General features: G+C 35.0%; 1 pseudogene across 1 annotated transcript; it reads right to left on the reverse strand.

The window, feature by feature from the left end:
- Positions 1-11211: 11211 nt before the first annotated feature.
- On the reverse strand, positions 11212-22024 carry LOC105542413 (annotated as a pseudogene). Its single transcript, XR_001006467.1, has 3 exons — positions 21948-22024; positions 15944-15946; positions 11212-11747 (listed from the first exon to the last, which is right to left on the reverse strand). The product of XR_001006467.1 is annotated as a 60S ribosomal protein L24-like (transcript).
- Positions 22025-72089: the final 50065 nt, after the last annotated feature.

Genomic DNA, 72089 nt, shown 5'->3' on the forward strand with positions numbered 1-72089 from the left:
GAGACCTCATCCAGGTTTTCTATTTTTTTCAGAGACCTGCAGCAAAGTTTGTAACTGACCAGCTTGCTGGGCCATCTTGAATTGTGAGCTTATGGGGTCCCAAGCCCATGTTCTATACTAATGTACCCCTATTCATGACAGAATGACACAGAAAGACAAATTCGTAGCACAGAATACACCAGATTCACCACAGTTTAAGACTAGCCTCAGAATCCTCTTTCATATTAATCAAAATTTTACAGAGGAGATAAACAGTGATTTTTATCATTCATTCAACTGGTTTGCACAGAGAAAGAAAGACCAGAAGCCTGACTGGAAGGAAATTCTTACCCTTTTGCCAACATGTCAGGTTTCTAGGTTCCTCTTCCATGAGGAGCCCTACCTAGCAATGCTGTTTGCCACACCATACCTCTGGGGGCCAAGCTGCATCACAATGGAAAATCATGGAACCACAGGCAAAATCCTCATCATTTTGTAAGATGTTGACCAAGGGGCTTTATGTGGTAAACAAATTAACATTTTCCATTCTGGCCAGAGCAAAATATGTGTGACAAAACACAGACAGCAGCCACTCTGCTTAGCACCTAATATTGAACTGGCAAAGGTCAAATTTGCCCCTGGTTGGGCCCTGCCACCTTTAATCCATTTTAACCAAGAGGGAGGGGAGGGCTTCTAACCCAATCACATCCTTTACTCAGGTAAAATGTACACCATTACTTATCCAAAGTCAGCCAATTGGTGTTGCAGTCTATTTCTTTTGGATCAGAATAGCAACTAAGCTACAAGGTCAGTAGATTTAATTTTGGGGAGCCCTCGTTTTTAAATTAACTTCAGTGCATTGTTGTTCATTCAGAATGTTCCACTGTAAGTTATCTTTAGTAAGATTTCATCATTTCTGTAAGACTTTAATGCTTCCTGGGCCTAATGTTTAAGTTGAAAGGAAATCAGTTTTTTAGAAATTAAGGATCCCATTTTTAGCTAAAATACCAGCTTTACTCTCAGGTTCCCTTGATTAACTTAGCCAGTGATTTTTCTACCTAAGAATGTAAGACAAATGAAACAAAGGGGTAGAATACAAAAATCACTGCAAATTTTCCAAAGCCAAACTTTAAAACCCTGACAATATTATTATTTACTACCAGTTTCTTTCTGACCCAGTCAGATGTAAGGGGCCTCTAACTAGATCCAAGCCAGTTAACTACCAGATCAAATCTGATCCTGGACTCAGTCTAGTTACTTCCAAACCCAGTTTAGAACAGAAATTTGCTCAAAGAAACTTGGAAAGCTTGAAACACGAATCCATGGAGCTCCAAAATCCAAAAGAGAACTTACCCACTGCTCTGAGAGATCAAAGGAAACAAGTGGGTCCTTGCAGGTACCTTGCTTGTTCACTCAGCAATTCTGGGGTTCATTAAAGCTCTCTACTTTGAACGACGCTTCTGACACCATCTGTTAAAATAAAAACTTCAGTCAAATTAAATTTAAAGGAGTTTAATCGAACAATGAACAATTCACGAATTGGGCAGTCCCCAGAATCACAACAGATTCAGAGAGACTCCCTGCCCTGCATTTTTCTGTATCTTACTTTTAGATCTATTTTGTACTAAATAGGTTATAAAGCAGTTTAATTTTGTAAACATACAAAAAATTTACAAGGATCTTTGATATTAAAAAATCACACATGTAGAATTTTATTTTAGTTTCTTCAAAACACTCAGTAATATAATTAGCTGGAAGCACACAATAAAATTTATTCTGTACTTTTAGCTTCCAAATTATTATATAACCATAATGGCATTCCATTTATCTCAACTTAATATTACTTTTATCAGTATTACTCTCAAAATACTGATAATATTTTATTAAATATTTTTAGACATAAATGTCACACATACTTGATAAAGCACTCAGCTCTTCCTAGTGGATAAGCTTTAGCTAATGGTATCAATATTTTCACATTTTAATAATGTTATTGTTAGTTTTAAGTATGTGCTTAAAATTCATAAAGCATAAAGCAAATGGTGTCTATGAAGTTGAAACCAAATTATGAAAAATATAAAAAATTGCTTTTTAAATAAAATCAGTTGACATTAAGTGGCACTTAATTATCCCCATGTTATTAAATATATTAAAAAGCCATAATGGATATTTTAACCAATGAGGTATTCATTGATTTTCCACTCATTCTGCTACACTTTACAATTCCTTATCAATGAAAATAAAAAGAAGTAACTGAGAGAAAAAAGGAAGTAAATAATACTGAAACCTAGATTTTTTATAGGTAGGGTATGGAACATAAGATTTTTAACTATCATATTAATGAGCAAAAATAAAATACAAAGTATGATTTGAAAGAAATATACAGAATCAATGGTAGTATTCAGCTCTTTCCGGTGGGTGGGTGACATGCTTGTGAAGGAAAAATGCATTGCCTAAAAACCATACCCATGTGTGATGGAGTGTGCATCTGTTCAATACAGGCCAAGCCAAAATCTGCAGGTGTCAAAATGCCAGTAGTACACACAAAATGATGGAAATGAAGACAAATTATCTTTTGAAAAGTACCAATGTTCATAAATTTTTTCTTAATTCTGCATGCATGACGATATCATTGGCTTTCTTCCCCTTTATCATGTTGTCTGTGTTGATAAAAGTCAAAAAATGAAGAAGAAAAAAATGCCCTCTCTGCAATCAACAACGCAAGCAAATGACTAGCCTGACATTTCATCAGTTCTTCTAGGAAATCCCTGGATAACAGCACCACTGTCTCCATTTTTGCTAAAAAGCGGATTAGAAAGATGAGGCCCAGTTGTTGGCATAAAACTTTTGAGAAATATTTCTGTGAAGTGTGAAAAAAGACTTGTAGGTTTTGTGAATTATTGGTCCTGTGTTTGTGCACTGAAAAGTCAAAGTTACAAATTGCAGATGCCACTCATCCACTTGTTCTCAGGTCTGCAAAATGGCTCTAGATGACCGTCCGAAAATGACAACCTGAATTATGAAAATAATTTTATCTCTGATAAGTTTCTCTCTAAGCCATTAAGATAAGCAGATTGACTAAACAGAGATTTGCCATCATACCGGAACATATGGTTTGCAAATGTGAGTTATATGTATTTTATTCAAGTACCTTCTTAATTGTCTAATATAATAAACTTCATATTACTATACACTTTAATAAAGTAGTTCAAGTATATTCATTTCTCAAATAATCCTGTGAAATGGGAAGTCCGATATTTTTATTTTCTGATTACAGATGTGGAAAAATATAATGGCTTGCATAGAGTCATGCACATATAAATTGTAGCAGCAACACTGGAACTCAAGTGTTTTGATTTTTATCCTTACACCACTTCTGTTATGCCATCCTGCTTTTATTGTTAAGAATTTAAATCTTAATTTCTGTAATCCTCATTTGTACCATTCATGGATTGTTCCCTAGGAATACATAAAGCCACTTATTAGATGTACTATGCAAATTTATACCTTGTTTTTCACACATGCACAGGCAATACAAATATACTGTAGTAGTCCATTTACTATATCAGTAAGTCAAGAAGTGGATCTAATTAGCATTAGAACTTAAAAGTTAAGATAATCAAATAGATTATTATAAAATAGAATTCACCAAGGATTTGCACACACCATATAACTAGAAAATACTTACTTGTATCAGTTTCCTAGGACTGCTATAACAAGGTACCATTAAACCAGGTAACCTAAAATGTAGAAATTTAATTTCTCAGAGTGGTAGAGGCCAGAAGTCCAAAATCAAGGTGTTAGCAGAGCCATGCTCCATCTGAATGGTCTAGAAAAAAATCCTCCCTGCCTCTTCCTAGCTTCACCAGGTGACTTCAGGCTTGTGGCAACATTACTCCAATCCTTTCCTCTCTTGTCATGTAAGATTCTTCCCTGTGTGTCTCTGCATATTTGGAGCTTCTCTTTGTATAAAAACACCAATCATACTGGATTTAAGGCACATTCTAATCTCTTATGACTTAATTCTAGCTAATTACATCTGCAAAGACTTTATTTCCAAATAAGATCACATTCTGAAGTTCCAGGTGGACCTGAAATTTGAGAGGACACCCTCACCAGCTACCTATAAAAATCCCTACTTCCTTCCACAATACTATAAAGGAAGACTTCCTTTTTTCCTTTATTTCAGAAGCCATTGGAACTCTCACACATTACAGAGTTTTTTTTTAAATCTTACTTGATCTAAGGTGTTATGTGGCTGTACTAAGCATCATACATAAAGGACAAGAGAGAAGGAAGAGGAGAAACTGGTTTTAGTAGCACAACTTAATTGTTAGCTCATCACAGTCCATTTTAAATCTTTACTGTAATAGTCTGTTTTCTGGCTGCTGATAAAGACATACCCAAAACTTGGTAATTTACAAAAGAAAGAGGTTTAATGGACTTACAAATCCACACAGCTGGAGAAGGCTAGGAGAAGCAAGTCATATCTTACATGAATGGCAGCAGGTGAAGAGAGAGCTGGTACAGAAAAAGCTTCCTTTTTATACTTCATTTTTTTAAAAATTTTACTTCAGGTTCTGGGATACATGTGCTGAATGTGCAGGTTTGTTACATAGGTATACATATGTCATGGTGGTTTGCTGCACCCATCAACCAGTCATCTAGGTGTGTGTGTGTGCAGTTGCAAGGTGTAATAGAGTGAAGACAGAGTTCCCATACAAAGGGAGGGGACCCAAAGAGGGTAGCCATTGCTGGCTCGAATGCCTGGGTTTATATCCCGATCATTGTCCCTCCCACTGTGTTCTCAGACGATAGATGATTGGCTATTTCTTTACCTCCTGTTTGTGCCTAATTAACATTTTAGTGAGTTCTCTGATTGGTCAGGTGTGAGCTAAGTTGCAAGCCCCGTGTTTAAAGGTGGACACAGTCACCTTCCCAGCTAGGCTTAGGAATTCTTAGTCAGCCTAGGAAATCCAGCTAGTCCTGTCTCTCAGTACCCCCTCTCAACAGGAAAACCCAAGTGCTATTGGGGAGGTTGGCTGATGACTGCTCTAACTGCTTCCAGCTGAATTGGGGCATAGTAGGGGTTGTGCAGTTGAAATTTCCTCGGCAGGGGTGCCTTCGATGTCATTAACATTGGAGCATGGGCTAGCAGGCCGGTCCAGGGGTCCATGGTAGATCTTAATAATGGGGTTCCATTTAAAGAACCATTTGTAGTTTCACAGCTTTGATTCTGGAAGAGACAAACTTAACAAGGAGGTTAAAGATACACGGATTGAAATGCTTGGCCTGAAGTGCAGGGGATTATTTCTTTGGCACACTTCACAGACCCTGACTATCTGCTTGATAGTTTTGAAAAGGCTGGTCCAGTAAATAATAATGTGGGCATTTGATGGGTGCTATCAATGCCTAAGTGAAAAGTTTAGTGAAGGGTTTTAAGTAATTTCCATTGGTTAGCTGCAGGCAAAAGTATTTTTCCTTCTTCAGTGGCTAGCCATCCTGAGGGGAGGAAACTATGTCCTCTTGAGGTTCCCCATTCTATTTCTTTTTCTGAGTACTGGGGCTTGGTTTCCCAGAGGGGATTACCCCATACCAGAGGTCCTTCTGTAAGCATTTCTAATGGAGGGTCCTGCCTTGCAGCTCTTTTGGCTTCAATATCCTCTTGGTGGTTCCCTTCTATTTCCCTTTCCTTTCCTTTCTGATGACCCCTATCAACACTGCTGTTGATAGGATGTAATGGCTTCCTGATGTTTGATAGGTGTTCCCTCAGAATTCCTTTCTCTCCATATTGCCGCGAGGGCATGGAAGACTAGGTAAGCATACTTAGAGTCTGTATATATATTTACCCTCTTTTCTTCTCCTAATTTTAGTGCCTGAGTGAGGGCTATTAGTTCTGCCAGCTGAGTGCTAGTTCCTGGAATGAGGGGATTACTTTCAGGAATTCCATTATCACTGACTACTGCATACCCTGCTTTTCGAAGTCCTTTTTCTACAAAGGAACTTCCATCAGTATACATGTTGAGGCCAGGATCAGTCAAGCAAACCTCTAGAAGGTCCCCTTGAGTGGCGCAGGTTTGAGCAATTACTTGTTGACAGTTATGTTCTATTTTTTTCTTCGTTGTCTGGAAGAAATGTGACTGGCTTATGAGTTGCACAAGTGCACAGTCCCAGCACTGGTCCTTCAAGTAATAGAGCCTGATATTTGAGGAAACGGTTGTCTGACAGCCACAAGTCTCCTTTAGCAGTGAGTATGCCGGTCACATCATTAGATGTCCACACAGTAGGATCTCTTCCCTGTATCATTTTACCTGCTTCAGATACTAAGGCTGCTACTGCTGCCCCTACCAGTAAACAATGAGGCCAACCCTTTGCCATTACATCAATTTCCTTACTCAGGTATGCCACGGGTTACAAGCTGGTCCCTTGGACCTGTGTAAGGACTCCTAGAGCTATTCCTGGTTTTTCTGTGACATATAAAGAAAAGTCTTGCCCTGTTGGCAAGTTTAACACTGGGGCTTGGGTTAGGGCCTTCTTTAGGGTCTGGAAAGCTGCTTCTGCTTCAGGTGTCCATCTTACTAAATGGGTATTGGCTTTCTGAGCTTTCTTAATTAGTGTACATAATGACCTGGCTATTTTGCCATACCTGGGAATCTGCATTTGGCAGAAGTCTGTTATGCCAAGGAATCCTTTTAGTTGCTTTAGTGTTTTGGGATAAGGATAAGCCAGTACAGGCTGGATACATTTCTCACTGAGGGCCCTGGTGCCTCTGAATAATTTTAGCCCTAAGTATTTAACCTGCCGTGAGCAGACCTGAGGCTTTGGTTTGGAAACCTTGTAGCCACAGGTGGTGAGGAAATTTAAGAGCATTTGGGAGGCTTGATGGCACAAGGCTTCTGAACAGGTGGCTAAAATTAAATCATCCATGTACCAAAGGACAAGAGTGTCCAGGTATGAGAACTGGCTCAAGACTTGGGCTAAAAGCAAAAAGGTAGCTTATTAACTCAAAAATCTTAAAGTATGGGGCTATTCTGTTAGAAAAAGGTAATTTAACACCAACTACTGATAATTCCCTGAACCCAACAGATTTCCTAACAGGGGATTTAAATCTTAATTACCATACAAAGGTCTGACCAGACCTAGGAGGAACTCCCTTCAGGACAGGATAGATGGTTCCTCCCAGGTGATTGAGGAAGAAACCACAACGGGCATTCTGTAATTGACAGGGAGACTCTTGTGGAAGCAGAGTTAGAAAAATTGCCTAATAATTGGTCTCCTCAAACATGTGAGCTGTTTGCACTCAGCCAAGCCTTAAAGTACTTACAGAATCAAAAAAGACTACCTCAGTCCTGATTCAAAAGGTTTCTACACACTCTCTGAAATGAATTTGCATAAGAACTGTTGTTTATGGGAATGCATCTTGATGGGGCAGCTGGATTGTTATGAAATACTCAGGAACCCAGCCCAGCTCTAGGACTCACCCCTGAGCACAAAGGCAATGTTGGGCATTCTGGTAAAGGACCACTAAAATCCAGCCGCCCGAACCCCTTTCTTTGTGGTCAAGAAAGTCAGGAAAAGGTGCAGGACTGCTACATCAGTGAACGTAAATAATTCTATAAGCAGAGGTCCATGGGTGGTTACGCACCCTGGAAAGGAACAAGCATTAGGACCATAGAGGACACTGTAGGACTAACGCTCATTGGAAAATGACTAGGGGTGCTGGCATCCCTATGTTCTTTTTTCACATGGGAAACATTCCCCCCAAGGTAAAAATGCCCCTAAGATGTATTCTGGAGAATTGGGATCAATTTGACCCTCAAATGCTAAGAAAGGACTTGTGTTCTTCTGCAGTTCCACCTGGCCACGATATCCTCTTCAAGGGGGAGAAACCTGGCCTCCTGAGGGAAGTATAAATTATAACACCATCTTACAGCTAGACCTCTTTTGTAGAAAAGAAGGCAAATAGAGTGAAGTGCCATATGTACAAACTTCCTTTTCATTAAGAGACAACTCGCGATTATGTAAAAAGTGTAATTTATGCCCTACAAGAAGTCCTCAGAGCCTACCTCCCTACCCTAGTGTCCCCCTGACTCCTTCCCCAACTAATAAGGACCGCCCTTCAACTCAAACGGTCCAAAAGGAGAGAGACAAAGGGGTAAACAATGAACCAAAGAGTGCCAGTATTCCCCGATTATGCCCCCTCCAAGCAGTGGGAGGAAGAGAATTTGGCCCAGTAAGAGTGCATGTATCTTTTTCTCTCTCAGACTTAAAGCAAATTAAAATAGACCTAGGTAAATTCTCAGATAACCCTGATGGCTATATTGATGTTTTACAAGGGTTAGGATCCTTTGATCTGACATGGGGAGGTATAATGTTACTGCTAAATCAGACACTAACACCAAATGAGAGAAGTGCTGCCATAACTGCAGCCCGAGAGTTTGGCGGTCTCTGGTATCTCAGTCAGGTCAATGATAGGATGACCACAGAGGAAAGAGAACAATTCCCCACAGGCCAGCAGGCAGTTCCCAGTGTAGACCTTCACTGGGACACAGAATCAGAACATGGAGATTGGTGCCGCAGACATTTGCTAACTTGCATGCTAGAAGGACTAAGGAAAACCAGGAAGCAGCCTATGAATTATTCAATGATGTCCACTATAACACAGGGAAGGGAAGAAAATCCTACTGCTTTTCTGGTGAGACTAAGGGAGGCGTTGAGGAAGCATACCTCCCTGTCACCTGACTCTATTGACAGCCAACTAATCTTAAAGGATAAGTTTATCACTCAGTCAGCTGCAGACATTAGAAAAAAACTTCAAAAGTCCACCTTAGGCCCGGAGCAAAACTTAGAAACCCTGTTGAACTTGGCAACCTCAGTTTTTTATAATAGAGATCAGGAGGAGCAGGTGGAACAGGATGAACGGGATAAAAAAAGGCCACTGCTTTAGTCATGTCCCTCAGCAAGCGGACTTTGGAGGCTCTGGAAAAGGGAAAAGCTGGACAAATCAAATGCCTAACAGGGCTTGCTTCCAGTGCAGTCTACAAGGACACTTTAAAAAAGATTATCCAAATAGAAATAAGCTGCCCCCTCGTCCATGCTCCTTATGTCAAGGGAATCACTGGAAGGTCCACTGCCCCAGGGGATGAAGTTCCTCTGAGTCAGAAGCCACTAACCAGATGATCCAGCAGCAAGACTGAGGGTGCCTGGGGCAAGAGCCAGTCCTTGCCATCACCCTCATAGAGCCCCAGGTATGCTTGACCATTAACGGCCAGGAGGTTAATTGTCTCCTGGACACTGACACGGCTTTCTCAGTCTTACCCTCCTGTCCCGGACGACTGTCCTCCAGATCTGTCACTATCCGAGGGGTCCTAGGACAGCCAGTCACTAGATACTTCTCCCAGCCACTAAGTTGTGACTGGGGAGCTTTACTCTTTTCACATGCTTTTCTAATTATGCCTGAAAGCCCCACTCCCTTGTTAGGGAGAGACATTCTAGCAAAAGCAGGGGGCATTATACACCTGAACATAGGACAAGGAACATCCATTTGTTGTCCCCTGCTTAAGGAAGGAATTAATCCTGAAGTCTGGGCAACAGATGGACAATATGGACGAGCAAAGAATACCTACCCATCCTGTTCACGTTAAACTAAAGAATTCCGCCTCCTTTCCCTACCAAAAGCAGTACCCCCTTAGACCTGAGGCCCAACAAGGACTCCAAAAGATTGTTAAGGACCTAAAAGCCCAAGACCTAGTAAAACCATGCAATAGCCCCTGCAATACTCCAATTTTAGGAATACAGAAACCCAACGGACAGTGGAGGTTAGTGCAAGATCTCAGGATTATCAATGAGGCCATTGTCCCTCTATACCCAACTGCACCTAACCCTTACACTCTGCTTTCCCAAATATCAGAGGAAGCAGAGTGGTTTACAGTTCTGGACCTTAAGGATGCCTTTTTCTGCATCTCTGTACATCCCAACTCTCAATTCTTGTTTACCTTTGAAGATCCTTCGAACCCAATGTCTCAACTCACCTGGACTGTTTCACTCCAAGGGTTCAGGGATAGCCCCCATCTATTTGATCACCTAGGTTTTAAGACTTATGTGCATTAGGTATTTGTTCTAATGCTCTCCCTCCCCCTTCCCCTATCCCCTAACTGGACCCAGTGTATGGTGTTCCCCTCCCTGTGTCCATGTGTTCTCATTGTTCTCACTCATAAGCTCCCATCTATGAGCGAGAACATGTGGTGTTTGGTTTTTTGTTCCTGCGCTAGTTTGCTGAGCATGATGGTTTCCAGCTTCATCCATGTACCTGCAAAGGACATTAACTCATTGCTTTTTATGGCTGCATATTATTCCATAGTGTATATGTGCCACATTTTCTTTATCCAATCCATCATTTGTGGGCATTTGGCTTGGTTCCAAGTCTTTGCTATTGTAAATAGTGCTGCAATAAACATACAGGTGCGTGTGTGTGTGTGTGTGTGTGTGTGTTTTGTTTGTTTTTTGTTTTTTTGAGACAGAGTCTCACTCTGTTGCCCAGGCTGGAGCGCAGTGGTGTGATCTCGGCTCACTGCAAACTGTGCCTCCCGGGTTCATACTGTTCTCCTGCAGCAGCCTTCCAAGTAGCTGGGACTACAGGTGCCCGCCACCATGCCCAGCTAATTTTTTTTGTATTTTCAGTAGGGACGGGGTTTCACCATGTTAGCCAGGATGGTCTCGATTTCCTGACCTCGTGACCTGCCCGCCTCAGCCTCCCAAAGTGCTGGGATTACAGGCATGAGCCACCGCGCCTGGCCCATGTATCTTTATAGTAGAATGATTTATAATCCTTTAGGTATATACCCAGTAATGGGATTGCTGAGTCAAATGGTATTTCAGGTTCTAGATCCTCGAGGAATTGTCACACTATCTTCCATAATGGTTGAATTAATTTACACTCCCACTAACAGTGTAAAAGCATTTCTATTTCTCCACATCCTCTCCAGCATCTGCTGTTTCCAGACTTTTTAATGACTGCCATTCTAACTAGTGTGAGATGGTATCTCATTGTGGTTTTGATTTGCATTTCTCTAATGACCAAATTATAAACTTTTTTTCATATGTTTGTTGGCACATAAATGTCTTCTTTTGAGAACTATCTGTTCATATCCTTTGCCCACTTTCTGAACTAGAAAAAACTACTTTAAATTTCTTTTTTCTTTCTTTTTATTTTATTTTTTTAAGAGTTATAATCCAATCTGTATTTAAAAATCGAATCTGCCAGTTTAGCGTTTTCCACCAACTCCGCGAGCTGAAACTTTCACAGGCTTCACAATCTTTTGCTTAGGTGCTGCCTTTGTAGGTGCCTTAGCAGCAGCCATTGCAGTCTTTTTAGATGCTTGCTTAGCCTTTTGTGCTTCCTTAGCAGCCCTGATAGCTTGTTCTCATTGAGCCTTTCTAACTTCAGGTTTCTGATTCCTCTTGGCCATTATATCAGCAAGAGATGCACCAGTAATGGCCCTCTGGAATTTGACTGCTCGGCGGGTTCTTTTCTTTTGAATTTCTTCCGACTGACCCTTTTTGTGCTTCCTTCTGTAGAGAACAGTCCAGTTTATCTGCCGAGGATTCCTCTTGGAAAGGAACGCCGACTCGCATTTTGCATTAAGAAACTGGAAAACCTTCCCGTCCGTCCTGGCGTAGCGCCTCCCGTGTCCAGGGTAGATCTTGTACCCGCTAAAACTGCACAGCTCCACCTTCATGGCGACGGATTCAAGAGAAAAGAAGAGATGGTGAAGAGAAAGAGAGAATCATGACTACTTTAAATTTCATATGTAACCCAAAAAGAACCCGTATAGCCAAGACAATCTAAGCAAAAAGGACAAAGCTGGAGGTATCATGCTACCTGACTTCAATCTGTACTGCAATGCTATAGTAACCAAAACAGCATGGTACTGGTACCAAAACAGAAATATAGACCAATGGAACAGAGGCCTCAGAAATAATGCTACACATCTACAACCATCTGATCTTCAACAATCCTGACAAAAATAAGCAACGGGGAAAGGATTCCCTGTTTAATAAATGGTGCTGGGAAAACTGGCTAGCCATATGCAGAAAACACAAACTGGACTCCTTCTTTACACCTTATACAAAAATTAACTCAAGATGGATTAAAGACTTAAACAGAAAACCTAAAACTATAAAAATCCTAGAAGAAAACCTGGGCAATACCATTCAGGACACAGGTATGGGCAAAGACTTCATGACCAAAATACCAAAAGCAATTACAATAAAAGACAAAATTGACAAATGGGATCTAATTAAACTAAAGAGCTTCAGCTCATCCAATTAAACTATCATCAGAGTCAACAGGCAACCTACAGAATGGGAGAAAATTTTTGCAATCTATCCATCTGACAAAGATCTAATATTCAGAATCTACAAGGAACTTAAACAAATTTACAAGAAAAAAAAAATCCAAACTTCTGTTTTTAAAACCATCAGATCTCATGAGACTCACTATCACAAGAACAACGCAAGAAAGACCTGCCCCCATAATTCAATCATCTCCCACCAGGTTTCTCCCATGACATGTGGGAATTGTGGAAGTTACAATTCAAGATGAGCTTTGAGTGGGGACACAGTCAAACCATATAATTTACTTCTTTACTTGCCACAAATTCATCTTTTTTCATGTCTCAACAACTCTGGAGACCTTATCCTACTCCTCAACATGAGCTAATTTGAAAAACTGCTCAAAGATCCATAAATCTTCTGTATTGATCACAGAGAGAGAGGAACACTGATTGCAATACCAGATAGCGGTAGTTGAAAGAAAAGGAATTGTGCCCGAGGATGAAAAATAGCATTTATTTATTTAAAAGCAATCAAACAAATACACAAACACATATACCAGTACATCTGAGTGACTACTATGTGTCAAGCAATTGTAATAGTGCATAATGTATTCTCAAGCTGATCACTAAAAATCACCAACTGAGTTTTCACCAGTTAGAGTTCTATGACAGATGTTACTTTTCAATGTAATGCTAGAAAGATTTTAAAAATTAACTCTCCTCTAGAACCTGCATTTTTAAATTTTTATCCCTCTCATATTCATCACATCCATGATAGAAGCCTCTTATGATAGACTCGAACTGTGTAAAACTCCTGTGTGCTTCTTCCCAAATCTAGTGCAAGGGGAGATATGTTATTAGCAGCACAGACTAGAATAGTGAATGGCATTGCCCATGAAAGCATCACTATGGTTTTATAATTCAAGATCATTTTACTTTCAATACTTGTGAGCTAGTCTAGGAATGAATAGTACAATATACTGTGGTGTTTAAGTTTCCATAATGTAAGTGACACATTGTTTTGCAATTGCCAGATAGATAGAAAAATAGATATATCTTCTTCTTTCTATTCAACTTAGATGCAAATCAGTTTGTTGAAAAGTAACTAGAGATTTTAATGTTTCTATTATGTCTTTTCCCAAATAGCAGTTAATGTGCCTCATTCAATTTAATTCTTAGGTACTGTGGTGGTCATTAGGGTTCTTTGATAACTATTAATTGTTCTCCCAACTTCTGGCACATAGAAGGACTGAAATTACTGGCCCTTTATGGGTAGGGCCATTTCAATGAGTTGTGAGTAGAAGAGACATGTGTCACTTCTGGACTGGAATATTTAATTGTCCATATAATACTTTCTAGAGCTCCTTTTTATCTGAATAGAACTTCTTGCCAGCATGCATTAAAGGTGTAGCGTAGGTGAGCAATAAACCTTTGTTGTTTAATAGAACAGAGATTCAGGTGGTATTTGTTACCATAAACTTTTCTGACAAACACAAATGCTATTTTGAAGTACTACTTGATAGTATCTAATGTCATATAAGGCATACTAGATTATATACTCATGAGAGTCAATGACAACATTTATCACTTTGTTTTTATTCTTCCAATTGTGACATGTCTACATTGACCCTATTTTGAGAACATTAGTCAAAAGCACAAATGAAATGAAAATATTTTCATAACTTTTCACTTGATCCTGGTAAGCATGGCTCTCTTTGCACTCTTTTCTAGGTGTTTTCTTAAAATTTTGATTTTTAAATCAGCAAATTTAATCTGCCCACCCTTTCAGTTTGCCTAAACCTTACATAGTAATGTGGTACATAAAATATACAGTTCTACTCTGTAATTTTGAGAGAGTCAAAGGGACCTAACTTGTACTTTGTTTCAACTTTTATACCACTCAATCATAATTAATTTTGATGATTTTTGGCTAAATGAGAAGCAATGGGTAGCTCTGCAGGAAAGGAAAAGGATAAGGGCATCTAACAAAGTTCCCTGTAGGTAATCCCAACCTAATTTAAAGCACACTTGATATGTAGCAATAGACCCTGGTAAAATGGCAGGTGATTCTCCAAACAGAATAAAAGTAGCAGTTGTATCCCTGCCCAGACTCAGTAAATTTGTATGAACATGGTGCTTTTCATTAGGCAATCAATAATATATTTTATTGGTTCCAGAACACTGCACAAAACCCACTAGAAGTCATCTCACTCCACTGTTTTGAGTGTGAACACTACAATTAAGCAAAGAAAAAAATAAATTAGTTTTTCTGAAATCTGGAGGTTTTCTAGTTGTAAAAACCCAATTACAAATTAGCAAGCTGTGAACAATCAGATTAAAAAATAATCAGGGACAAAGCAGCAAGTGTTTCACTTATAAAAATCTGCAAAGACTCACAAAGTTAGTTATATGGTAATTGATGGAAAATGGGAATATCAATGATATTACATGGAATCATAATTTTTTAGCCTCAAATATCAATAGTTTTACTGTATATATATGTATCTTTGAAATTTCTTATTTTCTGTTAAGGAAGTGTAGAGATTTAGTAGTGATGCATATGCCAAATTAAAATAGTTTTTATATGTTTGAAATTCAGATTATTTGCTAACAAAAGATGATTATGAAGTATTTGAGTATATATAAATACAACATGAAATAATATTACAAAACTAAGACTAAATATATTGGTAATATTAGCAAATATCAGAAAACCTAATAAAAACACAGCTTTTCAGATTGGCTAAAAAATCAAATTTTAACATTATACATGAAACACCATAATACAAAGAGATTCAGCACCATTATACTTAAAAAGTAAACCAAAAACAAACACACACATACACACAAATAGAAAGAAAGCCAGAATTTTGATGCTGATATCTGATGAGGTAAAATACTGTTATGAAAGCATAAAAGAAACAAAAATCACATCTCATGATGCTAAAAGTTACAGATTATAATGATGACAGTTATTGACATTTGTACAGCAACAAGTCTTAGGAGGCCAACACTATACTTACAAAAAGAAATATGCAGAAATATGTTAATAACAGTAGAATTTAACTCAACTCTCATAATACAAGACTGATTAAGTGGATGAAGCGAAAGTATGTAAAAGGACTAACAATTAATATTACAGGCATGAGCCACTGTGCCTGGCCAAAATAACTTTTAAAAAACCCTTCCTGCAAAAAATACATTAGACTTAAAGATTTTACAGAGTAATTCTACCCAATCATTAAGACAAGATCATTCTAATGTTAAACTGTTCCTAATAATAGAAAAAGAAAGGCATTTCTCAAATTATTTTATGATAAAAATATTTATCTAAAATATTGAAATAAATATAACAAAATAATATTTACAGGGCCGGGCATGGTGGCTTATGCCTGTAATCCCAGCACTTTGGGAGGCCAAGGTGGGCGAATCATGAGGTCAGGAGATCGAGACCATCCTAGTAGCTAGTGAAACCCCGTCACTACTAAACACAGTGAAACCCTGTCACTACTAAAAATGCAAAAATATTAGCTGGGCGTGGTGCTGGGTGCCTATAGTCCCAGCTATTCAGGGAGGCTGAGGCAAGAGAACGGCATGAACCTGGGAGGCAGAACTTGGAGAGAGCAGAGGCGGTACCACTGCACTCCAGCCTGGGTTACAGAGCAAGGCTCTGTCTCAATTAAAAAAAAAAAAAAAAAATTACAGCCCAATCCCACTTATGAATATTTATGCCAATATTAAAAAAAAAGAATCAAGAGTACATTAATAGAATTAATCCCCTATTAGAAAGTATTTTAATAAAATCTTTCACATTAATAGAACAAAGAAGAAAAACCATCTGATAATTTTTACAGCAGCAGACCTTTCGCTTGACAAAATCCAACATCCACTTGTGTCAAAAAACCCTGAATTAAATAATTGAGTAATAAGTCTTAACAGAATAATATAACTATAATAAATATACCTCAGCCCTGAAGTAAGTAAGCATTCTATTTATGTAGAAAACAAAGGCATTTCCAGTAAAATAAGAAACAAGGCAATATGGTATTGTCTCTACTACCAATTGATCTTATCTTGCATTTACTAGTCACTAAAATTTGACAATAAATGAAGTTAAAGACATACATGTAAAAAACAATAGGTAGAAGTATCTCTATTTGTCTTACCTCAAAGGTGGTATATCTAATAATTTCAAACCATTTACACTCATACCTGTTTTGCTTTTTCAAATGACTATAAGCCCTTTGAGGACTTGAACTGCTTCATTCTTTCAGTACACAACAAACCTAATATACATGATAATGCCTCCATAACTTGTTAACACATATAGATAATGACATTGTTGACTAACATTTTTTATTTTTTATTTTCTGAAATGGAGTTTTGCTCTTGTCACCTAGGCTGGAATGCAATGGCGCGATCTCGACTCACTACCACCTCCGCCTCCTGGGTTCATGAGATTCTCCTGCCTCAGCCTACCAAGTAGCTGCGATTACAGGTGTCCGCCACCATGCTCAGTTAATTTTTGTATTTTTAGTAGAGACAGGGTTTCACCATGTTGGCCAGACTGGTCCCGAACTCCTGACCTCAGGTGATCCACCCGCCTCAGCCTCCTAAAGTGCCGGGATTACAGGTGTGAGCCACCGCACCTGGCTGACTAACATTTTTAATATTCCAGAACAAGGACAAAAAAGCAAATATTGGACATTTGACATGTTTGATACGGATCATAATTACTTTTATTGATTTTCATGATGATCTTTATTTCTGAGACTCTGAGAAATCTTTGAAATATTAAGTATTTTTCATAAACAGCTTAACATGCAGAGATGAAGAGTAAAGGAGGCCACTCTTTGGAAAGAATGTCTTCTACTAATTAGCAGGAAACCACTTACATAAAAATACCTTAGAAATGTAGTTTTTACTTGAGTAGATTCCCAAGCAGAAGTCCTGCTTTGACTAGATAAAAATGCATTAATAACAAATAGAATATTTGAAAATTTCAAGTTATTCCTGTATAGCTTTTAATAGTACCTCAGTAAGATACCAAGATCTTGAATTCAGTATCCAGATATTGATAAACTGAGTTTGCCATGCTGTGATTTGAAACACAAGATTTCATAACAGCTCACAGAGGCAAAAAAGACTTAACAACTTCCACATTCTGTTTTCTGTGGTGGAATCTTCTCTGAATATCCCCAGGCCACTGTTCTTGTTTATTTCTGTAAAACAAGATTATTTTAGCTTGTGAGAGAAGAAGAGCTTCACTTAATGAACATCATTTGGAGAATACTGTTGTGAGGTGTTTGATTCCGATTGACTGTAAATGTTTCAGCTAGTCACCAGAGGCTATAGACTCACACACAGCTCCACACATGCACATCTAAACTCCTTGATGAGAACAAATAAAAGAATCCTATTGTGTTAACCACTTTTTATGAAGAAAGCCAATTACAGTTAATTCTGCATTGCTCATTGTACCGTTTGTGGAATATTCAGGCAATTGTTTAAACACTCGTAAGCTTGAAAATGAAAACACTAGGTTTTAATCCAGGCTCTATCACTTACAGGGAGAGTTTAAGAGGAAGTAAATTGCACAAACAAAACTAGAAAGAAAAATAACACTGATACTCTCAGGTTGGTGTAAAGATTAAATAAGGCATGTACACAGTTATTTAAATTTTGAAGCCCTATACAACTTTTAGTTATTGTTATTAAAACGTCTTGTCAGCTTTGTTGGAAAGTATGCCAAGATTTCAAAAGTAAGTACCTATAGAGAGGGAAGAAAGTATCTGTTTGCCAGGACTGCCATAACAAAATAGCACAAACTAGGTGACCTAACCAACAGAAACTTATTTCTTCACAGATCTAGGGATAGAATTCCAAGATCGAGGTGCTAGTAGGGCTGGTAAGGCCTCTGTCATCAACTCGTAGATGACCACCTTTCATTGTGTCCTCATAGGGTCCTCCCTCTGTGTCTACCTATGTCCCATAAGGATCCCTGGCATAAGGATGAGGGTCTTATACCTATGTATTATAAGAATGTCTGTCACATTGGATTAGGGTCCATCCTCATGACCTCATTTTAACTTAACTACCTCTCTAAAGATCCTATCTCCAAAATGTAGTCACATTCTAAAGTACTGGTGGTTAGGATTTCAACACATGAATTTGAGGAGTCTTGAAGGGAGACATGACAAAATTTTGCTCATTACAGAGACTTTCAGGATTATCAGGGATAAAGGAAAATGGCAAGTAAACTGGTTACCAATTCCCTACAAGGTCACTCAGACAACCTGAAGCACAGTTTAGGACTGAAAGACTTGAAAGCAAGAGCCATACATGGACATTTTTGGAATCTCGAATAGCTTAGAGTGCCTGACACAGAGGAGGCACTCTGCTGCTGCTTGTTGGATGTGTAGAGTCCAAGTAAACTCAGGATTCATTTGGGTAACTGCTCATATATCAGTGTATTTATAAATAATAATTGGTCTTTCTATATTAATATATTGATACATCAATATATCATATATTAACAAATATATAATATTTATAATTTTTAATATATGATACATGATGGTTATATAGTATCTAACATGCCATTTAATACTATATTAATATACATATATGTATTTATATATGTATACTAATATGTAGAAGTATAAAGACCAATTACTAGAAATGTGCCATTTGAATGAGAGATAATAAGTGGGATAGTATTTAGCATTTCAAGAAGAGAAAGGGAAGTTTCATTCAAGTAATAGATGGGAGATAAAATCTGCAAAATTGGAGAATGTTTTGGATATGAAAGTTCATAAAAGTTAAGAATTGCTTCTACATTTCAGGCTTGAATAACTGAATGCATGGACATGCCATTTCCTAAAATGGAGAACACTGGGTGTAAGTAAGTTGTAGGAAAAAGATCTTGAGTTCAGTTTTGAACATGATAATCTTGAGATGCAGTTGAGATTACCAAGTGGCTATTTCAAATAAATAATGGTATATAAGTCACTGAAATAACAAGCTCCTCTTAGCTAGAGAATTGTATTTTTAAATGATTACGTATAGTTGTTAATTTTAGGCTTACACAATTGAACATCTACTCTGTTCAAGAGTACAGCAATAATTTTAAAAAGTTAATCTCTGGTCTCAGTCTAGTGAGGAAATAGATATTCATCAAATATTCACACAAGTAAGTGTAAAAGGAAACCGGTGATAATAACTGTGAAGTTAGCAAGAAACTGCTTATATAAAAACTGTGAAGCAGTCCATTGGATTTAGCGGGATTAATATTATTGATGTTATTGATGATCACCCTTCACAAATTCCTCCCACGATGATCACTGAAACTCCCCATGAGCACTGGTGTAGGCTAAAGTAAAGGTAGTAGGTGAAGAGGTGGTTTCTGTACATATATGTACATATGCACCTTTTTGAAAGGTTTGGATTTAAGAATGGGAAGAAAAATGACAGCATGGAGGCAGAAGAGAATATTAGTTGAAATGAAGGAATTATGACTTAAAAAAAAATGGCATGTATTCTGAGAAAGTTTGCAAACTCATAGAAAGAACACAGCTGAGAGAGAGAGGAAATATCTACAATAATAGATAGGAATGTTGATAAGTTGTAAAGAGATCGGCTAGAAAACCTAATCGAAGGATTTGGTCCTAGATAGGAGGAAAGGTGCTCCTGTTTGTGGCAGGACAGAAGGAAATTAGTATGGGTGCAGGTGTCAGGAGGCTTGTAGCATCCTTTCCTTTCCAGTGAGCCTTTTGAGAGTGTCATGTGAAGACCTCTATTTTTTAAATTTTTATTTTGAAATAATGGTACAATCACACAGTAGTTACCAAAAAATCTTTTTACTGTGCTTTGTATTCTTTTAATTCCTTTTTATTGATCCCTGATAGGTGTACATAGTTTCAGGGTGCATGTAATAAGTTAATACATTCATATAATTTGTAAATATCAAATCAATGTATTTACAATATTCATCATCTTAAATATGTATTTTCTTTATGCTGAACCATTTAAATTATTCTCTTCTATTTTAAAATACATAATAGGTTATTGTAAACTGTAGTCATAGTACTGATTTATCTAACACTGGGTCTTATTTCTTCCATCAAACCTTATATTTGTACTACAAATCTTCTCTCTTCATGGGATTCTGTTTTTTGTTTTTTTTTTCTTACTTCCCGCATATGAGTAAGAATATGTGATATTTGTCTTTTTGTGCTTGGCTTATTTCACTTAACATAATGACCTCCTGTTCCATCTACATCACTGAAAACATCTTATATAACTAAAGTACAATGATTAAAATCCAAAAACTGGCATTGGCACAATATTATTAACTAAAATATGGGCTATATTCAGATTTTACCAATTGTCGTCTAGTTCATTCAAATTTTATCATATATGTAGATTCATCTGAACACCACCACAAACCAGGAAACAGAACTGAGCCATCACCCCAAAGAAACTCTCTCATCCTTCCCCATTGTAGTCCCAGCAACCACTCTTTATCCTAGTTCCTGGCAATCACCCATCTTTTCCTCATTACTACAATTTTGTCTTATTAAGTCTATTATATAAATAGACTTATACAATATAAAACCTTTTGAGATTGTTTTTCCACTCAGTACAATGCCCTTGAGATCCATCCCAGCTGTCACATTTAACAATTGTTTGTTGTTTTTTGTTGCTCAACAGTATTCCACTATATGGATAAAGGACAGTTTGTTTATTCATTTACCCATTGAAGCTCATATATGTGCTGCATTTTTGGCTATTACAAATAAAATTACAATGAACAATGAAAAATTTTGTGTGAATATAAGTTTTCATTCCTTTATGGTAAATATCCAGGCATGGGATTACTAGGTTATATGGTACATATATGCTTATAAAGAGACTGATATTGTTTTCTAGTTAAGATGATCTAAAAGTGAAATAGAAAATGAGGGGACAGGATTGTAGGGAAAAATACTTGAGAAGGGTAGAATAGTTTTTAAACATATGCTGGTTTTTATATCAAACTGATATTTATTTACCATGGAGATTTTCCAAACATTCTTCCATCAAAAACATGTATATACATAGCATATATTCAAATAGTGTCACATTTTAAGAGGTACATACATGCCTACCGAGAGCTTGTTGTGTGTCTTTGTACGCTCATATTTATCACAGTATAAATGCAGAAGCCAAAGAAAATGACTCTGCTTAAAGAGATATAAATGATTGTAAAACTACTTTTTAAAAATGATACACAGATTTTGTTTATATCATCACCACATTTTTGTGGCACCTAAATATTGTAGCCAGCCTGAAGAACAATGGGTGATGTGTTTATCTGCATATGTATTTATTTGATATATATTATTTAATTACTATAAGATACTATATCTTATATGTTTATTAATTACATGTATCAATTATAAAAATGATAACTGGGTCAGGCGTGGTGGCTCCCACCTGTAATCCCAGCATTTCGGGAGGCCGAGGTGGGCAGATCACGAGGTTAGGAGATCAAGACCATCCTGGCTAACATGGTGAAACTGCATCTCTACTAAAAATACAAAAATTAGCTGGGTGTGGTGGTGGGCACCTGTGGTCCTAGCTACTTGGGAGGCTGAGGCAGGAAAATCGCATGAACCTGGGAAGTGGAGCTTGCAGTGAGCCGAGATCACACCACTGCACTCCAGCCTGGGTGACACAGCAAGACTCCATATCAAAAACAAAATCATAAAAAAGACAATGTATTTAAATAATGAGAAGATGTTGAGCTTATTTTAGCCTGAAGTCAATTTTTCAGGTACAGCTAAAGCTGTAAACTTAGCAATTAAAATGTTTTTTGGGAAGACAACACTACAAGTGTCCTCAAGTTTAGAATGTGTCTTCACTCAATGTTCACTGATGCTCAAAAAGCACTTTGCTTTTCAACATGAATGTTTCACTTACACGTATAAGCAGTTCTTTACCCTGACAATAAGATATATGTTAGGACAATAACCACTTATTGTTTATATTAAAGGCACCGAAGTTTAGAGAAAAAAATTTAATAGCTTTCTTTTATCTTGTTTACTTTTTGTTGATACATATTAGATGTACATATTTGGGGTAAATGTATAATTTAATACATTCATATAATCAAATCAGGGTAATTGGGATATCTATAAATATTTATATTTTCTTTATGCTAGAAATATTCAAATTATTCCCTTCTAGCTATTTTGAAATGTACAGGGAGTGAGTGGTCACTCCCACAGAGGCACAGTCTTGTGCCTTTCCCAGGCTTCTTGTTCTGCTCTCCCCCCAGGCCTGATGTTTACTAACCATCCTGTGGCTCACAGAAATCCTGTTTCCACAAATTTCTCCCAGTCCAAAGTAGTGCAAAATGAAGATTTTTTTTCTCATATCCAGAACATTATTCCATGTAAAAATTCATCTTTCTGAGTTCTTCCATAGGACAGAGAAGATTCAATGTAAATTTTGTTTTGGAAGATTCCTCTGGAATTCCCACCATTCCCTAAGGTAGATGTTAAAATTGATATCAATACTGGGAGACATACATATATATCCACCAGGACATGTCCACATACATCTCAACATATTCCTGTGCTTCAGATATGTGTGTCTGTATTAGTCTTTAAACATTTATTCAGAATATTTTGCCTTTTTACTATTTTCATTTTTGAAGTAATTCTAATTTGTATTTTAATCCTGCAATATCCCAATTGTGGATAAGATGAAACAAAGGTATCTCTGACTAAGAAAAACTTGAACTAAGTTTCTTAATGAGAGAAAAAGTTGATATATATGATGTCATCTCCCTATATCATCTCTGCCAACAAGCAGAACAGAAATACAATACAACTCAGGCAGTACTGGAAAGCCATTTGTTAGCTATTTTCAGCTTCAGAGAATGGAGCCAAACCTATGAGGTTGGAATGCATTAGTAAAGTCCTAAAAGCCTCATCAAGAGTTTTGCTTTGACATGAATATTTTGCTTTCCTAATATCCAAATGAAAGGTGAGGGATAGCAATCCAATTGGAATAGCATAATGTAGCTTCCTATATACTCTGTATTTACAATTTACTTTTTAAAAGATCTCCTAGCTACTGAAGAAAGAGCAACTAAAATCAGCTTTAGAGTCAAACAGCAGGGGGTGGGGGGTGGTGCGGGGGCAGCAGTAATGTCTATCAGCCAATTTATTATTTGAGGCCAGCTCATTTCCTCTATCGAAAAGGAATGCAGACAGATAATGCAAATAGAAAAATTATGTCTCTATGGATTTTAGAGTCATTGCTAATCTAAATAAGCAACCAAACTTTTGGCAAAAGAAACAGAAGTTTTGAATCTGTGGTTCTTGAATCTCTGCATCATCCATAGATAGGAAGCCAGGAAGCCAGATTCTGGTGGAAATATATGAGAATTCACTGGGTTTGCTCACATACATGCATTTATCTGCAGAGAAATTCCAGATTTCCAAAAAGATCTATGATGCAGAAAGTTTCAGAACCATTGCTTTAGAGAACAATTACTATTTCTTTGTTCCTTTCATACTTTGATGTACAAGACTTTCATACAATTTAAAGTGAATTAAAAAATCATAAACTGAAAGATAAAAGGGACTTTAGCAGTCATTGTAACCAGCCTTCTAAAAGTTTGCTGAATTCTGATTCTCAATTCCATATTAACTAATCATGAAATCACTCTAAGACAAAGTCATAAAACTCTTCCTTAAAAGATGATACAGCAAATATTTTAGGATTTTGGAGACAAGAGAGAACATCAAGGATATTATATAGATATATAACTATTTAAAGCATAACTATTTAAAATTGTAAAAACAAAAATAGTCAGTGTACCCAATTTTGCCTGCAGTTTATTGGGCTCTGCTTTATGAGGACAATTCAACCTTTATAATATTAGAAAAATTTTAGCTTCATGATATAAATTGACAGAATTATTTAAATTTTAAAGAAAGAGAGGTCTTCTTTGCAGAATCTTTAATTAAAATTTGTTCAAGTGTCACACTACTTCAAAGATATTTTTCTGTAAAATACTTACATAAATTTGTATTTTTGCCTGCCTTCCCATCAGATTTATGATTGTTGGTCTATGCTTATTTCATCAGTGTTTCTCTAACACTTGTTACATTGCCTTCCATTCAATAACTACTTATTAAGTGAATGAATAAAATAAAAATGATAACATACCTTTTTAATCATAGCTGCAAAATTTCATAAATTTAGTGTAGATACTAACCCTATTTCAAAGAAAAGAAACTGATTATATATACTTGTTTTACAATCATCAATTTTTGTGTCTCCACATACATAGAAAAGTAGAATTATGTTTTCATCTAATAAGAAGAATATGTTTTAAGAATGTAGCATAGCCTCTGAACTTACATGACTGGGGTTCAAAATCCATCTTTACCAAGTTGGCTATACAACTTGGGCAAATTACTTATATCCTCTGAACCTTAATTTCCTTCCATAAAATACAGGGGTTAAAAACAGTATCCATTTCACAAGATATTGTGAGAATTAATAATATAAAATATAATGACAGTAATTATAGAGCCTGAAACATAATATGTATTCAAAGAATTGCGATTATGTATACTACTGATTTGGTGATAAATTACATGTTTGCATAGGTTTGTCACTGTGATAATTTTTTCTATTTAGGTTTACATTTTTAGATTATATGCAACAAAGAATTATAAAACAGACCGATTAGATACAATCAATGCAGAACTCAAATTTTGTCATAAGCTTTTCAACAAATATTTATTGCATATGTGCACATTAGAACAAGCTCTTTTCTGCAAACATTGTTTCTTTATTTAACTATCTTCATTTTAAAAATACAATTACATGTGTTACCAAATTTGAAAATTTTTCCCTACTGCTGCTACTCACTTTGATAACTTAAATCCTCCATTTCTTTTCCCCCAAATATAAAAGGAAAAAAATGGATACATTCTGACCTCCATAGAGGCATATGATCATTAAAATGTAGTTGAAAGTTTAGATACCACAGACATTTCCAAAGACACCTTTTTGTCTTTTATGCTGGGGATAGAAGCTATTTGATGGTGTATTTATTTTAAGTATCTATAGGCTTTTATCCATATGAGTATGATATCATTTTGTTCCTGCTATAACCATTTGCTTATTCTTTTAATTGTTCCACTATGAAAAAATTTGATGAGTGAAAAAAACAAAACAAAACAAAACAAAACAAAAAACCCATAAGTTCCTATATGGCCTCTTGTCCAGGAGTAAAGCCCTTGCTTAATCATTGTAATCCACTGAATATACAACTGACAGTGTACCACGCTGAAGATGTTGCCAAATGATCTATGCATGTTGAAAGGTATGCCAGCTTAAACATTGATGGATTATTACCAATCCTCTAAGGGAGTACCAAATTTTCAGTGGACACCTGACTGCCATTTAGCAAGTCTAGCTGCCTAGAAATACTTACTCAGTTCCTAAGGTTGATGGAATGTCTGTACTTAGTGAAGTTGATGACATTCTGTGTCTAGCCCATTTTTCATCACTAGTGGAGTGACACATGATTTCATAATTGGTTCAGTATTATTCACTTTCCCTTATGTGGCTATGAACAAGAAAACAATAAAATAGCTGGAAACTGATTTGAAATGTAATGTTCGTATTCTGAGAAACACTTTACTTCAGTGTACATGCTGCCCCAAGCATCTCTGAAGGAGTCAACCAGGAAATGTGCCTTAGTGGTGATTACTTTGTCTTTATGAAAATGCACATACAGTATAAAGTAAGTTTCAATAAACTAGATTAAAGAATTGGCCAAATATTAGAAGCTGATATTTTAAAAAGAATAAACACACAATTTAGCCTCAAAGGAAAATATTCACACAGATGTTTAGTTATAATATGAAGATGATAATTAAAATTAAATTTGGCCACTTCTTAGTACTATATCTATGGATGCACTAACAAAGATATGGAAAACTGACAGAGAGTTGTAGAAACATATTTCGATAGATAGCAGTTTGTTTCTTTAAACATTTTAATCCCCCTCTTAAACTGACATTGAATCCACTCGATTCAATTCAATAAACACACATCAAAGGCTTTCCATGTGTCAGGCACCAGTAAATGTGTTGGGAGCCAAAAAAATAAAAAGAGAGAAAATTCTTTCCCCCATGTATCCAATTATTAAGGCATCATAAAAATGATACAAATTATATACATAACCCTGAAATGTCAGTGACTAAAAATCAAGGACTACACAAATAATATTTTATGTTAATATCTTTAATGTCTAGCAATGAGTTCAAACAGATCCTCAATTAATATCTGTATTAAGAAAGAAGAATTATAACTCTTATTAGGAAAAAGATGGTGCTGATATATTCCAAAATCTCTAGAGTTACTTGATTATTGGAGGCTTCTTATACATGGGGGAAATGAGAATGCCACTGATTCAACGGAAGTTTTTTTTTAGTAATTTCCCCCAGACCCATTCCTCTTGTTTATCACCAAAATTAAGTTGATTGTCAAGTGGCCAGGAATCTCTCACTTCTGCAGTATTTTCCTCATAATTCTACATTTTAGCCACTGTTATAAGAAAAGCTAATTCCATAGAACTACTGGGAAACAAAAGACTGTTTTGTTGTTGTTTGAGACGGAGTCTCGCTCTGTCATCCAGGCTGAAATGCATACTGCAAGCTCCACCTCCCAGGTTCATGCCATTCTTCTGCCTCAGTCTCCCGAGTAGCTGGGTCTACAGGTGCCTGCCACCACGCCAGGCTAATTTTTTGTATTTTTAGTAGAGACGGGTTTCACCATGTTAGCCAGGATTGTCTCCATCTCCTCACCTCGTGATCCACCCACCTTGGCCTCCCAAAATGCTGGAATTACAGGTGTGAGCCACCGTGCCCGGCCAAAAGACTGTTTTTGAATTTTAGTGATGGAGAGTTCACTGCCTTCAGCTACTTTAACATTCAATACAGCCAGAGCTTCCCCACTAAACGAGTAAAGTATGGATCCAACAGCCAGGAAGAACACTTGGATTTTGTAGGATATGAAAATCCTGATGGCTGAAGCAGGGTATGTAGGGATCCAGTTGATCATGGACAGTAAGGACAGTGGTAATAATCATTGAGCATATCTTTTAAATGTTAGGGTAGATAATCTCAAGATATTTATTTTCCACTAATGATGTTTTACATAGGATTTTTGTTCCAAAATTTAATGTACTTGTTCAATACATGTAACAAAGCACACACATACTACGTAGTTGTAGGCTTAATCTCCATTCAAAAAAGAAACTCTTAAAATATATTCACAAATGATAAAAGACTATGGCTTTGGGGACAGCCAGTTTTTTTCTCTTTCAAACCTTTAGGTATCATTCTCTAAAAAGCTCTTTGGTACCACATATAAACTGAGTTACATAAAGTAATAAAATTAAGGTATCGTTTGAAGATTTATTTTTGGCAGGGGAGGGCAGCCTCCTAAGCCAGAGTAGTCTCAGAGACTCCTTCATTTGGGACTTTCTGACGAAAATGGCAGAATTGTGAAGGATCATTTGGGGGTAATCAAGTAGTTATTTTGCAAGTAGTCACTTTATTTGTGGGTGGCCAAATGGATAAAATTTCAAATGCAAGATGAGGATGGCAAAAGAACTCCTGGCGAAAAAACTATATGAGCATAATCACAAAGCAAGAAAGCACATCATGTTCTGCAAATGTGGATATGCTACCTTGAGTTTCCCAGGTTTGTATTGGGAAATTTTAAGACTGGTCATATAGGTTAATATAAACTTAAGGAGAACCTAAATTTTTGAGTTATGGAGTATGGATTTATTGAAAAATAAGTGAGGAGGCATTGAAGGTGGTTAAATAGAGTGCTGACATCATCATTTACGCAAATAGGTAAGACAGTAGCAATCAGGATATGTTGAAATGGTTTAATTATGGAAAGATAAACACTTAAATATGTTAAAGCACTATTGAGGGTAACTTGCTATGAAATTACTATTAAATATGCCTGCCTGTTTTTTCCCTATATTTAGCTCTTTAAATATTTCACTTATTAGTGAACTATAAACACACACATTTATATGTATGCATAAATAGTACTTTTGTACCCATTAACCAACTCCTTCTTATCCTCCTCCCCACTATCTTTCCCAGTTACAACCATTCTATTCACTACCTCCATGTGATCATTTTTTTAGCTTCCTCATATGAGTGAGAACACACAAACAACATTTGTCTGTGTCTGGCTTATTTCACACAATGTAATGTCCCCCCGTTCCATACATGTTGCAAATGACAGGGTTTTGTTTTTTATGGCAGAATAATATTTTGGGGTGTGTGTGTGTGTGTGTGTGTGTTTATCCATTCATTCATTCATGAACATTTAGGTTGATTCCATGTCCCGGCTATTTTAAATAGTGCTGCAATAAACGTGGGAGTGCAGGTATCTCTTCAATGTACTGATACACTTTCTTTTGTAGGTATACCCTGCACTGGCATTGCTGGATTGGTTAATGGGTACAAAAAGATAGAAAGAATAAGATCTAGTGTTTTATTACACAATAGGGTGACTATAATTAACAATAATTTATTATATATTTCAAAGAAACTAGAAGGGTAGATTTGGAATGTTTCTGACACAAGGAAATGATAAATATTTGAGGTGCTTGATATTCTACTTATCTAGATTTGATCATTACACATTGTATGCTTTTATCAAAATATCATGTGTAGCCCATAAATATGTTCTACCATTAAGTACCCATAAAAATTCCTTTTCTTCTTTCTTGCTTTCTTTCTGGCTTTCTGACTTCAAATCTTACTTTCAAACTCTCCTGCTTTCTTTTTTCCTTTCGTTAAACTCAGCGTCATTCATGGCTGTTATAATCAACTTCCTTTTTAAGTAAATTTCATATCCATCTATGACAGTAAGTTGTGAGATCTGTGGAGACACACTAACTAGATCGTCTTAAAGCTCATTAATGCTCAGTAATAGCTCATTCTATTATGTTGAAGGTCAGCCATGAGAAAGAGTAACAACAAAGATAACTAGTGCTTAAAAGAAACCAGCTTAGAAATAAAAGTTCTACATAAATATTATTGCTGTGTTGCACATAAATAGTCCTTACCCAATACAATGAAATGTCATCCTCATCTATTGACATCATTCCTTTCAAACCATTCACATACCTAACATAAGAGAATGATTATTTATCTGCTTGATTCATTGGTGCGAATGTTTCTTAGCCCACGCAGAGGCCAGACTCAGCTGTGTGGTTTTAGAGATTGGTTGAAAATATAACTCATTGCATGCATTAGAAAAAGAAAATAAGAACATTAAACCACTTGTTTTACCATCTCTGATCCCCCGGAGGCTCAGTGACATTTGGTGCATTTATCTTCCTTGTTAAAAGCAGATTCTCTTAACTCCTTGTAGCAGGTGGAGGAAAGCTGTAGCAGAATGTTTACAATAAGGCATATAAATCTGTTACATGTGTGTATGTCTGAGGAAAGGGAAGGTCATTGTTTAAATTTCAGTTTACTTCCTCATGTTTGGTGAAATTTTTCTCTAGTGCTCTGCAAATTAAACGTCTCAGAGGACTTTTTACAAAAGAAAGAAAGAAAAAATAAAAAGCAGAAGCAGGGTATATGGAAAGCAGAAAACCATAACGAGGTAACAAAAACCACAATCTTTACAAAATAAAGACATCACACATACTGCTTTTTGGGGGTTTCATTCCTTAAGTTTTTGGTTCACACTTGTTTGCATTTTAATTTTATAAGTGTTGTAAATTCTTATACTTTGTGGGACTGGCTTGTACTAGAAGTCAATGACGGAGATACTGTCTCTTCTCAGAAATACTGCATTGCATTGGGTTAGTGGAGTGACTGGTAACATTGTCTTTCAAATTTAAGGATCTTGTTTTTCTCATTTTTAATTTTTCAGTGAATTTTGTATATTCTTATCATAAAGGAATGGTAAAGAAATTTTAACTGGGCCATGTTTTTTCTTTATGACTTTAAATGCATATGAATCTGTATTTTTCTCTTCCTCCTATCTACTTAAATAACTATACTCTTCTTAGGGGCTTTCAATTTTCGTAGATTTCTCCCTCACTTGCTTTCTGCATATAAATATAACCATGTTTTAATTTAAGGAACAGCCTATCTACTATATAGCCCTCACCTACTATTTCTTTCTTTTTAATTCACATTCAACTGCTTAAAGGAATCTTCATGATTTCCTCAAATCTGATTCTTTCTAGGCTCTCTCTCATTAATTCAATTTATGTCATAAACTGTTTTGGGGTATGCATATGCTATTTGGCAGTAATTCTCTATTGGAATCCAAGGAAAATCAAATAACCATGGTGTGTGTATGTGTATATATATGTGTGTGTGTGTATATATATATACACACACAGCCTCCTGAGTAGCTGGGATTGCAGGCACCCGCCACCACGCTAGGCTAATTTTTGTATTTTTAGTGAGGGGGGGAGGTTCACTATGTTGGCCAGGCTGGTCTTAGGCTCCTGACCTCAGGTGATCTGCCTGCCTCGGCCTCCCAAAGTGCTGGGATTACAGGAGTGAGTCACTGTGCCGGGCTAGCATGGCATAATTCTTGACCACACAGAAGGTTCAGACATACAAACAGAAAATTTCAATACAATAAGATAAAACCATGAAACAATGGTTCTCAACCTTGGCTGTCTATTAGCATCACTTTGGAAGCTTTTAAGATCCCGATGCTAAGGCAGTAAACTAGTCCAATTAACAGAGAATTTTTTGTTTGGGGGCCAGATATCCTTTCATGATTCAGCAAAGTTGAGAAGCACTGTTGTAAACATACTCTTAGGAAACTAAAGGAACACATGGGAAAGTATTGCAAGTCAACTAGACTGAGTTAGAGAAACCCCAGAAGAGGTGGTATCCGCACAGAGCTTTGTAGATTGAGTTGGTCAATTAAAGGTTTGAGCAAAGGATGTTTGGAATAAAAACTATACAAGCTACAGATGATGTATAACATTTATGTGCTTTTAGGCAATTATATCAGTCATCCTAGACCATAACATCTGAGGCATAACATGGAAGAATATGAGGCTTGAAAAAAATGACAGGGACTTTTATGAAAGAGAGCAATGGTAATGGGAAAATCTGAATTAGAATCCTATCTCCTCACAAATTTAAAGTGATGACTTAAAGTCTTCAGTATAGTCACCAAAGAACGAAAAGGAACCGTTCTGGTTCTCTGACATTTTATTGACTTTCAACATCATATGGACTCTCTTCCTGACTATCCTTTCCCTGAAAAGTCTTGTTATATACATGAATGGGACATCCCTAATTTTTAAGTTCCCTGTATTTCTGAAACTTTCCTATCCGGTCTTTATCAGCTTGGTGTATGTTTCTCAAGTGGGGCTGTGGAGCTGCTTATTTCAAATGAAACATTTAGATAGTGCTATATAAACAAAGAAACAAAGTTTCTTGTACATTCTTAATACCACTTCAAATGGGACGAAGATTCATTGCTGACTGGAGAGATAAGTTTCTTCTGAGTTTAATTTTGAACAACAAAATAAAATAATTAAATTAGTGGAATAAAAATGTTTGCAGTCATGATGTGTTTGACTCAGTCACAAAATAATCCATTGAAACTTGGCTTTTCTATATTTGAGCCATTAGTCCTCTTACCAAATTACAGACAGAACTGTATAGGTGAGGGAAAAATATCTAACATGTCACCTATTTTTCTGCTACAAGCAAATGTAACAGGTATTGTATTGTTTTATTTTAGCACATCCTAACATGAAGTAAGTGTACACAGGAATAAAACTAAAAGGTTAAAATCCAATTTTACAGTTGTGTTTCTTAAATTACTAACAGTACTTTTAGTATGTGTTACTACATTCCCACTTCTGTCAAAATTCTAGCAGTCAATGACCATTCAGCATTTCAGAGAATCTTGATGAGGATAAATCTATTAGGAGGGAGAGGGCTCAGATGGCTGGAAGCCATCCCTGTAACTGACAAACATGGCACCTCGAATGAAGAAAGCTTGATTGTGCGTTTGACAAGCTCTATGTGTTGATTCTCAGGTAGAAACATTTGCATTTTTAGGGCATTCTGAATGTTTACTTATTCATTAAATAAGTACTCATTAGCTTTTTCTCTATCATAGGTCATGTAAAAGGCACTGAGGATACAGCAATGAGAAAATGAAGAAGAAGAACAATAATTACGCAATTAAAACAGTATCACTTGCTATTACTGCTGAGAGTATCCCTAATCATCTATCTACTGAACTCTTACTAAGATTCTACTTTGGACTATGCCTTGTATTGGGCACAGATGCTACAATGGCAGACAAGGTCTAAACCCTACTGGGAAGAAGTATGTGGCCTAATATAAGGTTTCCAGGCCTGAATATCCTGAGAAACCCATAAGATTTATTAAACTGTAATATTTACAGTTCTATCCAAGGTATATCTGTATTAAAAGAAAATAAAAATTTAAAAAAATCCAGATTATTCTGACAAATTGCTAATCGCGACATCATTCTCTAGTCTAACAACAGAAGAAAATACTAAATGCTATCCTCTTACAGAACTTTGACATTTGGAAAACGTTTACCCTCATACACTTGGGCTCTTGTATGTTATTCCACTTGGCAAATGCAGAGTATCCATTTTCCTGAGAGATAATATAAAATCAACCTAAATTAAAATAATACAACATCATTTTAATGTAATTTAGTTTATTAAGGCTTTATTTTTGTACTTGTGTTCTTGAACATTCCAACTTTATTTTTAATGTAGAGGCTATTGATGGTATTTACTAGAGAGATAATCATGGCAATCAACTCAACTCTGCCATATACATATGGTGTTAGGCTTGTAGGACATTGAATTTTCTTGGCAAAAGTTATTTTCCCATTCTTGGACAATAACACTGGAAAAACTGCCCCCAAATTCAGCATTGTCCTTGGCACCAAAACTAAATCACTGCCCGTCTATTCATAGAGATTCTTCTTGTATTTTTGTCCTGTATAAATTAGTTGTCAATATGGCCCCTCAAGATTAACACTTGACTAAGAGGGTCAGAATTAAATCTTAAAAGAGTTATCTGTATTTTGATATATCAAGTTATTGCCATTTGTCGACATAATTTTATGTAATTTCTATAATTTCTGTCATCATAATGACTAGTTGAAGGATGAGCAAACATATTTAAAATAGATATGTTACCATCCACATAGATCACTGATGTCAAAGTCCAGAATAATTTGCTTAAAATCTGGAAATTAAGAAATGTGAAACCATTATTTCAAGTTTGCTACATCAAAAAAAAATTTCATGATAGTGTTAACCGAGGTGCCATTTGAAACAGTTTGAATAACGCTCTTCTTAAGAGTTAAAAACAAAACAAAGTGACTTCACTGGAGTTTAATCCTATCCTTCGATTGTTAGATGCTATATTAATTTTTTCACCAGTTCAGCTATTCCAATGTAACAAATTGGCTTTATCTTCATTGGTCAGCTTCTTCCTGTAATGCAGACAACTTTATGGATTTTAGTTCTAAATAGAGTATGGTTTGTTTCTGAGTATTAATTTCAACTTTAGTTATTGTGCAAATTATGCCCTAACTTAAAATTGAACCACATTGACCACTAAAACAGAGAAGGCTAATATATGACCCAAATTAACAAATTTTGCCCAGACAGCAAAGTTAAGTTGGCTTGATTTCCTCATTCTCATATACTATTTCACAAAGCATGTTCTCCATCTAGTGGTTGGAAAGCTCAGAGGACAATCTTTTCTCGTTACTACTAATTCACTGTATATTTTTCTGTATTTTTAAGAATTAACAAATCACACATATATGACAATTGAGTTTTTATTCTTGCCTTCTACACTATTATAGGGGACAGGACAAGGATTCAGTTTTGTTAACTTTAGGTTAATTGAGAACTTCAACTTGACAAGACAAACAATCTTTAATTGCTTGAAATAAGAATGAATGAGAAAGAATATAGTAAATAAACAGATTTCTGCAAAGTATAAATAACATAAATGTCATGTATAATTGTCAGTGCTTGTTTTTATTATGGAACCAAATCAGGTAACAGAATCCTGGATTATAAAAGGTATCTCTTGGAATCTATGCTCTTGGCTATATTTCTAGTTAATTATTTGTTTGTTTATTGGGTCTGGTACTTTCTACTGTATCCACATTATGAGCAAGAGCAGCTCATTTTTCCTTTCTTTACAATTACTAATGTGATGTTCCCTTCCATTTCATCACACTTCAGCTCCCATTTTCTGCTAATTGTCATGTTCTTAGAGTAGTTCTTATCCCAGAAAAAGAAAAAAAATTTACTTAATCAGTAAAAATATTAAATACTATCAAAGATCATAAGAGGATATTGCCATTTTTGTACATATATGCATGTCTATTATTTTTATCTGGAAATTTCGAAGGTTTTCCTTGACTTTGGTGAGTGTTGCTTTGGTAAAACAAATGCCTTGGGGAACTAAGCCAACTCTGAAAGTGCTGAAAATCTTCCCTCACAACACCAGAGGGAAATATTTTACAATCAGAAGTGTGTTAGGATTCATGTTCTTGTATTTGCCCATTTTACAGATGAGATAAATGGAGCTAGCACAGAGCAGTAAAAGGATGAAGTTGAGGTTAAATAGGCTTCAGAATAAGATATGTTCAAATACTCCATCTGCTACTGTCCAGCTTTGTTATCCTAGGCCAGTGACTTAAACCTGCAGAGCTATGGTTTCTGTTCCATAAAATGTGAATACTATTACCTGCAGTGTAGGGTCATTATTAAGATGAAGCAAGACACAGATGGACAGACAGACAGATGATTGATTGATGATAGATAGCTATTATAAACACTTGACATATATAGCTGTCAGTCTATCATCTGTCTGTCTATGTATCTATGTATCTATGTATCTATCTATCTAAGGAGTTTATAATAGTGCCTGGTACAAAACAGAATTTTTTTAAACATAAGGTTAATTACATAGTAAGTTAAAATGAAAGACCTAGGTCTTGAACCTATCTTAAGCACAGATTTTCCATTGTGTCACATGGCTATATATTGATCTTTTAAAGACTTAATGATAAAATGGTATTCATGAAGCTGAGTGAAGAAAGTGCTTTATAGCAATTGCTGACTTAATAAACTGATGTCTCTAAAAGTTAAATGATGAGGAGAAAATTAAATATAGCTTTAGCAATTAAACAAATACTTTTTCTTTTCCCTGTAGCCTAAAATTTGGCAATTTTAAAAGTTATAATTGTTATATTTATAACTATAAAACTATAATTATACTTCCGTAGATATGTAGTATAGCTTATTTATTTCTAGAGTATCTGAAAAATGCATCAGAACACCTCTGTCTCCCTCTGCTTTCTCTCAATACTTCATTAGATAAGTTCCCATGTTAAATAAGTAGTTTCTTCAACAAAAAAGTGTAAAAATTATATTAATAATTAGCAGATATATAGAACAGTGAGAAGGACTATTAAAGAAACACATGGATTTTTTTTTTTTTTCTATTTTAAACTAACCAGGTTTTGCTCACTATACTACTCAATGTAATCAGGTAATTGGCACTCTCACACTTCTTTTAGGTAAATGATAAACTGGAAGCACAATCCAATGCATGTATTCATTTTACTAACATAATTGTATCTAATAATAATTAACACTAATGAAATGAATTCAAATATTTCAGTAAAAAATTATGGATCTCTTACAGAGCTATCGCAAAATACAAATGTTTCCCAACAGATTTCTTTTCACTTTATTCGACAAACCTTTGTTATTCTTATCTTTGTCTTCGAAGTCAATAAACATCTTTCTAATTGAAAGGGTTTTTTTGTTTTTGTTTTTTTTTTAAATCAAGGCCTATAATATGTAAGTATGGACATACACATGAAAAAATGTAAAAAAGACACCTTATTAAAAGATTCATCAAGTAATTTTATATTTTTTCAGTGAATTAGAAAAATATATAGGTCTTGAAAAGTGACTCATGAGGACTCACATGTACACTACCTTAGTGTTTAACGTTTGTCTAATTTTTGTCTCATTTTCTAAGTTCACTATTAAAACTGAATGAGGGTTCTAACATTCTAAAATAAACTAATATTGTACTTCTCCTTAAATATTTAGAGCTCCTTTTGTAAAATTACTTTTTTAACAACTATAATACATTAAAGTTCTGAGTATAAAATTTCACTAAGGCCATACCAACAATTTCAGGACCTGTTGAAAAATAATTTATAAATTTATAAAAGCCAATCTCGCCATCTAGTGGTTGTAGATGAGAAATACGAATTAAAAGATTGAAAGTAACCGTTTCTATTTTAAGACATTTCAAATTAGCCAAACATATTTACTTGTGTAGTTTTGTTAAAAGGTATAAAAACACTTCAGTAGAGAAAAGATAATATTATCAACAAATGATGTTAGATAGATTAGATTTCATTGGCAAACAAAAAGAGTATTAGCCTACACCTCACAAATTATATTAACAACAAAAAAGCCCCTGGAAAAAAAACAGATTAAAACACAAACACTAAAAGTTGTAGAAAAAAAGGGGACATAATTTTAGAGGTTTAGGGATGAGCAAAAATTCTTAGACAATACCAAAAGCATGATCCATAAAAGGAAAAATTGAAATGTTAAACCTTATAATTAAAAACCTTTGCTCTGTGAAAGATAGAGGATGTTTCATTCTGTGAAGAGGATGAAAAAAAAAGCTACCTACAGACTGAGAGAAAATAGTTCCAAAACATATACTGGAAAAAGGAGTAGCATTTAAAATATGTAAAAACTCAAGTAAAAAAACAAATAATTTAATAGAAAATGAGCAAAAGATATGAACAGCCACTTAATTGATGACAATATGGAAACGGTAAATAAGTACATAGAAAGATATTCAATATTATTATCCATTAATGAAATGCAGATTAAAACCACAATAAGATAGCATATGCTTTCATTAGAATGGTTAAAAGAGAAAAAGTAGTGACAACACAATTACTAGTGAGGATGTAGAGAAACTAGATCACTCATACATTGTTGATGGGAATGTAAAATGGTACAGCCATTTTGGAAAACTATTTGGCAATTGCTTATAAATCTAAATATGTAAACATAAAACTCAGCATTTGCACTCTTGGATATTTATCCCACAATAATATAAATGCACGTTCATGTAAAAACCTGTATATAAATTTTCATAGCAGCTTTATTCATGATATCCCCAAATCGGAAACATCTCAACAGAGGAATGGTTATACAAACTATGATACTTCCATACCATGAAACACAAAGAAATGAATAAATGAACTATTTACACATGTAACAACTAGGATACATCCTCAGAGAATTGCACTCAGTGGAAAGAAGCTGATCTGAAAAATTATATGCTGTAGGCTTCTATTTAAATAATATTTTGGGAAGCCAAACTTATAGACTAGGATAACTGGCAGATTAGTGGTGGTCAGGACTTAGGGGTGGTGGAGGTGTTGGGGAAAGAACATGGGTGTGGCTATGAAAGGGCAACCTAAAGGATCCTTGTGGTGATGGAACTGTTCTCTACCTTGACTGTGGTGAATGCATAAACCTACACATGTGATAAGACTGCACGAAATGTAATATGAGAAAACTCCAAAAAGCTCATGGAATAAATGAAATTTAAAAATAAAAACATAAAATATAAACTTTATTTATCACTGTAAGTTCTATCAAGTCCAAGACACTTTTGTAAGTGATGATACCAGCCATTTAGTCAATCTCTATAAACAACTGAGGGTCCTGGGAATTCGACCATGTCAATGCACTCTTTTTTGCTTTATTAACTAAAGAGAAATAAAAAATCTTATTTTTTAAGAAAAACAAACACAAGTCAGAGCCAAATCAGGACTGTGAGATGAGTATCTAATGCTTTTCTATGAAAACTCTCACAAAATTTCCCTTGTTTGATAATAGGACTGAGCAGGAGCATTGCTGTGGTGGAGAAAGACTCTCTGGTGAAGCTTTCCTGGGTGTCTTTCTGCTAAAGCTTTGGCTAATATTCTCCGAACACTAACAAGGAGATGTCATCCTTCATTGGTCATTCAGAAAGTCAACAAGCAAAATGCCTGGAGCATCCCAAAAGGCCGTTTCGGTAACTTTTGCTATTGACTGGTCTGCTTTTGCTTTGACCTCTGAGACAAATCTTGTGCTTTGTCTTCAGAATAGCATCGGTAAGGCCATATTTTATCTCCTGTTACAACTCTACAAAGAAATGTTTTAGAATCTTGATTCCACTTCATTAAAATTTCAGTTGAAAACTCTGCTTCAACTTTATACTGTCATTTAAAAAAAAAAAAAAAAAAAAACGAATTATAATTTATAAACTACTGATTTCTTTGAGGCATTTTTGCCATAAACTTTTTGTAAAATATCAATGATTTCACCATTCTTCTACCCAAGATTCACCATAAATTTAATGTTTGTTTTTGCTCCAATATTGACAAATCCATGTTGCTGTGACAGGGACTCTTTTCAAATGGACCTATTATCCTTCTTAATGCCTTAAACTAGATCCTGCTCAGAAATGTGATAATAATTTACTACAAGTTTATTTTGGTGAAAATCCATTCATAGTTTTTTTCATAATACACATTTTCCATGAACTTTTTGAAGACCAGACCAGTTGTATAACCTCCACTCCCACACACACATACTCATGTACAAGTAAAACTGGGAAAGTCTAAATAAGAACAGTGGATTATGCCAATGTCAGCCTCCTGGTTGTGATACTGTACTATAATTTTGCAAGATACCAAAGACAGCAAGATACCATGTTAACATTGGGGAAGCAGTATAAAGAATGCACAAGATCTTTCTGTGTTATTTCTTCCAATTGCATGTGAATCAGCAATTATCTCAAAATAAAATATTTAATTTTTAAGAAATAAGTGATTCTGCCACCTGGTGGCTGCAGATTAGAAATAAGATTTAAAGGGTTAAAAGAACATAAGAGTTAATTCCTATTTTGGGACAATTAAAATAATCTAACATATTTACTTGGACACACATTTATAAACAGCATCTTGAGAATCCTCATAGAGCACCTGGGAAAATTTTGAAGAAAATTTAGATAGAGGCTATCAGGTTGATATACACATGAATGACCTATTCCCACCAGCTGCTAGGCATATTAATAAAGTTTATTGAAACCTGTCAGGCTTACGGAACCATAAATGTCACCAAAGAACACATTAACAGCTACTATTTCCAAAGATGCCTAGCTAACCTACAGAAATTTATAGGTAATAGGTAAGTAATAATCAATACGCCAATGCTTTATATTAGAATAGTAACTGTTTTACAAACACATTTTCATATATATTATTTAATTTAAAAAAAATTCCAGGGAAATATATGAGACATCAGTCACATGTAATTGTTCAAGAAACAACTGAGGTCAAATTTTTTTTTTTTAATTTTCCTTTGGGAGAGAACATCATCTTTGATGATAAAAGTAAATCATCTGCTAACCTCAATACTGCTTAAGATATTATTGAGTCTTTATGTATACAGTTGTTAATTTCAGAAGTTTTAAAATATCTAGCATTTTACCGGAGTATACTAGAAACATGCCATTTTCATAGGTATATAAAATGGGTGTTGGTGGGGTGATACTTGCTGATTCTGCTAAGTTATATTTTGGTATTTAAACTCTATATAATTGTTGTGAATAATTTTAGTTTATTATAAATGTATAGATACTTTAAATTTCATGACAGAATGAGATATCTTGCCTATCTGAAATATCTATTAGAAGTAAACATTTACTAGGGATGATCCACCTCTAGGAAGTATGATACTACTGTCCCACTTTTTGTATTAGCTTAATTAATTCCTGCTTTTGTTTTCTGCACCACATTTATGGTTCTCGTTTGTATTCTTCTCTTTTTAACTGCTTAGAATATGTTTTCTTCATCTTTTTATATATTGTAAGACATCCTAAATTCTTCCTAAACAAAGGGCAGGATAAAGAAATAATTTCACTAAAATCATACTTTGGGGAACTCAACGCCCTAGATAGCTATTGTATTGTTTGAATATGTTGACATTATTTTTTAATAGATAGAAGAGTTTCCTCCAAAGCACATTTCATAGGATAAAATGCAGTGACAAACTCAGTTAATTATAATCTATCCTGGGTACTGCCATAATATGCAGTTCAGAGAGTCACATCTGCCATTGTTCAAAGATAAGTTTCCAAAATTTCTGGACTGCTCTGGTGAATGCCCTTCCCAAATGATACAATTCTATGTGTCAAGGAATCAAGACATTTCTTTGATTTTCAAATAAAATCCCAAGACATTTCTTTGGGATTTTCAAATAAAATCCCAAAGGCCATACCAAGTATACTCTTATATTGTTAATAATAACAATAATAAAAACATAGACAAGGTGAGGTGACTACTATGTGTCATAAACTTATCTGGAATTTGAATGCTATTAAATTTCACAAGCATTTTTGAAAGCTTAAGATTTATAATATTAATAGTGACAGCATATTGATTTACATTAATATATTTTTATTAACAACTGCTAATATTTTGATTATTATAGCATTTACAATATCTAACCCAGGCATTATGCTAGCAAAAGAGATAGAGCATTTACAGTAATAAACTAGATACATCCATTGCTAGTATAGAGTTGTTTGACAATGACAAGACAATTGGCATTTCCGATGCTGAATGATAGACAAGATCAAGAGTGCACTCTAGGCATATTTTTCCATTTGCTATGTGGTACTTTGCACTGTTCCATATACCCCTGAAATAATAAATAGATGACATTATGGAAGAATAGAAAAAGTGCCAGCAACAAACCAAAAATTTTGAGGAATTCCTAACAATAAAAAAGCACATAAAAAAGAAGGACAAAAGAAACCACAAACCAAAATGCCTGGAAGAAAACAGCTGCAAATGTGGTTATGGTCCTGTAAAATCTCTGAGCACAGAGTCAGTAGATGTAAAGAGCTGCATAAGAACTTTGAGTATCTGGAAATCAAGTAGAGAACTGCAGCTGCATCAGTGGAGCCATGAAACCCTTTCTCCTGACTCCTGTGCAGACGGATGGCTGACAGGGTGTTTGCCCAAAGGTTAAAGCACTGAGAATGAGCTCTGGGCTGGAGAGGATAATGGTGCTTCCTAGAACCATTGAAGCAAGTCTGCAATGGTAAGGTTAGTAGCACACAAAAGGTAGCTGGGCTAAAGTCAGTATTGTGCTGAAGGTATGAGTCAAGGAATACTCCCAAAATACTATGCAAAAGGGGAAAGGAAGCAGATAAGTATTAGATTACTTAGAAGATGGATTCAGAACTTCCAAAGTCCATGGAGTAAAGAAACAAAATAGAAAGCTAGAAATATTAAAAGAAAATTATCTAGAGCTGAAAACAGATATGTATCTTCTATCAAACTAAGTGACTTACAAGATGAATTTTAGCAATAAATTTACATCTGGACATATCATTTTGAAAGCCTAAAGTAAATGTTACAAGCTGCAGAGAAGTAAAATTAAGAAATGAGAGGAAAGGTTATCTCCAAAGGAATGAAAATCAGATTTACACGAGATTTCTCACAAGAAGAGTGAGAAAATAATTACATTTAAAGCTGTGAGATAAAACAATTTTAACTTAAGTCTGTACTCAACCAAAAGAAAATTTAAGTGTGAGAGGAAAAGGGCATTTTGTAATAATAGTAAATCTTAAATTGGTCCTAGGTACTGCCTGGAATATTTTCCAGGTGTTTTTTAATTGCTTTTCTTAGAAAATGGTAGTTTTACACATCTTTTTTTCTTCTCATATATTATGACTCTTTCCCACACTGACCCCACATTCACTGCCTTTATGCTGTGGCTTGCTTCATGAATTTCATTGAGAAACTAGAGGTAGTGAAATGAAATTTCCATATTCTCCTATAATTCATTCAACCATCTTTTCTACATGCATCAGGCTCCTCTTAAAATAAGCATTCCCATTCTCTCAAAGGCTACAAGCATTTTTCTTATGTCCTATATCTCTATTCCTCTTATCCCAAAAATATGGTTCTTGTCATTATTCCTTTTTTCTTCTACAACTTCATTATATCCCTTTATAGTGGATGTTTCCACTTAAATATGTTCCAATACCTCTCAGCAAACCACAGCTACCACCTTACTTCCTGTTTCCCTTTACAGCATGTGTTGTCTATAGCTACTGTGTCCTTTCTTATCATCACATTTTACTCTACTTCCCAATGCAATGAACCCCCATTCTGGCCAACTACAAAAATGGTCTTTTGTTGTTGTTGTTATTTGTTTTTGTTTTTTGTTTTGTTTTGTTTTGTTTTCAGCTCTGTCACCCAGGCTAGAGTGCAGTGACATGATCTCAAGCTCACTGCAGCCTTGAACTCCTGGCACAAGGATTCTCTTGCCTCAGCTGCCCAAGTAGTTGGGATTACCAAAATGTCTGGCTATTTTTAACTTTTTTTTTTTTTTTTCTTTTTGGTAGAGACAGGGGTCTGGCTATGTTGCCCAAGCTGGTCTCAAATTCCTGGCATCAAGCAGTCTTCCCACCTTGGCCTCCCAGAATGCTGGGATTACAGGTATGAGCCATTTTCTCATCTTCCACCCCCAACACCCTTTTTTTAGTTCTGTAAAATAATGAAGGTCATTTTTCCTCACAGTGGATTCTGTGTCATATTCCTGGTTCTCTTAAGTTTGCCTGGCTCTTCCTTTCCAGTCCCTTTTCTGGGTTTCCTCTTGGGGTCCACCTCTAAGTGTTCCGATCTTAGATCTGAGTTCCCTTTTCCTTCCACACTGTTCTGTCTGCCTGCAAAGTGTTTCCCCGTTTCACCAGGCACCTGCCTGTTGCCTGCTTGTGATTTCATTCTGAGCTAAAATATCTATTCTTCAAAAAAGCCTTTCTAAACACTCAATATCTCTTGTATCATATTGTTTTGTTTTCTTCATATCAGTTACCACTATCAGACTTACCAAATTATGGTGTTTCCCATCTCTCTAGAATAAATTTAAAAAACATTTCTTTCAGAAATGAACTCATTTGTAGCATTCACCACCAAATCTCAAGTACAAACAACAGTGTCTGGTAAGTAGTAAGCTTATAATCTGTAAATGAATTGCAAAATATGTTGATAATTAATATATAAAGATAACCTCTAATTTTGAAAAAAGACAAATATCTTAGTAAGAAAGTTGGAAACTAATCACAATTAAATGCAAATAATATTAAAACATATGAAAATATTTGCAGCGTTATTAGTAACTGGAGAATACAAATTAGGTCTATATTTATTATTTTGAATATTTTAACATATTAATAATGGCAACATAAACTTCAGGAAAGGTAAACTGACAGCATCAATCAAAATTCAAACTTCATGTATTCTTACTTAGCATAGTTTCTATAAAGCTATCATGTTTCCAACATACAGAGATTTATGTACCAGGATGCTCACTGCAGAAGAAAAAAAAGGAAATAATCTAAATATGTATTCATAGAAACAGGTGGATCCCTTTCTCTCTCTCTCTCTATCCCTCTCTCTCTCTGGATACTTACCTAAGACATCGTTTTAAAATGATCATAGAGAGTCACAGATGAACAGATGTATAAGTTATTTTGCAGTTTAAAACACATTTGATTAATTTGTATGTTATTTGTTTTGTATGTTAGAGGTCTGATGGCATAATGATTGGTTTCTCCGTTCAGGGTATCGGTTGACTGAGTTCTTATCCAAGCCTTTAGTGAAAAATCTGCTTCCAAGGTCATTTTCTGGTTGCAGGAATTCAGTTCCTGTGGTTAAATGACAGAAGTTATTTTCTCCTTGCTGCCTGACAGCTCAGGGCTCTATTAGCTCCTACAGACCATCTGCATTCCTTGCCATGTAGCCCCATCCCTCTTCAAGCTAGCAGTGGCATCTCAAATTCTCCTTTCATTAGAATCTGATTTCCTCTTGTTACCAGCCAGAGTGAGCTCTCTGCTATTAAAGGGTCATGTGGTATAGCAGGCCCACTCAGACAATATGCCTAATTTAAGCTGACCTGACTCAGAATCTTAAGTACATCTGAAAAATCCCTTTGCAGCAAACTGAGATTAGTCTTTGCATAAGTGGGAGAAGTAGGGGCCAGGAAACTTGGGGAGCCATCTTAGAATTCCACCTGCCACACTGAGACTTCAAGAAGTTATGTAATTTGCCCAAGGTAGAATGGGGTTTAAAATCTAAATACAGTATTTTATAAGATCTTGATTTATACTATATGCCATATATATATATATATATAATGTTTTATAAAATTTACAATAATAAGCTAAGTGTAATGTTGCATTTCCTATAGTATGTGGCCAGCTAATACACAGAGTTCTATAACCTAAAAATTCTTTACTTGTGATATTTTTATTCACTTAAAAGAAATTCATGTTTTTTTGAGGAACAGGAAAAGAAGGAAAAAGTTAAAAACTTGGATGTATTCAGTACCTACTATGTGGTCTAAATATTCCATATACCTATGAAAATGACATGTCTATAGTATACTCTGATAAAATGCCAGATATTTTAAAACTTCTGAAATTAACAACTATATAGCATGTTGACTCAATAAATTTAAAGCAGTATTGATATTAGGAAACGATTTACTTTTATCATCAAAGATGACGTTCTCTACAAAAAAACAAAAAAAAACAAATGAAATAAATATGATTTGACCTCAGTTGTTTCTTGAAAGATTACACATGACTGACATCTTGTATACTTCCCTGGATTTTTATTAAAATCAAATAATACGTATGAAAATGCATTGGTAAAACACTTTTTTAATATAAAGCACTGACATATTGATTATCTTACGTATTATCTGTATAATCTCTGCCGGTAAGCTAGGCATCTTTGGAAATAGTAGCTGTTAATTTAATGTGCTCCTTGCTGATTATCTATAGTTCTATAGGCCTGACAGGTTTCACTAAACTTAGTGGATTGCAGCTTGTGCAATTTTTGGGGTGAAGTATTTACTTACTTTGACAAGGTGTATGTAACACGTTTTTTTTAAAAAAAGTAAAAATTACTCAAGAGGCAGCAACAAATGCAATAGTTGAAACAAACTCTGTTAACATGTAATGACATGTATTATGGAAACATACAGAAAACAAATACAAGGAAACAAATGTACTGAAAACTTTTTACCTCTGAGAAGGAGAGAGGCTGTCCTTGTGTGTATCTGTGTGTATGTCCTTGTGTGTACACCTGTGTGTCTGAAAGTAGGGGTATAGCAAAAGAAAATTCACATTTTACTCTATCTGCCTCTACAATGTTTGAATCATATACATACAGAAAGTCCTCCTTAACATTGCCAACTGGTTTTTGGAAACTGGCTTTAAGAGAAATTATGTATAACAAAACCATCCTTTTTTTCCATCATTATGACAAAATGAGTTGAAGAAAATGAAGTTATTTAAGAACTTGCTGTAAGTTGTTTTGCTTAAAGTCATAGTTTCCAAGAACCTATTGACAACATTAAATAAGGACTTACACTATGAGAGACTGTGATAATGTATAAAAGATGTGGTTTAAAGGGGAAAATAAATTAAAACCATAAAATATGGTTGCAGGAGTCACTATAATAATGGTTTTTAAATGGTGCTACTGGAGAGCAAACAAGAGGGGCCCTAATCCAGTGTGAGCTCAGGGAAATAGTTTCCATAAAACAAGTGACATTATCATTAAATAATTGGATTACTGAAAGAGTAGAGCTCAGGATATAAAAATATAAATCTAGACAGAAATTGGGAATTTGAAGTCATCAGCATGTATTGACACAAATTGGAGTTATCAAATACAATGATCTCAGCACAGGAAAATGGACACAATGAGACTCCTAAGGAACAAAAACATTTAAGGGTTGGGTAATGGAATACGACCAAGCGAGGGAGGCTGAGAATGAGTACCAAGGTAAGCAGGAGTAAAATCTAAAAAGAATTCCAGTAAAACAACAGTTGCAAATGAGGCATGACCAGGATTGTGACTAAGAATTTCTAATATTGTCCAGTGGTTATGCAAGATAAGTATTAAAATCTGTTCATTGATCATCTAACAAAGAAGCCAATGGTGAATGTTGGGGGGCAAAGTAGTTTCTGTGGAGACTTATCTAAATATGGACTGAGGTGGGTTATTAAATCCATGTGAACAGAGAACATGGAGAAGGTAAGTGTAGGTCTTCTTTTAAGAAGCTTGATAAAGGGAAAAGCAGGGAAAAAGAGAAGAGGTTGGAACTGGCAGTTGAAGGTTTTGGTTGATTGGTGGTTGCTTTTCTGCTACTGTTGTTTTGATAGTGGTTGTTTTAAATTTTTTCAATGTTTTACGATGATGGAGAGCTGTGCCTATTTAAATCCTGATAGGGAGAAGACAAAAGTTAGGTTTTTGATATAGGACAGAGAGAAGAATGGACCAAGGACAAAGCGTGGAGATTATCCTTTAATGGGTCTCTAATATGAATAAAAGGAATAGCGAAAGAATCAACTGCTTTTTAGTTCGTAAGCAGAAAGTAGAGGTAGTTTTCGGCTGAAATAATATATTTTACATATGTTGTCTCTAGTATTCGCAGTACCATATCTAGGGTGGGACACATTTTCTAGATCAGAAGAAAAAGATTTAGCCAGCAACTGATCATTGTAACATACAAGGACAGATAATATAAGGAAGTGAGTGCATTATGTACTCATGGTTTGTGCTTATCTACTTTTTATTTATGTCAAAATACTGCTTTGTTTCAAAGCATAAAGTATACTTAATTTCCAATTTATAACAGCAGACATGCTTCTTTAAAAATAGTGTTTTCGTCTTTCATTCTCCCACTAGGTGTCAGGACAACACTACAAGAATTGTGCCTCCAGACGGTAATGGTCTGAAATCTGTCAGGACACCTGTTACTAGAAACCAAAAATAACTGAATGAATGAATAATTATCTATATCTATATAGATAGATAGATATAGATATTTTTTCTCCTGTGCACTTGTTCTCTCCTTCAGCTATTCTCACATGTTTAGGAACTTTCATTAATAAGTACACAGTGTCCAAAGAATCTTTTTCTTCTTAAAACTGTGGAGCTTTAGTGAAGAGAAATAGGTTTTATTAAGAGAGAACTAGTAACAGCTCTGTGCTGATGATTCCTTGAGAGAAAATGTCAGTAGAGCATAGGAATGTTAATTTAGTATGGACTACTATTAAGTATCTGAAAATTTTGACTTATTGAAAAGGCCATGGAATCAATATCCTCATTTCTCCTGACTATATCTCATTATGCCCAATGAAGCAAGGCAGAACATACTGTCACCAGAACATACTACATTATTCCAGTAAAACAATGGTTGCAAATGAGACATGACCAGGATTGTGAAAAGAACTCCTTTGTCATTCACTAGCTCCAGGATCCAGTGCTATGTTTGTTCCTTTCTTAGGGCTATTGTGGTGTAGCCCCACATTTAAGGTAGTTAACTCAGTGAATATCACTTCTCAGTCCTTCTGAATGCTGCAGAGTCTAGAATATCTCCATGCCTAATGACATCTAAATCCAGATTTTCTCCATTAGAATCTTATCTTCGGTGCCTAAGGTTTTAAGATCAATTTTGCTTGAGGAAAGTTGCTGGGCAGACATTCTCAGGAGAAGATAAAGTCCACTAGCAGTGTGATTTCAGTCACAGATCCCTCTTCTTGAATGGGGTCCTCTTTGACCTTTTGCTATAGACTACATTGTGCCAGGAAGTGTGGGTAAAACATAAAAAAAAAAATCGTGCTTGGGACTCTTCTCCTGAAAAGGCTTTATCAGGAGCAGAAAGCTGACATTTCAGTCACAAGTAGACTGACTGGTACTAGATTCCAGCCCCATCACTTAGAAAAGACATTACTTTGAACAAATTGCTTACTCTTTTTAACTTTCAATCTCCCTTGTATTATTAATTCAATCTATAAAATTGTGGTAATAATAAAACCAACCTAAAAATTTGTTCTAAGTAATAAATGAACTAATACTTATAAGGAGTCCAGAGTTTGAGACCAACCTGACCAACATGGTGAAACCCCATTTCTACTAAAAATACAAAATTAGCTGGGCATAGTGGCAGGCTACTGTAATCCCAGCTACTTGGGAGGCTGAGGCAGGAGAATCGCTTGAACTCGTGAGCTGGAGGATGCTGTGAGCCAAGATGGCAGCATTGCACTCCAGTCAACCTGGACAATAGGAGCAAACTGTCTCAAAAAAAAAAAAAAAAAGAAAAGAAAAAAGAAACAAGAAAAAGAAAAAACAAAACAAAACAAAAACGAGCACGGTGGCTCACACCTGTTATCCCAGCACTTTGGGAGTCTGAGGCGGGAGGATCACCTGAGGTCAGGAGTTTGAGACCAGCTTGGTCAACATGGTGAAATCCTGTCTCTACTAAAAATACAAAATTAGCTGGGCGTGGTGGCATGCGCCTGTAATCCCAGCTATGGCCTGGGATACAGGAGGCTGAGGGAGGAGAATTGCTTGAACCTGGGAGGTGGAGGTTGCAGTGAGCTGAGATCCCACCACTGCAGTCCAGTCTGGGCAAGAAGAGCAAAACTCTAGATAGATAGATAGATAGATAGATAGATAGATAGATAGATAGATAGATAGATAGATAGATAGATAGATAGATAGACAGACAGACAGACAGATAGATAGATAGATAGATAGATAGATAGATAGACAGACAGACAGATAGATAGATAGATAGATAGATAGATAGATAGATAGATAGATAGATAGATAGATAGATTAGATAGATAGATAGATAGATAGTAAGTACAGAACAATGCTGTAGCAACTACAGGATCTCCATTGCCAGAAAAGAACGAGATGGGTAAGTTGGGATATATTTTGAAAATCAGAACTTTCACCATTAAGTATAAACTGCATCTGTTAAAAATTACTCCCTTAATATAAAACAAATTAGAGCCAGAGTAAAAAGTACAAATATCATATTGTACATATCATACTTTTCAACATTATATCAGAATCTGAAATTTTAAAATCTAATATTCTGAAAACAAATTACAGCCATACCACTCTGAGCAGTTCTGCTCAAATGACAGGCATGAGAAAGACTGTAATTGTTAGCACTCCACACATAACGATTTTATTTAGAAAGTGTTTCTCCTTAGTGAGCAGCAGGTATTTATGCAGCACTTATAAAGAAATTACCAGTGAAATGGGAGGTGTAACTTAGAAATGAATATGGCAATATGAGTGCCAGGCAAGCACCTTTACTAAACAATGCATTTCTAGATTCTAGGCACATTTGGCCCAAGCACACTTGGAATTTATACAAGCTCTTTATTTCTCTTTATTTTTTTAAACTAACAAGTAGAAATCGTATATGTTTATGATATACAACATGATATTTTACATATTGTGGAATGATTACATGAAGCTAATTATCATATCCATCACTTTATACACTTATTCTATTGTGAGAACACTTAAGATCGCCCCTCTTACCAATTTTCAAGTCTATAAACATTACTATTAAGTATACTCATGATACTGTACAACAGATCCCCAGAACTTACCTGGAATTGGAAATTTTGTAAACTCTCTAATTACACTTTTAGTTAACATATATCTGCCATTATAAAGAATTGTTTGGCCCTATTGTATGTAATAAGGGCTGTCATAGGCCACTGTCATAAGACAAGTTCCCTAGAAGCAGAGCCTGAGACAGATTCTTGTGCAAGGAATGTTTGACTGAGGGAGTGCTCTTAGGAGAAAGCTGTAAGGAAGAAAATGAAGAAGAATGGGGTAGGGGAAGCAACTAAATAAAATATATTTCAACCTGATCTCACAGGGAATTTTGAAGGGAAACTACCCACAAATTTGTTCCCTCAATTAGATCATTGGCTATGTTCTATCCCCAAGGGATCTGCAGAACTCCACAGGAGTCTCTGAGTCTCCAGTCAGCTGAGTGAATTCACCTAGAAAAGTGAAGCTGTGAACCATGAGCAGACAAGGCTCACAGCAGCTAGAGTACTCCCAAGACTTCACGAGTCTGGGAAAGGAAACTGGGCTGGGCACAAACAGCATCTACTGGCCATCACACTACACAGACATTACCAGATAACATGGACAAATTTAGTCATAAGTGAATGACAGCTCATTTCTCTTCATTCTAATTTCCATTGTCTGCTTTCTAGTATCATCTTTGTGCTATTTGGACTTTTATCTGCATTATAATATTATCTTATTTTACCTGCATATAATTTAGTTGCTTATAATTTACTAAGTTACAAGCTGGTAAAATAACAGTTAATATTGTAATGCAGCTAATAATAATATAATTTGCTTCCTTGAGAAGCAAAATAAGCATTGATTTTTCAGGGCACAAGGTGACTATTAAGTATAGAGAAACACGATAAATTTTAAAAATAATAATAAATGCAATTAACTAGGAGGATACACTTAGATGTCTCTATTTAACATTTAATTATAATAGATATACCAAATCATGACAGTCAACACTAACTAGCTGATGCAGTAGGCTCCTTGAAAGTGAAGAAGGGGGCTGGGCGCGGTGGCTCAAGCCTGTAATCCCAGCACTTTGGGAGGCCAAGACGGGCGGATCACGAGGTCAGGAGATCAAGACCATCCTGGCGAACACAGTGAAACCCCGTCTCTACTAAAAAATACAAAAAAACTAGCCAGGCGAGGTGGCGGGCGCCTGTAGTCCCAGCTACTCGGGAAGCTGAGGCAGGAGAATGGCGTGAATCCGGGAGGCAGAGCTTGCAGAGTGGAGATCGCACCACTGCACTCCAGCCTGGGCAACAGTGCGAGACTCCATCTCAAAAAAAAAAAAAAAAAAAAAAGTGAAGAAGGGACAGGGGACCATCTACATTGTGTAATAAAGAAAACATCATCTTTAACACCACTGGTAAGACTGATGACACCATCTGCTTTCTAACTCTTCCACCTTTTGTCTTTCACTTGTTTCTTTTCAACCATATCTACCACTTTTTCGATTGAAATGGCATAGTATTGGCCGGGTGCAGTGGCTCATGCCTGTAATCCTAGCACTTTGGGAGGCCAAGGGAGGTGGATCACCTGAGGTCAAGAGTTCGAGACCAGTCTGGCCAATATGGCAAAACCCCATCTCTACGAAAAATAAAAAATATTAGCCAGGCATGGTGGCAGGTGCCAGTAATCCCAGCTACTTAGGACGCTGAGGCAGGAGAATCACTTGAACCTGGTAGGCGGAGGTTGCAGTGAGCCAAGATCATTCCACTTCACTCCAGCTTGAGCAAAAGAATGAGACTCCATCTCAAAAAAAAAAAAAAAAAGGCATAGTATTATATGAATATGGTACAGGACACAATGATACAGATTTATGTCTCTGCATGGGGCTGGAATACTCAACACATTTTTAAATTGGAACCGTACATTGAGATATGTCTTTAGGGGCTGTGCCTCTCAAGACTCTTATTTCGAGATTTGTCAATGAGTGCCGTAATACTGCACATGGACAGTCACTTATGGAGGAGATCAATACAAATGGTTCAGAAAATCTTGATACCACAGGAGAGAAGAAGGGAAAGATTCTCTATGGATAATTTTAGACTCTTGGTTGAGGGTGCCTAATACTCTTACCATTTATATATTTGTTTATATTAAGTAATATTTTACCCTTTTTGTATATGGGATTTTTAAGACGTATCTTAAAGCAACATTTAGTTTAATATATAATTGAAATGTAGATAATTTTGGAAACATATATTAAAGTGGCAACTTTCACATACCATTTTGCTTGCTTGCTTGCTTTCCTATCCCCTGCTAACAAATTATTATACAATTTCTTATGCTTATTGAAGTTACAGGCATCGATATTTTCTGACAATTTGACAAGCTAACATGGAGAAAATGAGTTAAGTGACATAGTATCAGCTTTGAGTTTGTGATGAGATGCCTTCTTGTATCTTCAAATTGTTTATACAAGTTGTATATTTTCTACTAGCATGACTCTATAAAGATCTGATTGATATTCCTTATTTACAAATTGGCTGCATGTTTTCTTAAACTGATTAAAATACACAAGTATAATTTGAATATGGAGTTGACTTTGATTTATTTTGCATTTATTTAATTGCCTTTGCAAAAAGGAAAATGTCAAATAAATATGGGTGTAGAAAGAAAGGCACAGCCCCACCCAAAATGTCCCCATACCAAAGCCAAGTTACTTGGTCCTACGGAGAATCAAATGAGGACATAGGCCTCCAGCGCCTGTGTGGCTATTCACCAGTTGCCTACTTTACCTCAGGGAAGTTAAACACTTCCTCACATTTCAATTTAGTCATGTAACAATGAAAGTAATAATACCTTTCTCTCAAATTGTTTTTGGCTTTAATGAGACAGGGATATAATAATGCTTGATAAGGTAACTGTACAAATGTAAGGTAATGCTGTTATTTTATGAAGTCGGGAGACATGGATATATAAGGGGTTAATCAGGAGAGTGCCAGAGAAGAAGCCGTATGTTTCTCATAGGACTACATTCACCACTTCAGGCTCACGGAGTCACACACGCTTAGAAATAGGATATTTTACTAACATTCCACAAAACCACACAACTGGATTGAAGAAAAACTAACTGGAAAAGAGACTGTGGAATGTACTTGAAGGGATATGGACGCTGTTTTGTATTCAGAAGAGAACTGTAAAGATCTTTTAAGCCTCCAAAGAAAATTTGGGGATTATTTTCTTCTAGTACCTTAATTGTTTCCTTGAGAAGCAAAATAAACATTAATTTTTCTAGGACACGAGGTGACTATTAAGTATAGAGAAGCTTATGGTAAATTTTAAAAATAATAATACATGCAATTAACTAGGAGGATACAATTAGATGTCTCCATTTAACATTTAATTAAAATAGAAAAATGATAATCCCATTATGATTGATTTTGGATCCTGATTATGTTTTTGAAAGTCTCCCAGAAGCAGAGATGGCTGTGAAAGTATTTGTGAAAGTGCAGCCATAAAGAAGGTTAACATACAAAACAATAAATATACATTTATTTGGTTCACATATAGAAAACGAGCACTGGGTCCATATTTGAGAAAGTTAGCTATAAAGAAAGGCAATATTCCAAAGAATAAATCTATACAATGCATTAATATGTGAATTGATACATAGAATATCAACAGTATCCATGTATAATACTATACATTAATAGGTTCCCAGGGCTTTCTTTGTGCCAATCAATACTTAGCCTTAAGGATATACAGTTATGAAGTCCTAGGCAAATGGAGACATAAGCCTTAGAAATTTTACCATATTACTGGTATTTAAAAAGTAAAATATATACACACTGAGAAAAAATATAGAGATACAACACTTTTAAAAAATTATAATCTAGCACATAATGCTTTCTTAAGTAAATATTTTTTTAAATGTACAGTTAGGTACTTATACATATAAAGTTAAATATATAGTTAACTACCCATAAACATCACATGTTTACAGGTGTGTGTGTGTACAAGTCAAATCAAAATCTGTGGCCCAATCAAAGGGAGTGCTATGGAAAAATATTAGATTATCTTATGAAAACTTTGTTAATCTTTTTATTACTGAACCTATAAGGCAAAATAAAACTCTAGCATTAGTTTTCCTTAAATATATTAATAAACTATCCAGAACTTTCATTTCTTTTTTCCTTTTCTTTTTTTTTTTTTTTTTTTTTTTTTACAGAGTCTTACTCTGTCACCCAGGCTGATGTGCAATGGCATGGTCTTGGCTCACTGCAACCTTTGCCTCCTGGGTTCAAGCAATTCTCCCACCTCAGCCTCCCGAGCAGCTGGGACTACACGCACATGCCACCACACCGGGCTAATTTTTGTATTTTTAGTAGAGACAGGGTTTCACCATGTTGGCCAGGTGAACTCCTGAACTCATGATCCACCCGCCTCGGCCTCCCAGAGTGCTGGGATTACAGGCATGAGCCACCACACCCGACCGGAACTTTCATTTCTTAAACGTTAAAAATTGGTTTTTAAATGTATGTACATGTTTCCTCATGACTCCTTCAGGAGACTTGGAGGCTTAATTTAGATGGTCATCCCAGTTTTTCCATGATTTTCTTATTAGTTTTAAGCAATTTGATTGTGAATGACTAAAGTAAACAACATTTAATTTTCTTACTACTTATATACCAAGAAGTCATAGACATTAATTACAGTTATAAAAGTATCTTTTAAAATATGAACGGTGAGTGAGTATAAGAAATACTAGTACAGAAGTAAAAGGAAGAAAAAACACAATTATGAGAAGGGGGATATAAAGAAGTAAAATGCTAAGGCATTATTCTCAGTTATGGCTCTAGATAAACAATTATTTAGAAACCTTTTAGGGTTTGAATGAATGCTAGTGTTATTGATGACAAAATAAAATATAATAATGAAAGTAGGACTAATAATATAATTTTAGCACTTCTAATTCTGTAAACTTTGTTGAGCTGACTCCTGAAAAACTTGAGGTTAGGGGCACCAACCCACCTTACCCCTTAACCCCAGAGCTCACCCCCCAAATAGGCAAAAATCTTTGTATAACTTGACTCCCCCAAAATGTAACTACTAATAGCCTAGTATTATCCAGAAGTCTTACTGATAACATGGTTGAAGAACACATATTTTATATGTTATATGTATTGTATACTGTCTTTTTACATTAAGCTAGAGAAAACAATATTAAGAAAGTCATAAGGAAGAGAAAATACACGTACAATGCTGTACTGTATTTATTGATATCTAAGTTTATGTAATTTGATTACAAGATGAATTGTCTAAAATGGTGGGAAACTGCAGCTGCAGACCAATCTAGGGTGCATATCAAGTAATTCAACTTGTTTTTAATGTCATTTTCTCTGCTTCTTGGGAGCACTTTCAGCAACACTAGTGGCACTTAATATGAGTCCCATGGTGTTATTTAAGGTTTATGGTATTACACTAAACATGATGAAAAACAAGCAATAGCCATGAGAGATGACTTTTTACTATGACATGCAATTTACTGAATAGACGAACTGCTCGGCAGAAGAGTTTAGCATCACAGGGCATTTTAAGCAAATACTCCCAACACTTGAGCTCAGGGTAATAGCAACAGGAGGTGGCTGTGAAATTATTACAGTAATATAGTATTTACTACAGCTAATTTATGCAGTTATGATTTAATACTGCATCTTTACATTTGTTTACTCTTGACTGAATGTCACTGTGTATGGTCTGTGTTTGTGGGGTAATGTTTAAATAATGGATTTATGTATATTTTATGGTAGTAAATGATAAAACAGACAAATATCTACATATATTTTATGCATTCATGACATACTTAACTTTTTCTTAAGTCTCTTGAGATTTCTAGACTCCACAGCTCATCTGTGAGTTTTTTCAAATTGTCACAAATCTCCAAAACTTTTCCAATATATTTGTTGAAAAAAAAAATCTGTGCATGTATATTCATTCATTCAGTTCAAATCCATATTGTTGAAGGGTCAAATGTGTATATATAAGGAGATTTATCATAAGGTATTGACTCACTTGACTATGGAGGGTGAGAAGTCCCACAATCAGCCATCTTCAGGCTAGAAACCCAGAAAAGTCAATGGAACAGTTCAAAGGCTCGATGGCTGGGGAGTTGATGGTATAGATTCCAGTCTGAAACTGAGCCTGCAAACCAGGAGCAGTGAGGACAGGAGACTATCAGGAGAATATCAGTGTCTAAGCTCTGCAGTCAGGCAGAGTGAATTCAATCTTCCTCTGCCTTTATATCCTATTCAGACCCTCAACAGATTAGCTGATGCCCACCCACACTGGGGAGGGCCATTTGCTTTACTCAGTTCAATTCAAATGCTGATCCTTTCCAGATATATCCCCATAGATCCTCCCAGAAAAAATAAAATAAAATAAAATAAGTGTCTAAAAAGATATTTGGGCATCCCAGATGTGGCCTAGCTGGATTAATACATACAATTAGCCATCAGAGTCTGCTAGTTTCAATATTGGTTTAATAGCAACATCGGACTTAGTTGATATCTTTACTTGAAAATGTTTTCCCTTCTTTTGATGTTGGAGATTCTGGGCTCTGTTATTTTTCTGTGATGACTGGTGTTTTTCCGTGATACCGGGTAGTTTTCTGGAGTAGGTTGAACAGCAAGCCCTGTTTCTTGTGCAGCAGCACCATTCCCTGGTCTAATCTTTTTTCTTAATTTAGGCTCCTTCGATTCTGGTTTGTGCATGTGCAGAGATATGGATACACGGTTTAGAGATTCCTTTTGGACTCAATCTCTTTAGCAATCTCCATACTTCCTTCAGTGTTTATGATCCCCTGGCTTCTCTTTTCTAGTTCTTCAAACACAAGGACCACAGTTTTCCCATAGGTACTTCCTCCTTTTCCTCCAATATGTCCAACATACCCAGCCCATGGAGCTGTGCTTAGCCCTAGACTAAATGCTAAAGAAATAGGAGTCAAGTTCTCTGTCTACCCTCTTTCAAATGAATGTGCATTCTAACATGGGCTATCTGTTGCTGCTCACTCTCCAGGATTGTTAGTGTGGCATCTTTAGTCTAAGCTTAAATATTTTAGTTTTGGCTGAGTTGCTCTGAGTTTGTTCCATCCATGCCTCCTTCAGCAATCAGTCAGAGAAGGAGATAGAAAGATTTCAGAGATACTCTCCCTGGGTTTTTTTTCCATCCCAGATTTCTCCCTTTTTAGCATCTCCTTTTCTCTTTTTTAGCATTCATAATTTTTCCCTGTTTCATGTTTGTTTCACAGGATAGAAAGATTATGGGGTGAAGTTCCTGCCAGATTTATATTTTACTGTCCTACTCTTTACTGTCTACAGGTAGTTACTATAAGTAATATGGCCAGGTGAGGTCATCTGGCAGGGTCTTAGTCCATCAAATCCAGAACCATGATTTTTGAAACAGTTTTATTGAGCTATGATGGGCAAATATTATAATTTATTGAGATCCTTAAGGTGTACTATTTTAAGTAGGTGTGTACACTCATGAAATCACCAAAATGATAAAGATAATAAACATACTAATCACCCTGCAACTTTTTTTGAACTTTTTTCATTCGGCATAATTTTATTTTTTTTCTGCAAAGCCCCAGCATAATTATTTTGAGATTCATCTCTGTCACTGTAGCTCATTCATTTTTACTACTAAATAGTATTCCATTGTATGGATGTGCTATAGCTGGATTATCTATTTGCCTGTTGATGAATATTTAGGATATTCCTACATTTTAATCATTACACATAAAGCTTCAATAAGTATTTGTGTACAAGTGTTTTTATGGACACATGCTTTCATTTTTTCTTGAGTAAAAACCTAAAAATGTAATGCCTGGATTATATAATAGTTTATGTAAAAATTTTTAGTAAAACTGCCAATTTGTTTTTCAAAATTATTGATTGTACCATTTTATATTACTAAAAGCAGTGTATGATTGCTTACTTATTTAATGTGGAGAGTTCTTTATATATTCTGTATAAAAGTCCTTCAAGAGATATAGAATTTGGAAATATTTTCCCCAGGAAGTAGCTTGGCTTTTAATTTTATTAACAGTGTCTTTAAAAGAGGAGAAATATTTTATTTTGAAGTTTAATATATTAAATTTTTCTTTAAGAATCATACTCTGACTGTTATAGTTAAAGATATTTGCCTAAACTAAGATCAAAGATAGTTTATTGTATGTTTTATTCTAGAAGTTTTAGAGATTTGTGTTTTTTATGTAGGTATACAATGTATTTTGAATTTTTTTTATATGGTGGCACATAGGTAATGCAGTTCTTTTTACATTTTAACATATGGACATCAATTATTCCAGATGGTTTACTAAAAAGGCTATTCATTTTCCATTTGTTATCCAATTTTGTAAAAAATCAGTTGTCCAAATATTAGTGAGAATATTTATGAACTCTATTTTGTTTCATTTATTTTTCTATTTTTATGCTAATACCACATTCTTTCAATTATCAAAACTGTATAATAATACTTTACATCACAGCGTGTAGTATTATTTCTTTACCTTTGTTTTTCCCTTGCAAAGTTGATTTGGAACCACCATGAAAAATTGACCAAATTACAGAAGATAGCAAGAGAGAAAGAAAGGAAAAAATGATGTATTAGTTAAAAAACAATTAACAAAATGGCATTAGTAATAAGTCCCTGCCTATTAATAATTACTTTAAATATAAATATATGAAGTTCTCTAAAGACATGGAGTAGCTAAATGAATATAAGAAAAACCAAATGATATTCTGCCTACAAGAAACTCATTTTAGCTTTACGGGCACACATAAGCTAAAAGTGAAGGGGTAGAGAGAGATATTACATAAAAACAGTAACCAAAAGAGAACAGAGGGGATCATACTTACATTAGATAAGAAAAAGTTAAGTCAAAAATTGTCATGATACAAAGAAAGGTATTTTATAATGATAAAGGGGTCAATTCATCAAGAAGATATAAAAATTATAGATACTGATGCACTCAACATCCGAATACCTATATATGTAAAATAAATACTAACAGAACTGAAAGGAGAAATAAATAGCAATGCAACAATAGTAGAGAGTCTCCACACCCTACTGTCAAAAATGGATAGAACATCCAGGCACAAAATCAAGGAAACAGCAGATTTGAATAACACTGTAGATCAAATAGACCTAACAGTCATATACAGAAAATTTCACCCAGCAGAAGCAGAATATACATTCTTCTTAAGTGCACATGAAACATTCTCCAAAAACTAGTCTTAACAAATTCAAGAAGATTGAGCTAACATTAAGTATATTTTCTGGGCATGATAGTATGAAATGAGAAATCAGTAACAAGAGGCATTTAGGAAAAGTCACAAATACATAGAAAATTAAATAACTTCTAAACAACCAATGGATCAAGGAAGAAACCAAAACAGTAATAACAATATCTTGAGATAAATTAAAATGTAAACACAACATACCAAAGCTTATGAGACAGCAAAAATAGTCAGAAGAGGGAGACTTATTAGCCTACATGATTTTTAAAAATTCAAATAAACAACCTATCTTTACACATTAAAAAACTAGAGAAAGCAGAATAAACTAAATCCATAGTTTGCAGAAGACAGGCTATAATAAAGATTAGAGTAGAAATAAATAAAATAGAGAATAGGAAAGCAATAGAAAAGATTGACAAAACTAAGACTGGTTTGTTGAAAAGATAAACAAAAATACAAACCTTTAGCTAGGCTAATCAAGAAAAAAGAGAAAATACTCAAACAGAATTGTATAGAGAAGACATCACAATTGATAATACAGAAATACAAATAATCCTAAGAGACTACCATGAATAATTATACTCCCCATAAGTTGTATAACCTAAGAGAAATAGATTCTTAGCAATATACAACCTACCAACACTGAATCACGAAGAAATACAAAATATGAATAGATCAATAACAAATAAAGATTTTGATTCTGTATTCAAAAATCTCCCCAGGAATAAAAGCCTAGGACCAGATGGCTTCACTTGTGTGTTCTATTTAAAGAAGATTTAGTGTCAATTCTCAAATTCTTTCAAAAAAATTCAAGAGAAGGGAATGCTTCCAAGCTTATTTTACAAGGCCAGTATTACCCTGACTTCAAAATCAGATTAGTATACTAAAAGAAATAAAATTAAAAGTCAATATTCCTGATAAACTTTGTGTAAAACTTCTCAAAAATTAATATCAAACCAAATTCAATGATGACCATTAGATAATACACCATAATCAAGTGGGATTTATCCCTGGGATGCAAGGATAATTCAATATATGCCAATCAATAAATGTGGCATACCACATTAACACAATGAAGGATAAATCATCTGATCATCTCAATATATGAAGAAAAAGTAGCTGACAAAATTCAATATTCTTTCATAACAACTCTCGACAAACTAGGTATGAAGAAATTTACTTCAATATAATAAAGGCTATATATGTAATTTCTAGTAAATATCATGCTCACTAATAAAATGAGGAAAGCATTTTCTCTAAATAAAGAACAAGACAAAGATACCCACTCTCACAGTTTCTATTCATGATTGTTCTAGAAGTCCTAGCAAGAGCAATTAGGCAAGAGAAAAGAAATATGCAAATCAGAAAGGAAGAAGCCAAATTGTCTGTTTTCCAATGACATTGTGTTATTTATAGATAACCCTAAAAACTTCACCAAAAAACTGTGAGAACTAATAAACGAATCTAGCAAAGTTGGAGGAATAAAAAAAAAATACAAAAATTAGTAACATTTTTATATACTAACAAGCTACCTGAATATGAAATCAAGAAAACAATCTATTACAATAGGTTAGAAAACAATAAAATACCGAGAAATCAATTTGACCACGGAGGTTGTAGACTTTATAGAGCTGATACACTAAAAATTATAAGATACTGATAAAAGAAGTTGAAAACAGAAATAAACAGAAGCCTGTTCTATATTAATGGATTAGAAGAATATTATTAAATATCCATGCCTCCCAAAGCAATCTATTAAATGCAATCCCTAAAAATATTCCAATTGCATTTTTTATGGAAATAGAAAAAAAACAATTCTATGATTTGTATAGAAGCATGAAAGACTTCAAATAGCCAAAGCAATCTTGAGAAAGAATAAAATGAACAGCATCACACTTCCTGATTAAAACTATATTACAAAACTATAGTAATCAAAATAATATGGTACTGACGTAACAACTGATACATATACCATGGGACAGAATTGTGACCTGAGATAAACCCATGTATATATAGTCAAGTAATATTTGACAAGAATATACCATGAAGAAATGATATTTTCAATAAATGTTTATAAATTTCTTAATTTTTAATTTTTGTGAGTACATATAGGTGTATATATTTATGGGGTACATAAATGTTGGGACAACTGAATATTCACAAGCAAAAGAATGAATTTGGAGTCCTATGATATACTGCTCACAAAAATTAACCTGAAATTGATTAAAGATTTAAATGTAAGTCCTGAAGTCATAAAACTCTTAAAAGAAAACATAGGAGAAAAGTTCCTCAACATTGCTCTTGACAATGATTTTTTTTTAATGTGACAATAGTCCACATAACAAAAGCAACAATAACAAATGGGTCTGCATCAAACTAAGAAGATTCTGCACAGCAAAAGAAAACAATATGCAAAATGAAAAAGCAATCGATAGAATGAAAAAAAAATGTTTGCAAACTATGTATCTGATAAAAGGTCAATATCCAAAATACGTAAGGAACTCACACAACTCAATAGCAAAACAAAAACAAACAAAATAAACAAACAGATAATACCAAACCAAATATACTTTGATTAAAAAATAGGCAAAGGACCTACACAAAAAAATTTCCAAAGACGATATACAAATGGCTAAACAGCACATGAAAAGATTTTCAACATTACCAATTTTCAGGAAAATCCAAATAAAAGCCACAGTAAGGTATCACCTCATGCCTGTTATAATGGCTATTATCAAAAAGACACAAATAAGCATTGGCAAAAATATGGTAAAAAGAGAACCCTGCTATGCTGCTGGTGGGAATGAAAATTGATACTGTCAAAAACAGTATAGAGGTTCCTCAAAAAATTTAAAAATACAACTACTCTAGCTCTTCCTCTTCTGGGTATATATCTTAATTTTTTGTCTGTTTGTTTGTTTGTTTTTTGTTTTTTGTTTTTTGAGACGGGGCCTCGCTCTGTCCCCCAGGCTGGAGTGCAGTGGTGCGATCTCCACTCTGCAAGCTCCGCCTTCCGGATTCACGCCATTCTCCTGCCTCAGCCTCCCGAGTAGCTGGGACTACAGGCGCCCGCCACCTCGCCTGGCTAGTTTTTTTGTATTTTTTAGTAGAGACGGGGTTTCACCGTGTTAGCCAGGGTGGTCTCGATCTCCTGACCTCATGATCCGCCCGTCTCGGCCTCCCAAAGTGCTGGGATTACAGGCTTGAGCCACTGCACCCGGCCTCTTCTGGGTATATATCTAAAGGAAATGAAATCAGTATCAGCATCTTGAAAAGTAATCTTCATTCCTTTGTTCATTATTCACAATAGCCAGGACATAAAAACAATATAAGTGTCTGTCAAGAGAAGGATGAATTTTTAAAATAGGATATATTTCATATACATACACAGAGTATGCACACAATGGACTATTATTCAACCATAAAAAATAAGACAGAGAGAGACAAATACTGTATCATCTCTCTTATATGTGAAATCTAAAATGGTAAATGTATAGAAGTTGAGATTAAAATGTTGGTTGCCAATGGCTGGAAGGTGAGGGAAATGGGAACATAATGGTCAAAGGAAACAAAATTTCATTTATAAGATAAATAAGTTCTTGAAATCTAATGTAAAGCCTGTTGACTACAGTTAAAAAATATTTTTTGTATAATTGTATATATTTTTGTATAATTGTATAATTTACAAAATTGTATAATTGTAAATTGCTAAGATAATAGATCTTAAATGTTCTGAATATACATGCACGGACAGACTAGTAAATAGGTGAAGTGATGAATGTGGTAAATAACTTGATTGTGGTAATTATTTTACAAAATTTACATATACCAAATCATCACATCATACACCTTAAATTTATACAATTTTATTTGTCAGTTATACCTCAATAAAGCTGGAAAATAAGTAAATAAAAAGAAACCTCATCTATTCACAGCTGAAAACAAAACAAAACAAAAAAGATTTGGCAATTCTAGGTTATTTAAATTTCCATAGGAATTTCAGAACATGTACATTTCTACAAAAACAGTTGACTAAGATTTTGATTGTGATCGTCTTGAAGTTATATATCAATTTAGACAGAATTGACTTTTTTTTTCTTTTTTTTTTTTTTTTTTTGAGACGGAGTCTTGCTCTGACACCAGGCTGGAGTGCAGTGGCGCAATCTCGACTTACTGCAACCTCCACCTCCTGGGTTAAAGCGATTCTCCTGTCTCAGCCTCCCCAAGTAGCTAGGACTACAGACACACACCACCACACCCAGCTAATTTTTGTATTTTTAGTAGAGACAGGATTTTGCCATGATGACCAGGATGGTCTTGATCTCTCTCTTTCTCTCTCTCTCTCTTTTTTTTTTTTTTAAGACTGAGTCTCGCTCTGTTGCTAGTCTGAAGTGCAGCGGCGCTATCTCGGCTCACTGCAACCTCCGCCTCCTCGGTTCAAGCCATTCTCCTGTCTCAGTCTCCCAAGTAGCTGGGACTACAGGCACACACCACCATGCCTGGCTAATTTTTGTATTTTTAATAGAGACGGGGTTTCACCGTGTTGGCCTGGATGGTCTCTATCTCTTGATCTCGTGATCCGCCTGCCTCAGCCTCCCAAAAGTGCTGGGATTACAAGCATGAGCCACCATGCCCAGCCTTGATCTATTGACCTACTGATCCGCCCGCCTCGGTCTCCCAAAGTGCTGAGATTACAGGCATGAGCCACCGGGCCAGGCCAAGAATTGACATCTTAACAGGATTGAGTCCTCCAACACAATAGCATGGCCTATTTTTCACAAAGACCTTCTTAAATTTCTTGCAATAATATTTTGTAGTTTTCAGTGTATAGTTCTGCATATATTTTGTTACATATATTTCTAAGTATTTAATTTTTGATATTATAGCATATTATTTTGTTAATTTTAATTTTCAGTTGACCTCTCCTAATACAGAAAGATACAATTGACTTTTGATGCTTGATCTTATTTCCTGCAACATTACTAAACTCTAGCTCTAGTTGTGTTTTTGTGTATTCTACCAGATTTTCTACTTAATCTTGTACTAGGTGAATAAAAATATTTTCTTTTTTTCATTTATTACCAGAATATTTATACAATTGACCATTGAATGATACAGGTTTGAACTGCATGGGTCTACACATAAATAATTTTTTTTCAATGAATATATCTGAATATTTTTGGAAATTTGTGACAATTTTTGAAAAAACTCACAAACTTCATAACTTTGAAATATCAAAAAATTAAGAAAAAGTTGTGTCATTAAGGCATAAAATATATGTAGATTCTAGTTTTGTCTTATCATTTACTACCATAAAATATATATAAATATTTTATTTAAAAATTACCCACACAAACACTTATAGATCATCTGTGGTACCATTTGCAGTCAAGAGCAATGTAAACAAAAGTAAAGATGCAGTATTAAATCATAACCACATTAAATTAGCTGTACTACATACCATATTACTGCAATAATTTTATAGCCACCTCCTGTTGCTGTTGCCCTGAGCTCAAGTGTTGGGAGTATCTGCTTAAAATGCCCTGTAATGCTAAACATTTCTGCTGAGAAGTTTGTCTCTCCGGTAAATTGCATATCATGGTAAAAAGTCATCTCTTGCAGTTTTTGCCTATTTTTCATCATGTTTAGTGTAATGCCATAATAAACCTTAAATAACACCATGAGACTCATGTAAAGTGCCACTAGTGATACTGGAAGTGTTCCCAAGAAGCAAATAAAAGTCACAACATTACGGAAGTTGAATTACTTGATATGTATCCTAGACTATGGTCTGTAGCTGTAGTGTCCCACAATTTCAGACCAATGATTCATCTTCTAAACAGAAGATACAAATTGAGGTATTAATAAATACAGTATGGTAAGGTAAATGTATTTTTTCTTCCTTATGACTTTCTTAATGCTTTCTTGTCCCTAGCTTACTTAATGTAAGAAGACAGTATACAATACATATAACATAAAAAATACATGTTAATTGGCTATGCATCAGTAAGGCTTTGGGTCAACAGTAGGCTACTAGTTAAATTTTCAGGGGGTTCATTTATAAGGGTTGTTTTTTTTTGCTTGTGCAGGGATCAGCTTCCTTAACCCTCTTATGGTTAAGAGGTGTGTGTGTGTGTGTATGTGTGTGTGTGTATGTGTGTGTGTGCTCGTGCGCACATGTATCTCTACATATCTGTCTATTTCTCTGGAGAAACTTATTTCTAGAACTGAAAAATATAACTTTAGAAAAATTAACTGAATTGCTTAGCCAAATGACCATGACAGAGGAAATAAGTCAACTTGAAGATATCTTGTTCAATAGAAATACTACAAAGTGAGAAACAGAGAAAAATAATTTTAAAAATATGGATAGGGCCTCAAGCACATATTAGATGATATCCAGTAGCCAAATACACTTGTAATTAGATTATCAGAAGTAGACAACCTCCTGAGACTGTAGGAGTTACGAGAGTAGAAAAATATCTTAAATTGCTGAATGTAGAAAACCTGACAAATTAAAATTCTATATTTGAAAAAAAAAAATTAAGAATGAAGATAACAACATTTCAGATAAAACAAAACTATGTAACGTTATTGCCAGAAGCCCTGTACTATAAAAAAATGCTAAAGAAAGTGCTTCCTTTAGCTGAAGGGAAGTCAATGTTAATAGAAACTCTGATCCACAGATAATAATAAATTTTACATTTTTAAATTTCTTTATAAATCATATAATAGTTAAAAATATTATATTGTGGGTTTTATGATGTTCATAGATGTATTATATATAACAACTACAACCTACAGGATAGGGATGGGAAATATATGCCAATCAACATTGCAAGTTTTCTATATTTTACTGGAAGTAGTGCATTATTAACTCTAAGAGGACTGTCCTTATGTTAGTGATGCATATTACAAATTATAGGAAAACCAATGCAAAATAATGCAAACAAGAAAAACTAAAAAGTGAACAAAAAAATTAAAAATAAAATTCAAGTTTTGATACCTTGTTAAAAGGTAAGAGGAATAAAGAGAAAAACACGGAAGTAGAAAATAATAAATAAATAAGTAGATAAATTCACCCTTCTACCCAAAAATCATCAAGCTTTTCATGGGTTTATCATTTATCTTAATGACAGTTTTAAAATTGGGTGCAAAAATGACCATAATTTTTCCTGTTTTACAAATAGATAGCTGAAGCAAAAAGAAGGTAAATGACTTCTGGGTCAAACTTTGAGACCGTGTTAGATAAATATTTGCTGTCAACAGAAGGGTTTCAACTTTATAAATTAATTCTGACTATTGACAGGTAAAGTATTATATTTAGCAATGAATTAAGCCCAGAGAAAAATGTATGAAATATATATACCCAAAATAACAATTCTATTAGGTATCCTTAGTTACTTACATGCTAACTACCAGTGTCTTATTCAGAGAAACTCTTGCCACAAAGAAAATATGGCCTGGAGTTTAACAAGAGCAGTTTCATAAGCATGAATGAGAATACTTCCAAGAGTAAAATCGATTCTATACTTTTTCCCACCTTGAGATTCACTTTAAAGTCTTCTAATCAAATGAACTTCTACTTAGTGTTGAATATGTTTTACAGTTTTTGTACTACTCTACCCATTTTCTAATAATATTTATAGTTAAAAGGAAATGCTCTAATATTTAGATGAGATAATGAGGCACAGATATGGTAAGCAAATTGGCAAAGGTAACGAAGGCTGATGATAGTTGTTTTTCAGTTTGAATGACATAGTTAGAATGTGTGGAGCTGTATTTTATTGCTGCACAATTGTAAAAAAAGGGGGGCATCAAGGAACATTGTAAAATAAATTTTACATAAACTAATTTACAGAATTACTCATATAGATGCACTATGGAAATAAAAGGTCTATTTGAAATACAATTTTAACTGGAGAAATAAGAATTAAAAGTCAGTTTTTCATTCTAAAATGCTAACTGGTCACATATTAAATTACCCATTACTGACAAGTGGCACCCTCTTCCAGGGGCTGAGAAAACTGTTGGTCCAAGAGACCATACCCAGCCAGAAGCCCCTTCTCTTCCAGATCATGCTCCAGGTTCCAAGGACTCTTGGGTTCTTTTCCCAAATGGACTTTAGCTTACTTTCAGGTTTTGTGCAAATTCCTTTTTCTGGTCTGTCCTGGAGAAGACCAATTGCTGCCAGTGTGTTACCTTTAGATCCACTGGATAGCCAAGACATTTGCAACTGATTGTGAGGGATATGGATGAAATTTAGACACGTGGGTTGGGTTGTCCAAATGCTTGCATGATAGGCTGTCTGTATGCCTCAGGGAAGAGAAAGTAGGCCTTAGTTTGGGGACTTGGATTTATACCTGCTTGGGCTCTTCAAATGTGTGTGCTCACAAATATATCTTATCATTTTAGTTTCTAGAGAAGACTGTATCCAAAACAATAGAGTGAAGACTCTAATTCAGCAGTGACAAATATCACCATCTTAGTTTGTTCAGGCTGCTATAACAAAGTATCATAGACTGGGAAGCTCCTCAGCAACAGAAATTTACTTCTCACAATTCGTGAGTCTAGAGAAGACCAAGATCACGGTGCCAGCAGGTCTGGTATCCTGCAAGGGCCCATTTCCTGATTCATAAATGGCACCTTTGGCTACGTCCTTACCTGGTGAAAGGAACAAACAAGCTTCCTCAGGGCCTCTTTTATAAGGGCACTAATTCCATTCATGGGAGTTTCACTTTCATGATCGAATCACTTTCCAAAGTCCCCACCTCTCAATACTATCACATTGGTGATCAGGTTTTAGTACATGAATTTTGGATGGATATAAACATTCAGACCTTAACATCTTCTGATGATCCTAATTAGCAATTTTTAAATACATTAACACTGCTTTTATGTTCAAAGCTTGTAAATTCGTTTCAAAAGAACATATAGTTCTAATAGGAGCTGTTATGTTACCACAGTGCTAATATATGTTTTACATACATTTTAAAATCTATCTTTAATCACCCTTTCGTTCCTAAAGCTTTTTTCTTCCTAGTTAGATATTTAAAAGGCAACTGAATGTTCTAAGAATGTCTTGGTATTTACTGGACAGAACCATATTTATTGATATAAGAAGCTTCCTAGGCTAGCCTGTCCATCTTCTAGAGAAGATTGTAAGTTGATATCATCTCTTTCTTTCCCTCTCCAATTTTTGATGAGGTTTGTGCTATTGCAAGGTGGCTTCTTTGGGCTTTCGAGTGTACATCAGGAAAACAGGGGGAGGGGAAGCAAGTAAGAAGTATGTGATCTAGAGCCTGAGCAAGAGATTCCAGAAGTTGAGAGGGGGAAAGACTATGTGTGTTGTGAACAGTAACGAAGCAAAGAAAAATCATTGTTGTTTTTTCCTAAGATATATTTTGGTTGATTACAGTTTCCTTTCCTGATATATGAGAAAAACATATAAAAATCTTGAAAATATTTGACATAGTAAATATTACATGATTATATATACATATTATATATTTTAATAAGAGTGCTGTGAAAGTTCTTGTGGCCTTGGCTTCAATGGAGTTGCATTTTGTTGTTGTTGTTCAAATACTAACTTGAATTATTGGTCATCAGTTTGAAAATAGCCACATAAGCTATTCAAGTTATGGCCCAGAGAAAATGCAAGACACTAAATATGAGTTTAAAACTTAGCATGGTGAATTACATAAATAACTAAGCTTAGTACTGACCATGAGAAAGGCCCCCCAAAAAACTATCATATGAAGTTTCAGGGAAGAAGAGGTACATTCCATTTGGAAAGATAACAAAAAGGTTTTATTGTACATTTTAGAACAGATCATCGATAAGGGGAAAATGAAGGATGGCAATATCACCCAGTCTAAGTTACACAGGCCATTTTAAGACAGGACAAAGTATTTTGGCTGAAATATAGGGTACATATTGAGATAATGGTAGATAGGTAATGAAAAGTAGGTTGAAATCAAACATGAATAGCTTTAGGTGTAAGGCTTAGGAAACAACTTCATTTAGCAGATAATGGACACTTTTGAACAGGGGAAGAATATAATTAAAGTGCTATTTAAGAAGCATTTGGTAGTGGTGTTCAGGATGGTTGTTGATTGTAACCATAAATGCTGGTGGTTTGTTCATAAGACATGTGTCTCATATTCATATATGTCTATTGCAATGTCTGATCTTTGACAATGTACGACTATAACTTTCCCTATAACCTCCTAAAATTTTCAGATTACTTTGAGGAAAGCCACATAATATAATGCTAGGGCACGGATTTTAAACTTTGTACAATTTCCTTAATTTTAACTTTCTTCTATCTCTATGACCTTGATATTTTGTATCACAGATTTTTATTAATTAAATAATTTAATATATTAAGTACTTGGTACAGCTCCTGATCGAGCATATGCAAGTAAAAAATATTGTTACATTTTAAATAAAAATATATATTTAGTAGGAGATAATCTATAAGAAACTTCCATTAAACAAATAGTAACCCCATAAATATAGTTTGTTACAGAAATAAAGATCAGTTATAATGAGAACTTATTGCTTATCTGTAAGAATTCCTCTCCTGCGGTGGCAAACAAATACTTTGACAAATTGAAGACTTTATCAGTCAAAAAACCTGAGGAAACTTATCTTTCTTCTCCTCTGAAAGGCTGCTATAAATAACATATCACTTGCAACACAGGTTTTCTTACAGGATGCAAAATAATCTCTAAGAAAATCTTTGCTTCTGTAGAATTCTGTCAGAGAATTCCTGATATAGGGATCTCTTTCAGTTATTACCTGTTAGTTTATTCACCAGAGAGGAGGAATATTTGGAAATCAATGTCGTCTCATCAAAATAACTGATACTAAAAGTAGTAACTTCCCTGCAATAGTGGGGTGGTGCAAATTTGGTGCTCAAACTGCTGCAAAACATACCTACATAAGATGCAGGCAAAAAGCAAACAGATAAAATGTCACAGTCCATATTTTAGATAAAGGAAGAAATATTAAACAGTCCAGAATAGAGTTTTGATATACCATATAGCAATGTACTGTCAGTACAAATATCAGTATAAGAGATTCTGACAACTAATCTAGCAGTAAATGCAGTGCAATATAAAAGTAAAAATATATTTTGTAGAAATAAGGTGATGTAATTTCCATCTCCAGCCTGCTACAAACACATAAATGTGAGTATAATGGCTGTCAAAGCTTCAAAATGATTTTTATTATTCATACTACCAATCCTTAGTCATTTTAGTTATGACCTCCAACTATCATTGTAATTCATCTTTTTAGCATGCTACCCTATTTTCACTACCCTACTTACCAGAGTTCTTTTTGGGCAATTAACCTTGTATTAGATGAAAGTGCTCATCAGAGACACACACCTTCCATCATCTATTATATTTGCGGTGATTAATTATTTTAATTTTAGATTAGAAATTCTGTTTCAGTCAGGGTTATTAGCAGCTTCAACAAAAAACGATTCAGGCTATTTAAAGTTGAAAATGAAATTACTCGAAGACTATGAGGTATCTCATAGAACAGCCCAGAAATTTTCAGGAGAAACAAGCTTGGTTTTCTGACCTGTGACTTACAGAGCTAGGCAATCAGAACCAAGCCATAATTATGCCTCAGTAACAGTATGGTGAGGTCTGAGGTCATTGCCACTGCCACCACTGGGAGTGAAGTACTCCTGCTGACACCATCATTGCAACCAAGAAGAATTCTTTACTATGACTCATTTCTAGTCCTGGGTAGGAAGGTCAAGATTGAATTTCTAGCATATGCCTGTTTCCCGCTATCATAGAAGTAGGTGAGAAAAAATAAAGCATATGGATGCTTGGGTTTCCATAATGGAAGCTGAGCCTTGTCTCTTGGCAAAACTCAGAGAGACAGGGATTGCTCCAACATAGGGAAAGTCAGTCAAAAAGACAATGAAATGCAAGGAAAGGTCATCAGTCAAATTACAATGTTTACAAAAATACAATTTACAACATTATTACATTTTACTTCTTTTAAATCATAGGAGTCTTACTCGGTGAAATATTTTTCAAAATATTTATAGAGCAACGATTGTTTACTAAAAATATCTTGGCATCCAAGTCCTCATTTTTACTGTTCTTTTCGTTTCTTTAAAAAAATTAGTAACGTTTCTGGCCATATAAAGTACTTGTTTATCAACCTAACGATCTAAAATATTACATCTTATAGTCTTCCCTTTGGAAATAGAAAATATAATAACAGAAATGATAGGTATTTGTGTCTTTAAATGGCACTTCTCAACAGATAAGATATTCTTTACCAGCTAGAGATCTGCGAGGGGGCAAACTGAAGGCCAAATATATATAATATATGCTTTATGTTTAGTATAATCAGGCCTATTATAATAACCATAAATAAAAATTTGGAAACTCCAAGTGCGGTAAGAATGTGACCCAGGTACCTATTCTGCTCTCATCAACAATCCCCACTGGCATTTTAAAATTAAGAAATAATGTTGTAGTAGTTGCTTGAATGTCAATGAAATGTGCTTTTATTTATCACATTAAAAAGCATTTAATAAATCTTAATACTAAGTGTTACAGGGAATGTTGGGAAATTAGACTGTTATGTCCCTGAGAAATGTTTAAACTGATAAAATACTTCTGATGCAACAGGCATTATATTAAAACTGCTAGCACTTTGAACCAGCAGTATCACCTGTCAAATTTAATTTTAAAAAATAAATGAGAAACGTATGTAATTGAACAAGAATCTTCTATGTTGTATAATTTCTCGCAAGAGAAAATACAAAATAAATGTCCAAAAA

The sequence above is a fragment of the Mandrillus leucophaeus genome, unplaced genomic scaffold (genome assembly GCF_000951045.1).
Source record: "Mandrillus leucophaeus isolate KB7577 unplaced genomic scaffold, Mleu.le_1.0 Scaffold258, whole genome shotgun sequence".
Taxonomy (NCBI): Eukaryota; Metazoa; Chordata; class Mammalia; order Primates; family Cercopithecidae; genus Mandrillus; species Mandrillus leucophaeus.